General features: G+C 49.6%; 6 protein-coding genes across 35 annotated transcripts in view; 3 read left to right on the top strand and 3 right to left on the bottom strand.

The window, feature by feature from the left end:
• The window catches only part of LOC128850783 (transmembrane and coiled-coil domain-containing protein 4-like), a 33973-nt gene extending 26592 nt beyond the window's left edge, over window positions 1–7381 (bottom strand). For 5 of the 8 annotated variants that reach the window (XR_008448074.1, XR_008448073.1, XR_008448072.1 and 2 more), the window contains exons 1-3: window positions 3467–4186; window positions 2934–3118; window positions 2360–2534 (exon numbers count right to left, since the gene is read on the bottom strand). Coding sequence is in view for 5 of the 8 variants with exons in the window: in XM_054055775.1 (XP_053911750.1) it covers window positions 2360–2534; window positions 2934–3118; window positions 3467–3514 (408 nt within the window). In the remaining 3 variants the exon portion in view is untranslated. Of the gene's footprint in view, window positions 1–2359; window positions 2535–2933; window positions 3119–3260; window positions 3383–3466; window positions 4187–6156; window positions 6208–7267 lie in introns of those variants that run through there. The other 3 variants (XM_054055774.1, XM_054055772.1, XM_054055773.1) reach the window with 3 other exon arrangements.
• Window positions 7382–11595: 4214 nt separating this feature from the next.
• Window positions 11596–18317, bottom strand: LOC104066512 (E3 ubiquitin-protein ligase RNF186). 4 transcript variants are annotated; one of them, XM_054055799.1, is made up of 2 exons: window positions 18219–18317; window positions 11596–14286 (listed from the first exon to the last, which is right to left on the bottom strand). In XM_054055799.1, exon 2 carries the CDS (start codon window positions 13639–13641, stop codon window positions 12652–12654), a length of 990 nt encoding a protein of 329 aa, XP_053911774.1. In that variant the 5' UTR covers window positions 13642–14286; window positions 18219–18317; the 3' UTR covers window positions 11596–12651. The 4 variants fall into 4 exon arrangements, with proteins under 4 accessions (XP_053911774.1, XP_053911773.1, XP_053911775.1 ...); XM_054055798.1 differs by having other exon boundaries at window positions 18091–18298; XM_054055800.1 differs by having other exon boundaries at window positions 11596–13844; window positions 18091–18298.
• A 146-nt stretch (window positions 18318–18463) lies between these two features.
• LOC128850786 (OTU domain-containing protein 3-like) lies at window positions 18464–26572 on the top strand. Its single transcript, XM_054055797.1, is given in 9 exon segments — window positions 18464–18567; window positions 18569–18634; window positions 19329–19477; window positions 20193–20305; window positions 22722–22844; window positions 23201–23329; window positions 23929–24025; window positions 24408–24589; window positions 24928–26572. Coding segments are annotated over 9 exon segments (1125 nt in total). The 5' UTR covers window positions 18464–18478; the 3' UTR covers window positions 25105–26572.
• Window positions 26573–30448: 3876 nt separating this feature from the next.
• On the bottom strand, window positions 30449–48740 carry LOC128850784 (fas-binding factor 1 homolog). 12 transcript variants are annotated; one of them, XM_054055784.1, is made up of 26 exons: window positions 45893–45954; window positions 45548–45621; window positions 43478–43588; window positions 43175–43202; window positions 42386–42464; window positions 41921–41981; window positions 41389–41439; window positions 41141–41273; window positions 38759–38912; window positions 38429–38562; window positions 37933–38035; window positions 37391–37468; window positions 37003–37097; window positions 36352–36398; window positions 35587–35631; window positions 35235–35335; window positions 34555–34785; window positions 33825–33931; window positions 33405–33526; window positions 33153–33275; window positions 32661–32846; window positions 32022–32198; window positions 31730–31843; window positions 31510–31615; window positions 30937–31070; window positions 30449–30604 (listed from the first exon to the last, which is right to left on the bottom strand). In XM_054055784.1, the coding sequence occupies exons 3-26, from the start codon at window positions 43478–43480 to the stop codon at window positions 30521–30523; spliced, it is 2496 nt and encodes an 831-aa protein (XP_053911759.1). In that variant the 5' UTR covers window positions 43481–43588; window positions 45548–45621; window positions 45893–45954; the 3' UTR covers window positions 30449–30520. The 12 variants fall into 12 exon arrangements, 11 of the variants coding, with proteins under 11 accessions (XP_053911759.1, XP_053911760.1, XP_053911751.1 ...); XM_054055785.1 differs by having other exon boundaries at window positions 30937–31067; XM_054055776.1 differs by having other exon boundaries at window positions 31510–31843.
• On the top strand, window positions 46245–55798 carry LOC128850785 (uncharacterized). Of its 9 annotated transcripts, none has more exons than XM_054055788.1 (3): window positions 46245–49297; window positions 50345–50508; window positions 51754–55798. In XM_054055788.1, exons 1-3 carry the CDS (start codon window positions 47971–47973, stop codon window positions 52789–52791), a joined length of 2529 nt encoding a protein of 842 aa, XP_053911763.1. In that variant the 5' UTR covers window positions 46245–47970; the 3' UTR covers window positions 52792–55798. The 9 variants fall into 9 exon arrangements, with proteins under 9 accessions (XP_053911763.1, XP_053911764.1, XP_053911765.1 ...); XM_054055789.1 differs by lacking the exon at window positions 51754–55798 and adding an exon at window positions 51542–51746; XM_054055790.1 differs by lacking the exon at window positions 51754–55798 and adding an exon at window positions 51314–51526.
• A 3753-nt stretch (window positions 55799–59551) lies between these two features.
• On the top strand, window positions 59552–66217 carry LOC128850782 (hydrocephalus-inducing protein-like). Its single transcript, XM_054055769.1, has 7 exons — window positions 59552–59713; window positions 60487–60696; window positions 61349–61486; window positions 62250–62427; window positions 62953–63083; window positions 63790–63923; window positions 66043–66217. The coding sequence occupies exons 1-7, from the start codon at window positions 59552–59554 to the stop codon at window positions 66215–66217; spliced, it is 1128 nt and encodes a 375-aa protein (XP_053911744.1).
• Window positions 66218–68230: the final 2013 nt, after the last annotated feature.

Below are 68230 nucleotides of genomic sequence, written 5' to 3'. Positions count from 1 at the left end.
GCTTAAGTATTTCTAACTGGTGTAGGCTTTGCACGTACTGCTGTGCACTCACCTGGAATCCAATCAGCACTGATTAGATTGGTTCATGAGTTGTTTGTTTTCCTCCTCTAAGCAGCAGTTACTATATTTCAGTCTTGTTCTGAAGTTGTTGCTTTCAGTCTCCCTATAAACTCTGCCTGTGTGACTGAGGACCTTCACAGAGAGGGGGAAGCGATCTTGACTCAGTCTTTGCCAGCTCTCTATGAATTGCTGCAAGTTCAAAATCCATTTCCTCAACAACAGAGAACACCCAATCCCCATCACAGTGAAAAACACAGGAAAATGGGCACTCTGAGTATGTTCAGAGCAGAAAAAAATTATTCATTATAAGAACTTTCAACATTTTCTCACCTATCATCATTTTTGTGGCACTTCCTTCTCATACCACACCCACAGCCTGTCTGCTATGACTACTGTCCTTAAACAACTCAGTTAACCAACGCTTGCCTGCCATTAGTCATCTGCAATGACATAAACAAAGATAAAAATCCATAATCCTCTAATTTTCATCAAATCAATGGTGAGACTCCCTCCTGACCTCATGCACCATCCTCCTAAGTAAAGGAGGGCATTCAAAATGCAGGCACTGGTGCTACCAGGACCACTGAGCCACTGAGCAATGACAGTACATGCTTGTTAAACAAACAGTAAATGTGGCCTCAGAAGCAGCCGAACACAAAGAACCGAGAGCACCATAAAGCAACAGATCAAGAATTCACAAAGCTTTGTCCCACAGCTTGTTTATCTTCAGGTGAGCAGGAAAAAGCTCATCTCAGCCAGATTCACCGATATTTCCCACGTGGCAGGATGCTTCCCCAAAGACACTCTGCAAGCCTCTGCTGCCTCGCAATACACAAGCCTAGTTCCTTTGACAAAACCAGTTGCCTGGCCCATAAACACAGCTGCATGATGTAATGATGCTGTGGCGTTAGACTGATAGCTATTCCCAAGTTTTGCTTTCAGTTGTTCACAGAATGGTTATTTACAGCTTCTGCATTCCACCAGAATTCAGGTGAAAAGTACCTCAGGTCCCTGCGTCAGAGCAAAATACCGCGTGCTCCCATGGATCCAGAGCCACCTCTCTAAAAGCACATGGAGCCCTTATGCAACGCAAGCTCAGAGCAAGCGCAAGCTAAATTTCACCAAAATTCATATACTCAGCCGCAATGCAGAAAGGCTTGCCAAGATCTAGAGAATCCATCCAGAAGCAGAGAGAACAAGGGAACTAGCCTGGGAAATAACAAGCCATCTAAACGCAGCAAGAACTGAATGTGGATTTACTGATTTTGAGCGCATAACTGGAAAACAGCTGCTCTTACTTTAGATCTGTCCTAACCTACTAATAAAGCTTAAGATTCTCTGTTGCTGTGCTCATACTGTTACCGGCTTTTGGGTGCTGTAACATTCAGATGTTTGAAGCAGATCCCCCGAGGCCTTTTCTGGACTGAGTAGGAGACACGGAAGATGGCTGACATATGGGAGCTGCTGACAACCAACTCCTATCATGTATTTTCTTACACAGCTCTGTTCTCACATTTGCAGTTGTTGGGCTGCTGCTGCAGGTGGGTGTGTGATAACTATTACTCTGAGCTCTGTCCAGAGCTCTGTCTGCACGCAGCATGTCTCGCTATTTCCTTGTGTGTGGCAGACAGCATGGGACATGATGTGGCAGTGGCCACGTTATGCATGGCAGCAGCAGCCCTTTGTGCTCTTCGCCCTGCACATTAGCCTGGATCAGGAGATAACTTCCACAGCCGAGACTCTGCAGCAAAAGTGAACACCACCAAAATACTTCGTTTCTTTTATCTTATATCAGAATATTACAAAGTAGTCCCAGTCTCAATAACTTATTGCCTTCTGGACAAGGCTGACTGGATAAAAAAAAAAGAGAGTCTGGAAATTGTGCTATTTGGAGCATGCAGGTAGAGATGTTTTGTACTACAGGTGTGGTAGCTTTTAAACAAATGAAAACTGGGTCTATCATAGTCAGTATTTCACCAAAATCTGTAGAACACACATATGAATCAAAAGCATTGCAATAATACAAGGTAAAAAGTCTGACAGCTCTCTGTAAACAGAAAGCATGAAAGACACAAGATATTAATCGACTAGACAGTAACTGTGCCTCATTTCATCACTTCCATGAGCTGTTTATGGATACAAGGGCCGCCAGTCCCCCCTATGGCTGCTCAGAATTGTAAGCATCTCAGATATACGGATTTTACTCCTCTGACTGCACATACAGAACTTCAGTTTCAGACACATATGACAAATCTCTTCTGCAAAAGCAAACAAGGGTGAAGGAAGCGTATGAACTTACCTGTGTAATGACAACTGGATTTTCTTTCAAGAAGGGATCCTTCAGCAAAATCTGGGTGAACATTTCTGTGCCCTCACCTCCTAAGCCACTGGCAAATGCTGTCATGGCAGGCAAGACAGCTTCAGGCAGGTCAAGCCATTTCACAAAGCCCTCAATGAATCCTGTCCTGAAGGAGCTGAAAAGCAACCGCAGCAGTTGAGGCTCCATAATGGGGTATATTTGCAGACTTTCAGATGCTGATCTGCTGCTGTTCACGCAAAAATCAAAGCATCCTAAGAAGTCAGCAGAAGGTGAGTTGCTTACACACCTGGCTAAACAAACAAGCAAGCAACCTGAATGGGGCCAGCCCTCTCTTCAACACACTGGTTGAAGTCTGCAGTATACAGGGATGCAACTTGTGCTGAAGTACAAAAGCTGTAAGAGAGAAGTCAGTACAATAAAGAAAACACCAAATAGCAAAAGGGTCTTCCACTCCCTTGGCTTCAGAAGCCCCCGCCAGCATTTGTACCAGCTCCACCCAAGCTGCCACCCAGTGCCACCTCCTTTGCTCGCCCCTTCCCACCTCAGGCAGTACCTTTGCTCTTTTTCAGGGAACAGCCATGCTAGGGATATCCCACAAAGTGCCGCATAAGCAAATCTTCCTGGTTCCCCCAGCTGCTGGGCCAGGAGCACACATGGTTCCTTTCCACCTGCCCGCTCAGCCCTGCTGTGCTGTTTCGAAGGCCAGCCTTTCCACTTCTCCTCTGCGGCCATTTTTACCTGCAGGTTCAACACGGAAAAAGCAGAAGAAAAAATCCAAACACAATAATCAGTTGGAAACCAGGAAGCAAGGAGATAAGTTGCCTTTGCTTTTTCACTGTCACACTTGCTGTCAGTATTAAGTCAAGCCCAGCTTGTGTACCTTCCCGCCCCAACATGGTGCTGTGGACAAAGAAGACAACGGGAGACCGGCACTTTACCAGTCCTCACAAGTTTTGCACAAAATGAGCAGCAACACTTCACACAGTGAAAGAAGCCCTCTCCAAGATGTCCAGCATCTGGGCTCCACTCAGGCATATCGTTCACACATTTACTACAAAAATATCATGTAAAAGAAGAGCTCTGCACCTGGTGAGGGACCAGTACAGCTGGTGGGAAATCATTTGCCTCTCTCATTCTCGACCCAAACTGCTACTTCGGTTATTTGCTGAGGGTGTTAAGAAAGTTGAGTGCAGCTGCAGCCTCTGATGAATACTTCTAATACATCCCATGGACACTGCTAAGCTTCACTTGTAATATTCTCTCCTCTATACAACTTGCTGCTGCTTTTTGCCTGAAGACAAGATACTCGAATCTTGTGAATACAGACCCAGAGTAGAGCCAAGACATTTCTTTTTAGAATGCAGACGTGTCTCCACTTTTTGACTTCACGCTTTCAACTTAATGGCTCCTGACTGCTTGCTGGAGCTCCCCTGATGATACAAGCAACTAGTCGAGATGACTGAAATGAGGCAGAGGAGACAACAGCTCATTTCACAATTCAGCATGGGTAACAATCTGCTCCAAAGCTGCTCATCACCTGTAATTTCTACTGACTTCACCAAGACTCAGTTGGTTTCTGAGGGGCCCCAATCACCTATTTCATTATACACTTCTATCTATATGTTTCCTTTCTCAGAACCCTGTAGGAAGGAAAGTGGTTAAACAGGAATTCGGAGCCCATACAGAACTGAGTACTGAATCTCAGGGAATGCAGATACCATTTATGGAGTAGTTTAAGCGTCCTAGAAGAAAGAAATGCAGCACAGGAGCAACTCTTTCTAAAGAGATTTTGTTGTCCTCATTCATCTGTCATGGTCTGCCATCTTACCTCCCCAGTCAAAAATGTATGTGAAGGAATTCCTGTTTCTCAAGGCTTGCACTGTTCAACTGCTAATGGTAACCAAAAGGAAAATTCATCACTCGAGGGCCAATAGTTATGGTAAGTCACACCCCTCTCCCTGGGAGAGCTCAGCCCCTCATAACACACATCTCATCTGGCGCATGGGCCTAAGGCATCTTGGCCCGTTTCCATGGAAACATCACATTCCAGCAAGATGGGAGCACAGAGTCCCGGGGAATAAATAAACTGTTATTTCCGTACCAACCAGAGAAGGGAACAGCCAGATTATGCTACCTTGGAGACAGTGGGTGACTGGGACCAATCCTGGCCCTCGTGGGCCCGTTCTGGTGCCAATCTCAACGCCTAGCAGCATTTACACTCACTGAACTGCAGCTGCGAAGGCACCAGATGGGCCTCCCCACTTCCTATGACTGCCTAACAAAATCCCAAGAGTTATATTAGCTCAGGAGCTCCAAAGCTCTTATTTGGACACCCAAATCCATTTCACATCTCTTATCTCCCTAAAACATCCAGACTTACAGACCAATTTGCCCAGAAATAACCTCATCCTTAAAGTTTCAATAGCTTTGCAATTACTTGGCATGCCTGCTCACCTCTGACCACAGATTTATTAGCTTGTTATGGGAGAGGGCACTGAAAAGAAAATCCGCTTCCCTGCTGGGATAGATTAATTGATTTGTTAACACACGTTCATATGAAAAGTAAAGCAGCAAAAAAGGATTCTGAAACACTGCAACTGTTTAACCTTTTTCCTAATAACATAAAAAATGTGACTGATTGGGGAAGTAACACCACAGTGTCTTCTGGCACACAACTTTATCGCTGTTATGCAAGAAATCATTCATGATGCTGAGCATCTAGAATACAAAGAGAAAGGTTTTAAAAGACTTTGCTCTGAAGATGCTCTCATCAGCACACTCGATGTTCATCCCTCAACACCCCTGTCTCCATCCATACCCAGGGAAAAAACGGGCTTGGACTTTCACACATCCAGCAGAGAAAGGGCAACACACAACTTAGTAAAGAAAACTTGGGCCAAAAAGTTTTGCCATTAAAGCCACAATGAGGAAATTGAAAGCTAGGAATATATCTCAAAAGTTATTTACAGCTTGTGGCACAAGAATTCACATTTGTCTCAAACAATGTGATTCAGCAGTCAACAGCATTGCTCTAATCTGAACTGTCACTTGAAATTTTTTAACGCTTCCAGCACTCACTTTTCACACAAAGCCTTTTTTGGCTTGATAGTTGGTCTTGTCTTTTATATAGCGGCTCCTGCAATCCTATTTGGGAAGCAGAAAGATAATCCTTTTGTGGATCTAACGCTGCACAATATACATGTGCTCTCTACCACTGGAAGCAGAAATACAAAGCTTCTGATATCTTATTCGTCCTAAACTATGAAAGCAGTGACCAAATTGCTGACCGGTTAATCTCATGCCCTCAAAAGTTAATGAGGCATCTCATTAACTTCAGAGAAGTAGCTGTAGGTAACTATTCAGATGGGGCTGGCCAAAAAAAATCCCTTACCCAGGCACACCAGTGGAGAGCAGACACACTGTGGCTAGCATTGGACACTGTGGCTGCAGAAACACTGGGGCAGATGAGGCCTCCTGGGGACTTGAGTGGGTCCCTAGAGCCACACACGTGCTTGCACGCCAAGAGACACGCCAATTTTAATCCGTAGAGACAAAGTTCATACACAGAATGAAATTAGAACCCAGTATCTTGCTGGAAAAACACAAATGTGATACAGACGCCACTGCAGATAGTGCTAATATAAAACATAAACTGTAAAACACCTGGACTGTGCTTGCAGCCCAGAAAGCCAACTATGTACTAGGCTGCATCAGAAGTGTAACCAGCAGGGTTAAGGGAGATTCTGCTCCTCTAATTTACTCTGGTGAGACCCTACCTGGAGCCCTGTACCCAGTTCTGGAATCCCCAACATAAGAAGGATATGGAACTGCTGGAATGGGTCCAGAGGAGACCACGGAGATGACCCAATGGCTGGAGCACCTGCTGTCCGAGAACAGGCTGAGAGAGTTGTGGTTGTTCAGCCTGGAGAAGCTCTGGGGAGACCTTAGAGCAGCTTCCAGTACCGAAAGGGGCTCCAGGAAAGCTGGGGAGGGGCTGTTGATCAGGGAGGGCAGGGAGAGGATGAGGGGAAGTTTTCAGCTGAAACACGAGAGATTGAGATGAGATTTAGGGAGAATCGTTTTGCTGTTGAGGGTCGTGAGGTTGCCCAGAGCAGTGATAGCTGCCCCATCCCTGAAGGTTTTCAAGACCAGTTTGGATGGGACTTTGATCATCCTGATCCAGTGGGAGGTGTCCCTGCCCATGGCAGGGGTGGGACTGGATGGGCTTTGAGGTCCCTTCCAACCCAAGCCATTCCATGACGCTATGATTCCGTGAACGGGGATTAGAGACCAAGGGGAGGAGGAGATGGGAAAGCTAAAAGCTACAGTAGCTGCAAAGCTGAGCGCGCTCGGTTTTTCCTGGCTGAGGCAGACAGGGGCTGAAGCGATGCTCACGAAGGGATGTGACCCGCAGAGAGAAGTGGGAACGCCTCAGCTGGGAAAGCTGCGAGGATCAACATCTCCACAGCTGCGCGAGTTCACTTTTACGGCAAATCCTTCGTGTTTGAAATGTTTCCTGACAAGGATACAAGTTTTTTTAAACAGAAAGCAACACTCCTGGCACGCACTGAGGAGCCCACCCGCAGCCTCTCAGCTGCGGAACAAGGTCCCGCCCGCTCGCCCCTCATCCCGCAGTGCCGTCCCAGCCGTACCCACCCCGCTGCCCACTCTCCCGACCCCACCTGCGCCAGCCCGGCTCCACACGGCCCCGCCACTCCCTTCCGCCGCCCGCCCCTTCCTGCCCGCTCTGCCCTGCCTGCGCCGCTGCGCAATCGGCGTACGGGCTGCTCTCGTCTGATCCGCGCAAGATGCGGACGGTGGGCGAGGCGCGCAATTTGCGTAGGGCGAGGGGCCGCGCCGCGCTGGCCTTCAGCGCAATTTGCGTACCGTGAGGGGCCGCGCCGCGCAACTTGCGTACGGCGGGCGCTGGCCTGCGCTCCCCTAAGCCAGCGGCGCAGTGAGCCGCGGAGCTTGCGGAGCGGCTGGGGGGATGGCGGGGGGTGTGCCGCCCCGGCCGGGCCGTGTTCAGGTCTGGCCCTTTTAAGGGCGGGGTGGGTGAACTCATAAAATCACAGAGTCGTTTGGGCTGGGAAAGAATTCTAATATCCAATTCAAACCAGCCAGCCCAACCCCACGGTGCCTGCTAAACCACAGAATCACAGAATGGTTTGGGTTGGGAACTCAAAGCCTCTCCAGTTCCAGCCCCTGCCATGGGCAGGGACGCTTCCCACTGGATCACGATGATCTAAGCCCCATTGAAACAATGGCTTTGAACCCCTCCAGGGATGGGGCAGCCACCACTGCGCTGGGCAACCTGGGCCAGGGCCTCCCCACCCTCAAGAGCAAAACATCTCTCCCTAAGATCTCATCTCAGTCTCCTATCTTTCAGCTGAAAACTGTTATCCTTTGTCCTATCCCTGCATTCCCTGATGAAGAGCCCCTCCCCAGCTTTCCTGGAGCCCCTTTCAGCACTGGAAGCTGCTCTAAGGTCTTCCCACAGCCTTCTCTTCTCCAGGCTGAACAACCCCAGCTCTCAGCCTGGCCTTGTGCAGGAGCTGCTTCAGCCCTCGACCATCTCCGTGGCCTCCTCTACACTCACTCCAACAGTTCCATCTGCTTCTTATGTTGCGGACTCCAAAACTGAACACAGTGCTCCAGGTGAGGTCTCACCCGAGAGGAGTAGAGTGGGAGAATCCCCTTCCTCACCCTCCTGGTCCCACTGCTTTGGATGCAGCCCAGGATACGGTTGATCTGGGCTGTGAGCTCACATTTCCCGGCTCACGCCAAGCTTCTCATCATGCAGCACCCCAAGTCCTTCTCCATGTGCTATACCATGTTCCCAAGTGCCACATCTGCACATTTTTTTAGCCCCTCCAGGGAAGGAGACTCCACCACTGCCCTGAGCAGCCTCTGCCAGGGCTTCACCACTATTTCAATAAAGACATTTTCCTCATATCCAATCTAAATCTCCCCTGGCACAACTTGAGGCCATTTCCTCTCATCCCGTCACTTGTTACTTGGGAGAAGAGCCAGCACCCACGTCACAACAACCTCCGTTTCCCGGACCTGCAGACATCGATAAGGTTTCTCCTCAGCCTTCTCCTCTCCAGAGGAGAAGCTATACTGTGAGATGGGTATAGCTGCTCCTTCCTCACAGCCCACCTTTACCCACAATCATGAGCCTTGTCTGCCACATTGCTGAATTGCTTGGGCTGCAGGGTTGCCTGGGTGCCGGTCCTTTTGCTCCCCTGGAAGCTCCTCTCCCTCTCTGAGAGGGTTACAGAGGGAGACAGGGATGTGCAGATGATGAAGCTGCTCCCAGTTTGCTGTCCTGAGATGCAGCTTTGCCAGATCCATAGTAGGACAGTTGGGTGTCTCGGAGGCTTATCTTGAGGAAAACAAAAGTATCAGTGCTGTCTAAGTTTGTGCTGTGTCACTGGGTGGGACCCCACATGAGCAGACGCTGAAGCATGCACTCAGGCAAACAAGAGGACCTGTGTGTCAGGTTCAATAGCAGCAGAGTGACTGGCATGGGCAGCTTCAGAGGCTTTGTTCTGTGTGGTTCACTGGCCCTGCAGAAACTCCAAGGCTTGTGAGTTCACTCAGCAACCCAAGCATGAGGCTCTCGCATTGTGTTTGGGATGTTTAAAAAATGCATTTGGTGTCAGAGCAGTCTCAGGCTGGAACCCCAAGTCCAACATGTTTTAACTTTTGGAGAAACCTTTTTTTTTCTTTTTCAGGGGCAGGAGAGCAGTTTCTCTGTATGATTGCATGTCACGAAAACAAAACTAGTTTTGGTTGCTTGATATGTGGGGTAAATGACTTATATTTTAAAATGTACAATGTTGGACTTATAAATAAGCATAAGGCTCAATACGAGCTGCCAATGTGCACTTGCAGTTCAGAAAGCCAACCATGTGCTGGGCTGCATTCAAAGCAGTTGGGCCAGCAGGGTGAGGGAGGGGATTCTGCCCCTCCGCTTTGCTCTGGTGAGACCCCACCTGGCGCCCTGCATCCAGTTCTGGAGTCCTCAGCACAGGAAGGACATGGAGCTGTGGGAGTGAGTTCAGAGGCCACTAATTTGATCCAAGGGCTGGAGCACCTCCCATGTGAGGACCTTCCATGTTAGGTATAGGTATTTTAATCGCCATCATGTGGTCATTAAACATGACATTGAGGTTCTCAAAGAGGACTCCTGTTGATCCCACTTCGAGTGCAGGAGGTCTGCTTTCCCCATGACTCAGGGAACTGCACAACACGGTGGACAATTTGCAAATGTTTCACAAGAAGCAGGGAATCACCTGAACAACAGTTTGTTGGTTGCAGCTGAATATTTACTGCCTGGGCCTGTTTCTCTGTGAACCTCTCTCTTGCAGGCTACAGTGCGGTACCTAATCACCATCCGAAATTGGGAGGCATCTGGGTAAAGTAAGCAGGGCAAGGTGACTTGGAGCTGAAACTTGCTTGCCTGGAATGAATTAAAACTGAGTGCAAGCAAATCCTTTATGTTTTAGAATAAGAATACAATTTCTCCATAAGTAGAGTTGCTGCTTCCTAGGTTTGCGTTGTCATCAAGCCTTATCTTGTCAGATAAGAACCAATGGCTGTCACCAAGGTATTGTGTTGTAGTGCCCCAGGACTCCCACGGACATGCACGAACTCAGAATTGGCTGCCTTTTAGTGGCTCTCAAGGGCTGAATAAGCATTTCTGTTGAACTGCTGAACGCAGCCATGTAAGGTGTTGATCCAAAGCAGTGGGGCACCCTGGCCGTCCATGGCTGGCAATCTCCCAGTCTGGGTCCACAGGGTTCTTTCAGAGTCAGTCTCTCTGGTAATCACACTGCGTGCCTGCCTCCTGCCCACTGGCGTGTGCTGTCTTGAGGGAAGCCCTTTCTGTCAGCCTGAGTTTTGGCACTGCAGAAATGAGTGTAATGAAACTAAACGCACCCTTTGGGAAGGGCAGAGTGATAGGTAACAAACAGATTGTTCCCGTTCCCATTCATTCTCTGGTTTCAGTTGTTTGCACCCACGTGCCAACAATTCCACGCTGGCTGGACAGGCTCTGCTGTGAGTGATATGAAGGACAAGGGCCTCTAAAATCTTCATTATGTGTCTTGGCTGATGATGGCAAACTGATACAGGCTGCCATCTATGCACCGCTCTGGAGCTGGTGGTATGCGGTGTTTTGCTTGGTCTCTTTCCTTCTTAGGCAAAATTCCTCAAGTTTTTTGGTTTTTTTTTTCAATTGGGATGATTACATGGCCCTGGTCCAGGTCATCTTTGTCATCTTATCTTTAGGACAGCTTGTTTCTTCCTTGCTATCTGGCCATTTAAGTGAGATCAGTGTTCTGTAGCAATTAGTACATGCTTTTCCTTTAACCCTTCTAACATTCTGATGCATTCACATGCCCTACGTACAGGGCAATATTGCTATATTAATATTTATATTAGTTAATTGAATAGTATTTATATTCATTAATTTAGCAACATGTGTCCCTGCCCATGCCAGGGAGGTTGAAACTGGATGGGCTTTAATGTCCCTTCCATCCCAAACCACTCCATGATTCTATCTATGATTCTATGATATATTTACATATTAATATACTAATATATTTGTTACAAACCTTTACAGTGCCCGTCACCTGTTAGTGCTGGTGAACGGAACTTGACGGAAAGATGGTGAGCTGAAAGACTTGGCAGGAGTTTCTGAAATTGTTTTCTAGATGGGTGAATATCTACTCGAGTCTTTGTATTTGGAATAATACAGTTCAATGAAATATTGGGGTTTAAAGCTACCTGCCTTTTCCCAACAGAAGAGCTTTTTCTGGTTGGATATTAGGAAATGTTACTATGCAGGCGCTCTGCAAAAAGCCAGCTTCTGTCCAAATATATTAAGAAAAACAAAGCATTTATTTCTCTTGCAGGTTCATGTTCTTAGGCAGAAAACAGACCTGTTTTTTCCAAGACTCTAGGAGGACAACTGCTCCTTCTCCTCTCAGTCTAATCTCTTTTATCTGTTGGTGAGGCACCATGTGTGTTTATATATTGAGCGACTAGAGAACAGCAGTTTCCATTCTTATCAAACACAAATATTTGCCAGAGGCCTGATCCAAGGTCTACTGAGATCTGTGGTGCTCTTCAAAATATAACGTAACTAAGAGCAAACTTCTCATTATTTTCCAATTAAATTTTATTTGGGTTACAGAATATTTTATTAGCAACTAAGTTTTTTTTTTTTTTTTTTAAATCAGGAAAAAACCCAACCCAATACTTTCTTGCTTTACTCACAACTCAGCTGTACCTGTTCCCCAACACACTTTCTCAGTGGTACTTCTGTCAGCGAGGAAACTGTGCAATGTTTTGACATTAATTGTCAGCGAGGAACTGAAACACAGAAGTCAATGAGCAACTAACATCATTAAACTTTAATTCCATATAAAAATATCTCATGTGTTCCAGCATGGCAACAGACAAATTGCTGTGGATCTCTGGAAGGAGAGCTGTGAGCACCTCCAAGGGCAGCGTTGTACAGAAACAGGGCATGCAGAGAAGCAATGCAGGCAGCCAGATAGAGGAGTGCAGGCAAGAGAACTATTTCTGTGCTAAATAACATGGGGAATTTGGAGTGTCATGAGCTTCTGAGAGCCTCGCCACGGAGTCAAGGTGAGAAGTGTTGATTTTGCCTCTCCCTCTCTAGTCTCCTAGACTCTTAGGCTCCTCTTTTCTCAGTCCCACCTCCCCATTTCAGCCAACAGCCATTTGGGCAGGGACAGGGATTCAAGTGATACTCTCTGTTAAATCCACTCTGTTCCATGGTATTCCATGGAGGCTGGGCACCCAGTCCCTGGTTTCGCTGCATTGTCACAAGGTAAGGTGAACATGAGTTAAGGGAGTGGGAAAATGCAAGCACAGGATTTTCACAGGATATCATCTGCCAGGTGTTCCAGATAATGTCCTGCAGTGCTAAGCAGGAGATGACACAAAGAAGAACACAATGACAAAAGCCAAACAACAACATTATTAGTCTGGAATAAAAATCATGTGGAAAACCTACAATTTTTATCTCATAAATATCAACATATAAATAATTGGCTAAGTTTCCCATAATGAAATTTAACACCACCATACATTGCTGCTGAGCCAGCTTAGCCACCTGTGGAATTGATTACATGAGTGATTGCTTTCAAAGTCCAGTAACGGACCAGTGCTCCCAACTGCAGCTTTGTAGGCAGGACTAGCCCATTGTCTCTATGCAGTTCACATTAATTGTTTCAGGCAATAGCAGCGATGTGGGTCTCTTTGTGCGAGTCGCTATTACCTCTCCAGTAGAATTTAGGAGTGCAGCAAAGCACCACAGACAAGGCCAACCCCAATGCAAGCATAAGACAAATTACCCATTTGACCAGCCCCAAGTATGTAAATGGGAGGATGATGATGGTGAGAATCACCACCAGCAGCAGGAGCAGCGCAAGTCTCTGGACAGCCAGTCTGTTGTCTGCTGGAGCGTTTTCATCTCTGTATAAGATGTCCTGGCTGCTCTGAGTCCAATTGTCCAGCCCTATGGCAGAGATGTGTACCTCAGGATTGGAACTGGGGTTTTCCAAGTGCTCCATGATGTCTTCTTTGTTTTGAAGTGTGCGGATAAGTCCTCCTGACACAGAAGTGGCTTTTCTGCACAGCGGGCAGGTGATGATCCAGGCACTCTCCTCCTTTCTGAGGATAAGCTTGAGGCAGACAGCGCAGAATGCATGCTGGCAGTTCAGGAGCTTTGGTACCCTGTAGATGTTGTACTTGTTGAAGCAAATGAGGCAGTCCATGTCGATAGGTGTTGTGCTTGAACACTGGTGGTTCATTTCAAAACCTCCTGCTTCAGGAGAGGTTTTGTTCATTAGCATCACGAGAGGCTTTAAGTCTGGACAGTCTCTTTCCAAAACTGCTGGTTTGAAGGCATCAGGACTGCCTCTCTCGGTGCCCAAAGACCTCTCTTTTTCTTTAACACATTCTTCAGTAAATCCCGGCCTCTTCATGTCTGCAGCATTTTCTGGCAGGGCCCCTGCTCTGCTCATTCCTGCAGCACCTTCCGCAGCAGGCGCAGGGCTGTCCTTTTCAGCCTGTGGTACTCTGGGAGCTGCTGATCTGTTTCCCTTGTCAGTGGATTTCTCCATGGAGATAAACCTCGGTGCCGTTTGTCTTCCTGTAGCTGAAGGACTTGCTGAGCTTCTGGCTCCTTTTATATGTTGCTTTATTCCCACTGTATGCATGATTGATTAGTGACAGCTTTAAACATGTTGTGCTCCTACAATACGATGTTTTTATGAGATGGGGACCTGAGTTAACAATTAACTTCGTAGCCGAGACATTTTTACAATGGCTGATGATAGTATCAGTGAGCAATTCCCATCCGGAAGCAGACCCCATGGCATGAGCAGACAGCAGCTTCGTTCACTGTGAGCGCCTGACTCTACTGTTGGTACAAGAATAGTACTTTATTTGTTTAAAGCAGTGTCACTGGTCTCTGAACACCACTTTTATGACAGTGACAGACACAGAAGAATAAGTGAATATGACTTAGATGAATAAATGAGTAAGACACAGATGAATAAGTGAATTGGTGTATGGAATGCAGGGCTTTTATTAGGGAGAGCGTAAGTATCACCAGTTTTGAGTGCTCTGGGTAGGAAGTCTGCTCTTGCTTTAGCAATACTCAGTACCCTAGAGCCATTACCCCTCAGCACAAGGTAAAGAATGAGATTGAGATTATTAATGTGGAGTGTCAAATGCCTGATTATTATCAACTCTTTTATCCTGGGAGCATCCCTGTTGGTTTCAGCCATCAGAGGGCTTCAGGTGCGAACTGAAGTGTCACTTAGGGTCATATAGGAACTCTCGGAGTCCATGGGAGAGATCTGAAAATTAAAAGCAAGGTCAATGTCTTGGTAGAACTGTCTACTTTCTCTTGCCACTCACAGGATAACCTCACGCACTCAGGAAAGCCCTGTTAAGGGGGTTTTGAATATTCAGTTCTTCTGAAAAATAAATGCCTAAACAAAACTCCTTCCTCTCTTAATTTCTGCCCTTTTAATTGACGGGTAAAATACAGATTGTTTCTCTGTAAGAGAAGGAAGGAAGGAAGGAAGGAAGGAAGGAAGGAAGGAAGGAAGGAAGGAAGGAAGGAAGGAAGGAAGGAAGGAAGGAAGGAAGGAAGGAAGGAAAGTCTGTAGCCTCAAGTGCACCTGAATGCTCGGGCTGCCTGTGCTGCCATGTACCAGCCTCTCCCTCCAACAGAAAGAAATAAAACAGCTGCAATGTAGGAGGGCAAGGAGTTCAGGAAGACTCTAATCTCAGGGGGAATGAGGTGAGAAGAGCTTGTTCTCCTTTGCTGAGCAATAGCAGAAGGTGTGTTGTAAGCAAACTTCGTAAGAGTCTCTAGGTGTTCCTGCTGTATTCCTGCTGTATTCCTGCTGACGTGGTGTGCAGCAGGGTTTGTCAGACTTTTGGGTGACCCTAAATTTTAGGGACCTGAAGAGCTTTTGGTTGCAGAAGTGGGACTCACAACTGAAGTACAAGAACATGTGGAAGTGGCTGGCAAACTGCAGGGCTCACTTCTGTTTAAAAACCAGAATTCTCTATTGCATTTCACATTCCTCCTTATTAGTAAGTTAATGCCATTGGAAAGAAAAGATCTGGAAAAAAGCAGACAGCTCTGACATTATTCCAATGCTTTAGAAATTTCAAATTTAGACTGGCGGTTCCCAGGGCCAAAATGGAAATGTCATAATATTTACAGGTTCTTAATCACTAGAACAGTATGAAACTGTCCTGGCAATGCTAGGAAGCTGGAACAGACACCATCAGGGGCAGCTACGCTCCTCGCTGAAAGGTTTAGAGCTGGGTAGGTGAATCGATGCCTCTGTGTCTGTTCGCTCTGTGTTCCAGCAGTGGGCAGAAGTGACATTTCTGTGCCTTTCACCTCCATATGCTGGAAGCTCCGAGTCAGGTTGAGAGGCATGGTTATTTTGCTATGGATGCATGCCAGAAGACAGGACAATGCACTCAAGGGAAGAAGGAGAGCACATTGTGGTTTGGAGAGGTCCTTGTGCCTCCCTAGGGGTGCAGGTCACTGCCATGGGGAACTGGGACCCCAAGGCAGGAAGCGTGATCTTGCGTAGGGCTCAGGAGGCCACGGTTGTGTGATTCTTTGGCTGCGTTTTTGGCACTGGTGTTCACTGAGCACATGGTTTCCTCTGCCTAGTTTCTGTCAGTCATATTGGGCTAAAAATGTCCATTCGTTACTGTCCTTCAATGACGGCGTTTTCAAAGGAACTGCCCTAATTCTGGCTCAGTTCTGTCCTTGGTGACACAAATGATGGTCGCTGCTTTGCATGCAAGCTGTAATTAACTGAATTACCTACTGCCCCTTAACACTACTTAAGCTAATTACTGTTTCATTAATCATTTGCAGTCAGTTTAGATACTCATCCTGTTTTTGTGCTTTTATTTTGTTTGCATAAAAAATGTGTTTCTATGGAATGCTTCTTATGGACTTGTTTGTGACAGGAAACGGATGCAAGAGAGCAGCTGGATCATTTCAGAGCAAAATCCATGCTTGGATTCCCACCAATCCCACCCCAGCCATCCCCTCGCCCACCAGCCCCATTCCCGCCAGCCCCATTACTACCAGCTGCACTCCCGCCAGCTGCATTCCCACCAGCCCTGCTCCCACCAGCCATGTTCCCACCAAACCCCTCCTGCCAGCCTCAGCCCTGCTGTCCCCACTCCTTCCAGCCCCATTCCCACCAGTCCTGTTCCTGCCATCCCTGTTCCCACCAGCCATGCTCCCACCAGCCCCGCTCCCGCTATCCCTGCTCCCTTCAGCCCTGTTCCTGCCAGCCCCATTCCCACCAGTCCCATTCCTGCCATTCCTGTTCCCACCAGCCACACTCCTGTCATCTGTGCTCCCGAAGGCCCCGTTCCCATCATTCCTGCTCCCGCCAGCCTCGTTCCTGCTCTGCCACCCCATGAATGCTCCGTCTTCTCCCAGTTCCCATTCCAGTTGGTTGCAGAGTGATGATGGATGCCTAGCAGAGACAGACCTAGAAGAGGGGGAACGAGAGCGGGGCTGGGAGGGCACAGAGCGGGGACGGGCTGTGGCCATGCCTGAGGAAGGGCCCCTGCACAGTGTAATTAGCAGCAGGTGCTAATTAGGCAGGAATGTGGTAGGCTCAGGAAGAGCATCAAGTGATGCTCGTAATGAACGGTGCTGCTCTTCATATCCTGGCCCTGCTGTCACCGTTCTCCCAGCTGCTCCTGGAGCCTGGTAGCTCCCCAATACAAAAAGTAGTTATGATGCAAAAAAGTGGAATATTTTGATTTAAGCTAAAGTAGAGTTAATCTTTCATCCAAGTAACTGGAGGTTTTTTTTTTTTGAAAGTTAGACAGAATGTCCCTCTGAGAGCATGATTTTTTTCAAATAGTGTTTTTCCAGATACTGTTCATTCTTTGTTCTTTTGGAAATAGAATCATAGAATCATAGAATTGCTAGGTTGGAAAAGACTTTTGAGATCATCAAGTCCAATCGTACTTGTCCACTACTGAACCATCCCTGAGCACCTCATCCACCCATCTTTTAAACCCCTCCAGGGATGGAGTCTCCATCACCTCCCTGGGCAGCTTCTGCCAGTGCCTGAGAACCCTTTTGGTGAAGAAATTTTTCCTAATGTCTAATCTGAACCTGTCCTGGCACAACTTGATGCCATAAATGATAATGCCTTGTGTTCAGTATGATCTGTGCTGAACAGATGTGTCGTCTTCTGCAATCCCCTCTGTCTGCAGCCTCTCCTTATTTCAAATGCAAGGTCACACAGAGCTGGACCCAGCTCCAATTAGCGAGAGATTTGACTGTTCTGAAGTTCATAATAACACTACAATGAGTCCTGATACAAGAAGTCGTTACTGTTACAAAAAGTGGAAGATTTTGATTTAAGCTAAAGAGAGTTCCCAGTAATTGTATTTTTTGAAAGTTAGAAAGAATGCCCCCCTAAGAGCATGTTGGTTTTTTTTATTTTAAGCAGTGTTTCCCAGACACAGTTCATTCTTTGGAGATGAAAATGCCTTGAGTTCAGTGTGATCTGTTCTGAGCAGAGGTGTCTGCTTCTGTAACCACCTCTGTTTGAAGTCTCTCCCTATGTCAAATGCAAGGTCAGGCAGAGCTGGAGCCAAAGCTCCAAATTAGTGAGAGATTTGGCTGTTGTGAAGTTCATAATAACAATAAAATTAGACCTTGGAAAGTAATAGAATATGCATAAAAATTCTGGAAAAATTTATCCACGTGCATGTGAGTGGAAAATCTTTTCTGTCCCAGCTCCTGTCTGGCTGCACAAGACTGATGGAGATCGCTGCCTCACACTGCCCAGCCCTGATAAATCACAGAATCATACAATCACCAGGTTGGAAAAGACCTCTTGGATCATTGAGTCCAGCCATTCCTATCTGCCACTAAACCATCTTCTTGAGCACCTCATCTACCCATCTTTTAACTACCTCCAGGGATGGTGACTCAATCACCTCCCTGGGCAGACTGTTCCAGTGCCCAATAACCTTTTCTGTGAAATTTTTTTCCCACTATCCAGCCTGACCCTCCCCTGGTGCAGCTTGAGGCCATTCCCTCTTGTCCTGTCCCCTGTCACCTGGGAGAAGAGGCCAGCACCCACCTCCCTATAGCTTCCTTTCAGGCAGTTGTAGAGATCAATAAGGTCTCCCCTCAGCCTCCTCTTCTCCAGGCTAAACAACCCCAGCTCTCTCAGCCGCTCCTCGTCAGACTTGTTCTCCAGCCCCTCACCAGCTTCGTTGCTCTTCTCTGGACACGCTCCAGAGCAACTTCGGTATCGCCCCCATCTCTGACGCCACTCCACTTACGAAACCTCCCTTTTCCTCCTTCCCTCTCCCGCCTCCTCCCGTAGGAGCCGCCAGGGGGCGGCAGTGGCGGGGCGGCCGGGGCGGCGCCGCTCTCACCACCCCGGAGCCGCTCCCGCTGGCGACGCGGTCACGTGAGAGGCGGAGTCACGTGATAGGACAGTCACGTGAGGGCGCACGGCAGGGATGTCCCGGAAGCAGGGAGGTGGGCCCCGGGCGGCGAGCGCTGCCGGGCGGCACCGGCGGCCCCAAGCAGTGGACGGCCTCGGGCCCGGGCGGAGGGGGCCTCGCCGTGCAGCTCCGGGCCCTCGGCCTTAAGCTGAGGGAGGTGCCAGGCGATGGGTGAGCGCCGCGCCCGGTCTGCCCGGGGCGTCCTTGGGCCTCCTGGCCCGGGCGTTTGGAGCCGGTGTCCCTGGGGCCAAGGGCTTTCCCTCAGGATTTGAGCCGGACCATTGCTCTTTAGAGTGAGGTTTCCCTCCTGTACCCCACAGAGGTCAGAAGGCTCCGCTCTGGGTCTTTGCAGGGCCTGTGTCCCTGAGGCCCAAGGCCTGTGCCCTGCTGGCGTGAGGGCTCTGCTGGTCCCAGACTTGATCCCCAGCAGAGCTGAGGGCTCCCCTGGCCTGCTGGGTGGCCAGAAGGTCTATAAGGATTGGGAGAAAGTAGAATTTAAAGTGCCTGCTGGGAAACTGCTTGGTGGATCATTGAGTGGTTGTTTATTCTGTTGTGTCATTTGTCTCAGTGCCAGTTTAAGACAGTTTGGCCTGGCACTGTTACCACCCTTGGCTTGCTCAGTTGGAGTTTTTGATGTTCCCTCAAAACATGTTCCTACCAGCATTTCTTCTCATTCCAGCAGCCATTCAAAGGGAATAGGTGTTACATCCCATTTATATCCTGTTGAACTTAATGGGTAGGAGGAGTACAGCTCTTCTTCCCAGTTAACACCGTTTTGTCCCTGCTGCTCTGCCAGGGCCACTCACTTAGGGCTGTATGTTTGTTTTCTTTCAGCCAGACTCACCTGCGACTCCTCTCTTGGTAGGAATTGTTTGTTCCGGGCCCTGGGTGATCAGCTGGAGGGCCACTCACGGAACCACCTCAGACATCGCCAGGAGACAGTGGATTACATGATAAAGTGGCGGGAGGATTTTGAGCCTTTTGTGGAGGATGATGTGCCCTTTGACAAACACGGTAGGGTCTCCACAGGACACGAAAGGAGACATTATTGTCTAATGTCATTATGTCTCAACTAAGCACCTTTGTACTAAACAGCTCCTCATCCCAGAACTATGTTAGGGCTCCCCTCTAGTTGTTGGAAAATGTAAGTTTACATTTCTCTTTTCTTTCGGTAGAAAGGTGAGCTATTGAATGTGTTACATTTGTCATGGAATTGTTTAAATTTAGGAGAAACTTAGGAGAAAGAAAGGAGGCAAAAAAAGGCAAGGAGTAAAAATTTGGTGTTGTCTGGCTGTCCTTGAATGCTACTGGGTGTTGAGTGGCTGATTTCTCTAGGTCTCTTTCTCTCCTTGACGTTTGATGTTTCACAGTGGGAACACAGGGGAAGCCAAGACCAACACAGCCTTTGCTCTGAGTGTTCTGGGGATGTGCCAGGTGCCATGCAGGGGCTGTTGGAAATGGTTTGCTCGGTTAGTGCATGGCACTGTTCCTTCTGAGCTGATGGCCTTGCATAATCTGAGGGTGTACCATGTTTTTTAGAGGTTTCTGTGGTCATGTAAGATGTGTTAATTTCTGTCACTGCCATGTTCTCAGCAGTTTTCATTTCACTGTTGGGATTTCCTTTCCGGAATTTCCTGGGCTTGTGCTGAAATTTTGTTGCTATCCTTCCAGTGCTTTTGGAGGTGTTGGACACTGGGATTCCAACTCTTATGAATGTTTTTTCTCTTAGTTACCAATTTGGCCAAGCCCGGTACCTTTGCTGGCAACGATGCTATTGTGGCCTTTGCAAGGAACAATCAGTTGAATGTGGTTATTCATCAGCCTAATGCGCCGCTCTGGCAGGTGAGAAACAACACTTCTGTATTTTTGCCTAATTTTTAGCTGGTAGATTCAAACAGTGTAGAAACTTGCTGATCTGTTAAAAGAGAATGCTTGGTAGCCATAGGGAGCTTGGCATGGATTAGAACTGTGCTTGCTTTGTCAGCCTTGAAGGAAGAACCTTCAGTGAGGATGAGAGGGAATGAAGGAAAACAGTGAATGCCTGATAAGTGTGTGAAGACAGAGTAGCATGCTTTAATTTGGTTTTAAGCTGCTACCTTCCCTGTTATGGTTCTGTCTCCTGGATATTGGACTAAATACAAGGGGACTTCTCTGATACAGATTTGAGCCAAACTCAAGGAAACCTGTATGAAAACATTCAGGAAAATGGAAGTGAAGGTGTAGTAAGGTGGTCCCTGCAGCCTGTGGGAAAGAAGCTCTGTTGATGCTGCATGGGATTGGGAATGAGAAGGTTTCTGAAGGTTGGAGAAATGAGGTTCTGGTCTGGATGGAAGAGGGAATGAGCTTTAAAACATTAAGGCAGTATTTAATCAGCTTCTGGAAAGGAAGGACTCTGTGTGTGGTTTCCTCTGACAGTGAGGCACTTAGTGAGGCATCCATCAGGTCCCTCCTGCTCTTCTGTGGTGTTTTCCTGTGGCAGGTCTACACCCAGTCTCTGCCTGTTCACTGACCGAGTGAGAGCCTGAGGTCATGTCAAGATTGTTTCTGGGTGTTTTATACGATGGAAGTAATGATTGAAGGGCTGGACCCAGTTTACGGACAGCACCAACAGAGTGTACAGATTAAACAGGGCAATAAGGACCAGATGAAAGCTATCAGTGGGGTCTTAAATACATTTACAAGAGTGTCCCAGAGATTCCTAAACCCACCTGAGTTTGAACTCTCATTTATACGCACCCTTGGCAGTGAGACAGCTAACTCACAGGGGTTTTTGTTTAAAAAAAAGTGTACCTGGCAAGCACACAATGAGCACAGATACTCAACTGCTTGACCTGCAGGTGTGCAGAGGTGATGACCCTGCAGGAGAGTTTCATTTTGTTGCTGTTTTGAACCAGATACTCACCTCAGTGTCCTCAAATCTTTATTGATACCTCGTATATCTGCTCAGATCTTAAACTCTTTTTCTCTATTTATTGACGTTTCCAGGGTTGTAAACAGAGTCTGTGATGAGCTCTGTTTTGCCTGAGCATAGTCTTGTTGATGAAAGGTTGTCTTAGGTGCTTGTGAATAGCCTGAATAGAGTACCAGTGTAGTGTGCAGAAGGCATGCAGAAAGAGGCTTCACCACTCAGACCTAGACTGGACAATTTTCAGAATTTCAAGAGCTTTAGGATTTGATAGGTACCCGTTTAGGCTCTGGCAGAGTAGAAACATTGAAAATAAATCTTACTTGGATCCAATGTGTTGAATGGAGGTGAATGCATTATGAAATCTGAAGTTGTTTGTGCAACAGAAACTGCAGTCGTGGCTGAAAGGTGTCTTTGTGTAAATTCCGTAAGTTGGGATAAGCTGATTCAAAGACGTAAAGGGATTGGGAAATTCTGGAGCCCTAAAGCAAAGCATTTCTTGTCGTTTGCTCACTGACGTCTTCTCCAGGAAAGCTGTCAGGTCATTGAACTCTGGCTTGACAAGTAAGCAAAGCGATCTGCACACACAGTGTGCTTTTATGCATTCCTTGCCAGATTCAGAATGCTGTGTAGCTTTTAGCTTATAGTTCGAGGCACTGATGATTGGGGTAGGAATCATTCTTGCGTCAGCAGAGAATAGTCGGAGCAGGAGTTTTCTACAGGAACTGCTGTACTTGGTACTGACAAAGCGAGTGTTGTTAACAGTGTTCTTGAAAAGAGTAAATATGTCATGGCTTGGTTTTATTTCTACCAGTCTTTCTTTTAAAAACAAAATGTATTCAGTTTGAGTGCAAACAGTTAAAACAGCATCTTGTCCCAACTGCAGAGCAAAATGTACTGTGGCAGACTCTTCCCACTGCGGTCGTAACTTGCACAAACTTTTCTTTTTCTCGTGTTTGAGGGGAAAAAGGTGTACACTCCAGGGAAGCTGTAACTGAAACAGGGTCTGGGAAGATGATCAGAAAAGGAATAGTTCTGTGGAAAGTGTAGAGAACGGTTTTGAGCTTCCCACTGAAATACTTTCATGCCATGCTTTGTTTGCCGTGATGTAATGGACCCACGGTTGTGCTGCTGGTTTTCAGACGTAATCCTTGAGAGAGTAGCTCTGTTGTGACTGTGGCACATCTGGCTTATTAGGGTACCCGTTTAAAGACGCTTCAGTAGCTACTTCGTCTGCTTCTGATCAGTGTTCATCATTGCTTCAAAAAATAGAAACTCTGAAAAATGTGATGCTAGAGTTGATTCCAGATCCTAATTTGCAAGTTTGTTTGTTTGTTTGTTTGTTTCATTTAGATTCGGGGCACAGACAAAAACAACGTGAGGGAACTTCATATTGCTTACCGTTACAGAGAGCACTACGACAGCGTGAGGAGAATCAACGATGATTCTGAAGCTCCAGCGTATCTTCAGATGGAGGTTGGTTTTGATGGTGACCTCAGTCAGCTGTGGGTGAGAAACAGAGCAGATGAATGTTACCGGTTGATTTCCCTTCTCGTTTGCACTGAGATAGCGCTTGGTCCCTTCAAAAGCCACAAATTGTTTGTTGGTATGCATGGCCTGGTAGCGTGTGAGAGCTTGCTCGGCAGTGTTTGAGTTGTGGGAAACAGTGTCAATGATCATAGAAGTTACGCGATTCCCAGGTGCTTTGACACAGGATATATCTGAGAAGTGTGCCATAACAAGTCAATTTATGACAGTGTCAGATTATTTCACTGTTTATGATAGAATTGCTGCATGCCTTTGTGATCTGCTGGGCTTCACTCTTCTTGCAGATGCTTTGCAAAAATGATTCAAATAAGAGGGAGGAAGCGAAGCTTTGGAAGGGTGAGTTTGAAGCAGATGAGATTGAAGGTGAAACAGAAGATGCTGTACAAAAAGTGTTGAAAGCTACTGGGTGTTCAGTAAGTATTGAATAGCCTTTGTGTTACATGTTCAAACTTTCTCGATACATGAAAGTAGCCTAAAAATTACTCATCTTGGGCAGTTTCAGTACCACAGCCATAAATCAGGATGCATTTTATCCTGGACTCAACCCTGAAATGTAGATGAAATACATGCTCTGTGTGGATTCCTGATAAGTTTTGAAGGTTTGTCTTGCAGTCTCTCAGGGAATTCACTTTGCAACGAAGTATGTAAGATTTGCGATCTTTGAGGGTGTTTGTAGTGGGACATTTCCAACACCTTGGTACTCTGGATCTTGGCTGTTGTCACTGGAGAGCCCATGTGGTTCCTGCAGACGGCTGCTTGCGCTGTGGAAGAGCATAGAACAGAGAGAGCCAGGAGTGGAACCAGTTAACACTGAAACAGGATATTCCTTTGTCCGGGTATCATCAGGATTTTAAGATTTTTCTCCCTCAGCTTTTTCAGAAGCGTCAAACAGGGTAACTGAAAGGTGATGAAAGCAGACAGCTGTTCTCTGTGGCACAGATGGGTGTTAATTGAATGTATGTCAGTGATTTGACCTGTCGTTGTCAGTGTTATCTTTCTTTTCCACGGACAGGACACTGATTTAGTACGTCGCATCCTGGACGTGGAAGACTACAATGTAGAATCTGCAATATTTGCCGTCATTCAAATGAATGAAGTGGAAAGAATAAGTAAGTACAGGGAGTTTCACCTGGTGCTTCAGAAGAAGCTGTCCGACGTCAGCATTCCCTGATAACAGCAGTTCAACAGGGACAGCAGCAGTTGGAGCTTGCAGTTGGCTGTGCTGCCACATCAGCCTTTCTGTGCTTAGCAGGATTATTAGTGAGGACAGACTCATTCCAGATTCCAAAAAGGCCACTGTGCCAGAAATTGGCAACCTGATCCAGTGAGAGGCGTCCCTGCCCATGGCAGGGGGTTGGAACTGGATTATCTTTTTGGTCCCTTCCAACCCAAACCATTCTATGATACTATAAGTTCTGGAAGAAGGAATTGGCTGATAGTGAGACAGCTTCTGGGCAGAGCATGTCTGAGAAAAATCTCTGTTGTTGGTAGGTGCTGAGGAGCAGCATGATCCCCAGAGTGAAGTTCAGGAATCGTGTAGCAGAACTTTGTCAGAAGAAAATAGATATGGCTCAAGAATCTCTGGAAATCAAAGCTTGCATCAAGGTGAAATAGGAAACAACACTGGACAGGCTAGAAACAATGACAAGAATCAAGCTGGCAGAAACCCGAAGGTATGAGAAGGGCGGTTTGGCAGGGATTCACGTGTTCTTTAATTAGGTGAATGCTTAGGATTGCTTAATTGGCAACTGCCTCCTCCTTGGAATTACAAAGAACTGCTTACTGAATTTTGTTGCTGCTACAACTGTGACTTCTGTGATACAAACATTTATTAGTGACATGTGGCATTCTTCCTAAAATGACACAAAATAAACTCCTGTTAAGAGTAGTTTGGAATAAACATTGTTTGTCAGCTGCTTTGATATCTGCCCATGTCCTCTCCAGTGTATTTTCACCCAGCTGAGCAGAAAACGCATGCTTTCAGCTTTGTGTTTGCATCCTTCCCTTTCAGGTATCTAAAAAACAGAAGAAGGAACAGCAGCGGCTGGAGAAGAAGAAGCGGCAGGAAGAAAGGCACCGACAAAAGGTCTTGGCCAGTAAGAACGACCGTGCAGACAGCAGCAGGAGAGAGACAGACTCTTCTAGCCACGTCACCTTGGTGAAGACCATGGAGGCTCTGAACATCTGACTGAATGTGTTCTGAGTGCTCTGGGGAGAAAGGCAAATAAAACTGATGAAGGCAAAAACCCTTAAGCGTGTTTACAAGCACCTATTATTATCTTAAAATTGATTTCTGTGGAGATCTCCAAGCGCACGCAAACTCTGTGTCTGCGTGTGGTGAACGCTTACTGCATCAGCCTGTGTGTGAGAAGAGTTGTTTGGACTTAGGAAAAAACTTGTTTTTATAATTTCAGAGATGGATGAAGGTGAGAACCTTTTCTTCCCACTGCAGTGTCAGATTTGCTTTGACAACTCTTGATGATTATTATTTTTATATCAACTTTTTACTTGGTTATGCTTGGAGGAGCTTAAAAACCTTGCTGTCAGGGAAAGCTTAACAGTTCTCAACTCAGGGACTTGGGAGGGTTTTTTTATTTAAATAAAGTAAGACAACAGAATCCCAGAATCCTTTCTGAAGTGCAGTGTGTCCATCAACACTGTATCAAACGTGAGATTCCTCATTTTTCATGTGAGAATGCAGCGATAGTTTTAACCAAACTGCCAGTGCCTATACTGTTGTGCTGGGCTGTTTCAGAAGTGTTTCATTCATGAAGGGAGAATGAGATTGCATCCGTGCTTGCTTTGTGCTGAAGTTTGGGAGCAGTTTGTTTTCTGCCTACTAAGACAGTCTGAGAAAAAAGGAATAATAAACCCAGTGGACTCTGCAGGGCAGATTCATCCAATCTGTAGGCAGTATGAGCAGGCATGAGATTTCTGTTGAGTGTTGGTACATCTGGAATCTCATCTCCTTTGCCCTATTCTAGAGCTTTTGGGCTACTCCAGAGCTTTACTTCAAGCCAGGAACCTAATAGTTGCTATTCTCCAAATGAAGTTAGTATAGCCAGAAGATCAGGAGCCCTGGGAAAAAGCTTCCATGTTGCAGTGATCACAGGGAACTCTGCCTACTTCACTCCTCATAAATTATTTTCAGGGTAGGATTTTTCTATCTTAAATTCCTCTTGAGTAAGGTCACCAAGTACTATAGAATGTACGGCTTGAATCCTGTGGTGCTTTCCACTGTAGAACCGGGAATTTGAACTGAAGTGTAGGGACCGTGGAACTTGGCCCTTGATTTATGGCTTGCAGTGTTTCAGTTTTTTGGATTTCACTCAGGTTTTTGGACTCGCATCAAGCACTAAGCTGGAAGAAAGCACATATATGCTTACACAAACAATAGATGACAGGAGGCAACTCATCAGCTTGGGCAGAGACAAAATGGATGCCTTGAAAGTAAAGAATATTGCTTTTGAAAAAAATCGTATGCATTCCTTGAAATGTCTAAATTAGCAAGGAAATAAAAATGATTTTTGGACTGAGCTGCCACAATCTGAGCTTGCAGGTGATTTGTGCTGTTCCTGTTCATCTAGAGTGTTTGAAGAATGAAAAGAAAGGAGCTCTACTTTGAATGCTGGGGTGGTAGAATGGGCGTTAATGCTGGTGAGGAAGTTCCTTTGGTTCCTGTCATGAGCTTGAGGTTGCATCAGGCTGGCAGGGTCTCTAGTAGGGTTCTGCTGGGATCTGTCTTAGGGTCAGCACTCTTCAACATCTGAAATGAGCTGGAGGCAGTACTTGAAGGTTTGCTGATTAAGGTTGTGGATGGCACAAAAGTGGGAGGAGCTGTTGATGCTTGAGGACAGCAAGGACCTGCAGAGGAGGCTGGACATATTGGAGAGCTGAGTGATCACCAGCTGCGTGAGTTTGGATGTCCACACAGCCTGGGGAGTGAGAGTCTGGAGAAGGGCTGCTGGCTGCCTCTTGAAGGTGAGTGCATGACAGCACATAGAATCAATCATAGAATCACCTGGCGGAGCTTCAGGCCATTCCCCCTTGTCTTGTCCTCAGTCACTTGGGAGAAGAGCCCAGCTCCCTCCTCTCCTCTCCCTCCTCTACAACTTCTTTTTCAGGTAGTTGTAGAGAGTAATAAGGTCTCCCCTCAGCCTCCTCCATGCTAAACAACCCCAGCTCTCTCAGCCGCTCCTCGTAAGACTTGTTCTCCAGCCCCTCACCAGCTTTGTTGCTCTTCTCTGGACACGCTCCAGAGCCTCAACATCCTTCTTGTGGTGAGGGGCCCAGAACTGAACACAGTACTCAAGGTGCGGTCTCACCAGTGCTGAGTACAGAGGGAGAATCACCTCCCTGGACCTGCTGGTCACACCGTTTCTGATACAAGCCAAGATGCCATTGGCCTTCTTGGCCACCTGGGCACACTGCTGGCTCATGTTCAGTCAGCTGTCAACCAGCACCCCCAGGTCCTTCTCTTCCGTGCAGCTCTCCAGCCACTCTTCCCCCAGTCTGTAGCTGCAGAGGGTTGTTGTGCCCCAAGTGCAGGACCCGGCATTTGGCCTTGTTAAACCTCATCCCATTGGTCTCGGCCCAGCGGTCCAGCCTGTTCAGATCCCTTTGCAGAGCCTCCCTACCCTCCAGCAGATCCACACTTCCTCCCAGCTTAGTGTCATCCGCAAACTTGCTAAGGGTGCACTCGATGCCTTCATCCAGGTCATTGATAAAGACATTGAACAGAGCTGGACCCAGTACCGAGCCCTGAGGAACCCCACTTGTGACTGGCCTCCAGCTGGAGTTAACTCCATTGACCACCACTCTCTGGGTCGGCCATCCAACCAGTTTTCAACCCAGGAGAGTGTGCGCCCATCCAGGCCAGAGGCTGTCAGTTTCTGCAGCAGAGTGCTGTGAAAATGTAGAAAGCTGCTGTCCCTGCAACCTATCGACCACCATCACCTTTCCTAGGCTAGTGTTTTCCCAAATGCTCCCCTACAGAAAAAGAGTTCACTCGAACTGCAAGTTTTCAGCCTTTAGCCAGGCTTTGTCAGTGTGCCTGACAAAGTCCTAAATCCTTAGGACTTTTCTAGGACTTAACCAACATCCCAAATTTGTCAGCTTTGTCAAGGCTGCTGCAGTTGCTGCCCCAGGAGCCAATGCTGAGGCAGCTACCATTTCTCCAAGTTCCAAAAAGGTGACTGTACTCTCGCAGTCAGCCCCAAATTGATGGATATATTGTTTATTTCGTTTACTTCGTTTCTTGTTATAAAACATAGTAAGACTGGGAGTTAGTAGTTTGAGCCATCCAAGGCTACACGGCCTACCACTAAATTTTGACAGAATTCCTCCTCACATTTATCTCCACAAATCAGAAAAAATTTCTACAGGCAAAGCAACTGGAAAAGAAAAAGAATGTGATACCTTAGGAGAGGTATAACTGTACCAGGCTGTAGCGTTTCTATACACAGGTAAGGTGGCATTTACATTCTGATCTTTTCGAGTGATGTTATAGGTACAATTAGACATCACACAAGCATCCATTATTACTGACCCATTTTGCTGGAACCCATCTTGGACCGCTGTCTGTAATGACACAAACATATCCTCGTCCCCAGGGTGACAATGGAAATGGACCTTCCCAAGTTCTTACCATGACTTTCACTTGATTTTTATGATCAATCATTCCCGTTGACATGGTTTGCATACGTTTCACTATTGGGGGAATTATCTCCCGGCAATCGTAAACAATTCATAACATCTTGTACCTTAGCTAACCTATTTGCTGGCGTTTCTCCCTGTTCCCCCTGGTTTTGTTTTTGCAAAAGAGTTTTGATGGTGCAATGTGTTCGTTCTACAATTGCCTGTCCAGTTGGGAATGTGGAATGCCAATAAGGTGTTGCACTCCCATCTGTAAAAACTGTCAGCCCATTTACCAGTGTGGTACTACATTTAGATTTTTCCTCTAGACATTCTTGTTGCAAAAAGGTTATCAACCGATGGTCTGGATGATGAATTTTAATTTGTCCACTAAAGTTCACCAAGGCCACTTGTAATTCTAAACTGTTCCGACTGTGCTGCATGCAGTTAAAGGAGAAAATCTTTTTTCATCTTGAGGAAGATTTCTTACTTCATCCCGAAGACCCCGGCCCACGACCACCAGGAGGCACTATGCAGGCGCAAGACCGGAGCAAACCTTCCAGAACTAATTATAATGCGAAGCGAGGAAACGTTGTGAATATGTAGTAGGCGCTTTTAACTATGCATGTCTTTGCACTATAAGTAGCTGCGAGTTAAGTTCTATGGTGTGTGCAAGCTGGGAGGAGAACCCCCTTGCACCCCAGCGCTGGAAATAAACATACCTGCTTTATAACTCATTTGGGGTTATAGGGTTTGATTCCACAAAACAACGGTACCCGGAGAAGAGCCCTGTGGTCAGGGCAGGTGAGAAGGTGCTGAGCCCTCTCCCTGTGCTGGCCAAGCACAGGTGGTCCTTCAGGAGGCTCCAGTTCTCCCCCACTTGCTCCAGTGCTGCTACCTGCTCTTGCTTGATCCTGGCTACCGTCCGGCACTGGAAACTCTCCAGGGCTTCCTTCAGGATGCCAAATTTACTCAGTATCCCTGATTTGAGCACCTCTGAGGACTCCTGCACAGGGGAAAGCCGTGAAAGCCAGCACGCTCTGACCCACGCTCCTGGCATGGGGGTGGCCTCAGCACTACCTTGATACTGTGTGTTTGCTCTTCCAGCTCCTGCATGTCCTGCTCCATCCTCTCCAATTCCTCCTGGGCTTTTTCCAGGGACTCTTTCAAAAGCGCCTGTGAAAGGAGGCACCACTGCCTTGCAGAGCAGAATGCCACTGCCCACCCAGCCCAGGAGCCCTCCCAGGGCTTCAGAACAAGGCTCACAGGGAAGGAAAAGGCTGGGAAGGGCAGAGGCTGCATCCAGGGTCACCGAGAAGTGAAAACCTGTGCTATCTTTCACCATTTTTTAGCTGTTTCCTCCAGATGAGGGCTCACAAACACCTACAAACCCGTTCATCCAGTGCTGCTGGATTTACCCAGCTCTCTGCTGCTTCTGAGGGCACCTGGTTTCGCAGGGAGCAGCTGGGGGATGGTGGCCCATGCCAGGCTCCTGTTCAGCTGAGGCTGGGCACAGCTCAGCACAGGGAAGCACACCATGTACCCCCAGCAGAGCACAGGACAGCGGAGGTGGATGCCGTGCGGTGCCCAAACTGCCATGGCTCCTCTTGCTCATCCACTGCCACCCATCACTCCCACCTGCTTTTTAGAGTGCTCCTCCTCAGTGCACTCTAGTGCACTGCATCCTAGTGATTCTCCTGCAGGATCTTTTTCCTTTCCTTGACTTTCTTTGCCCGCAGCCTCTTCTCACCTGGCAGGCTGATGTCGGGCTTTGGGAAAGGCCCTGCGTCCCCATGAATGGAATGGTGCGCGCAGCCTCTGCGGCCCCGCAGCTCTGGGGATTGCGCACGGAACGCAGTTTTAAAGAGAAGGAGAGCGCAGCAGCTGAGAAATGGGGTTCTTTATTCTCTGCTTTCCTCCCCGACGGGGGCGCAGCGGCCCCCTGTGAGGACGGGACGATGGCTCCCAGCTCAGCCTGAGTGCGGGGCAGTGTGGTAGGGTGCCTTCTTCAGGCTCTCCAGGAAGAACTGCTCATTCTCGAGGAAGAGGTGGTCCTGAGAAGGGATTGATGGAAGGGAGGGTCACCGCGAGGGGCGGGGATGGGACACAGCCCTACCCAAGTGCAGCAGAGCTGCTTCCTCCCATGCAGGCTGGAGGAGGGGGCAGCCCCGCTGAGCCAAAGGCATTATCCATGAACCCCAGGCAAGCCGCAAGGATCCTCCCATCCTTGCTGGTGGAATCACCCCTCCAGGTGCCCATGGCTCCTGCCAGCCTAGGAACGGTCGTGGCAGACACCCACCCTGTGGCTCCGAGGCTCGGACCAGGCTTCCCCCAGCCCCGCTCCCACCCAGCCGCTTTGAAGCCCCCTCCAGCCCCGTCTCCTCACCTGCTGGGCCTGGAACTTCAGCAGCTCCAGGTTGATGTAGGTTTCCCTGCTCCTCCCCATGCTGTGCTGAGGGAGCGTCCTGAGAGGAGGCGGAAGGCGTGGAACAGCCTCCCAGCTGTGTGGTGCTGCTGCTGCTGGGGGAAATGCAGATGGACACATCAGAGCATCCCTTTTTCAGCTGCCTGCATGCCCCTGCAGCAGGGTCCTCCCCAACATCCTAGTCAAAAGGGGCCTTAACCCAGCTGCCTGTCCCATGCTGTCCACCCTCCTCGTGCTCCTGGTACCGCGCCAGTTCAGAGAGCTCGGCTGAGCTCTTTCCGAGGACGGGGAGGCCAACTCACAGATGAGGTACTGGGAACTAAAATAGCCCCTAGAAACACCACGAGCCCCCCAGTGCAGCTGCCCCCCAGCCTGTCCCATCCCACAGCAGCATACAGGAAGCCTTACACAGTGTGGAGAGGCCTTTCACAGGGGCACTGAGGTCCTGCTCTGCGGTAAGCAGCATCGCGGAGCCCCCCAGTGCAGCTGCCCCCCAGCCTGTCCCATCCCACAGCAGCATACAGGAAGCCTTACACAGTGTGGAGAGGCCTCTCACAGGAGCACTGAGGTCCTGCTCTGTGGTAAGCAGCATCGCGGAGTTGCTGGGCAGATCGTCACATAGGTTTTGGAGCTGTTGCCTCTGGTAAGCCATGCCCCATCCCCAGGAGAAAGGAGAGAGAGAAGCTGTTGGCAAAGGTTCAGGTCCTTGGCACGGTGGCCCCAGGCCAAGATGGGCAGGTGAGGGGGTATTTGCCTCATGCAGATGCTGGTGCTGCTGCGTGACCTGCAGCCTGCTCTGCTGCTCCGACTCCATCCTGCAGGCTTCCCGCAAGGCTCGCTCCCCTTCGTCATACTTCTGCGATGAGAGCTGCAAGGCAGAGCGGCTGGGGATGGAGACCCTCGCTGCAGCAGGGCTCCTTTGTGCATCCCCTTATTTCCATCCTGGGACAGGATTAGGATTCAAAACTGCGGGAGGGGTGTGAAACCCTAGTTTTGCTGCCAGCCTGTGTACAGCTGTGAACTACAAGCACAGATGCTGCACTTACATTGGTCATGCTTTTAATCTTCTCTTCCTGCTGCTGGATGCGCAGTGCAGACCTGTTCACCTTCTCCTTCTCCAGCCTCAGCTCCCGCCAGGCCTCATCCAGCAGCTCCCTGTCCCTTGCCAGCTGCTCCTCCTTGGCTTTCAGCTCACGGCTCCTGATCTTCAGGTCTGCCTGCTCCTAGGATACGTATGGGGGAAACTGAGGCGTTACCTGCACACACCATCCAGCATTTTGCCAAGTGATGGCAGAGATCTGCCCTCGTTGAGCTTCTAGTGTGTGCCAGTTCAGAGTCGGAGCAAAACCACCAAGCAGTGCCCTCACTCACCCACAGAGAGGTTTTACTGAACCCACCACGGGGGTTTCCTCCTTCCAGACTTTCTACAGAAGCAGCTTCGCCTGGTCTGGCTGCCCGGACTCTTCCCAGGCAAAGGGGAGGGACAGAGATGACTGATGCTTCAGTCAGCAGCTAAAACGGTCTGGTGGAGGCTGTTCCTGGAGCAGCCCGATTCTCACCACCTCCAGTGAGTCTCCGTGTTAAACATCTAAAGGCAGCGCTAAACACCTGCCCTGTGGGCAAGACCCACTCGGGAGCCTTCCAGGCACTGCTGGAGGCCACGGGAAGGGGCTCCACGGCAGTACCTTGGCCAGGCTCAGGATGGTGCCCTCTCTCTGGGAGTGCATCTGCAAGGTGCGCTCCACTTCATGCTTCATCCACTCCTTGCTCAGCTGCTGCTGGGTGCGAACCTCGGCCCACTCCGCTGCCAGCTTCTGTCGTTCCTCTGAGCACTTCTGCATCACTGACTTCTCCTTCTCCAGCAAAGCACTCTGGAGAGTTGCAAGAGAGGGAAGAGAGAAAGCACTGAGTCCCACCCACTGCTGTTTTTTTCTCCTTAAACCCATCCCTGCCACACCACATCCTGAGGCTGGTTCAAGCTGTGGCGCCTGGCATGAACCTGCATGGGGAGTTCTGGCCCTGCACTCCTTGGGATGCATCGTGCACACACGAGTTGGTGTGGGACTGAGGAGGCGGAGGGTAGAAGGATGCCACAGCCCAGCACCCACACACTGCAGTGCAGCCCCAGTCAGACTCTGGTCACAGCCAAAGCACCTGCAGATGTCCACCCACCTCACCTTTGCCCTCTCCAGTTCTGCTCGTTCTATGGAGAGCTGCTGGGTCATGATTTGCCCCTGCTCCTTCAGCAAGTGCTGCAGCGATTCCACTTCGGATTGCTCTGCTGTTGCCCTCCATCGCTTCTGGATCAGAAACAGACAAAGAGAGATGTCACTCACAGGCTCTGGGCCAGGGATTTTCAGTGGGGAAGACACACACCCCACTCCCTGACAGAAGGGCTGACCCGGGCAGAGGACACAGCGTGGGCTCACCTGTTCCAGCAGCCGAGTGTGCTCACCCAGCCTGGTCTCCATTCTCGCAATCACCTCCTGAGCCTTCTGGCTCAGCCTCTCCTCCATGTCCCTCTGCTGCTGTGACATCCAGTCCTGGAGCACTGGGGAGAGACAGTAGCAGCACTGTAAGCACGAGGCAGGAAAGCCCCTCTGCCCACACCACTGTCCTGGATAAGCTGCATCCGTTTGTGTCATCACACTCTGCACAACCCCAGGACATCAATTTGTAAGAGGGAGACCCCGAGACATGCAGTGACTAAGGCAGACAGGGCTTTGCCAGCCTGAGCTCCCAACCTCTGGCTGACTCAGAGCCCAACCTTCTCCCCATCTTCTAGATGCCCCCAGCCTCAGCACGGGGGACCCCGCAACCATTTCGGCACAGGGGAATGGCAGATGTACCCTTGAGCTGCTGGTCGCAATGCCCGGTACTGTGGTGCCTGGCCTCCACCTTGTGCAAAAGGTTGTGCAGGTCACTGGAGAACTGCTCAATGACGCCATTCAGAGACCTGCGGAGAGGAGTGAGGGGAGGGTCACCCCTGTGGGACATGCGTTATCTCACTGCGATAGAGAGGGGGGCATGCAGAGGGCCAAAGGCTGGGCAGACAGCACAGCATCTTTGCGCATCTCTTGGACAGACACTCTGCAGGACATGGGGAAGGAGCCCACCAGGGGCCGTCACAAAGTGGTGCTCCCTGTGACGGGCACCACAGGAGAGGCTTGGTCATGGGGCTGAGAACCAGGTCCCAGGAGCTGAGCTGGCATAGCAGTCTGCCATGGGGCATCCCACTGGCAGGCATCCACATTTGGGATGGCCACATTTGGGGGTTACAGGCTTCTCTGCCAAAAACCGATTTCTCACTGACCCAAACTCAGTGGATAGCAGTGACTCGCTGACCTAAATAAAAGGGATTTAGGGGAGATAAAACACTGGGTTCAGCATCTTTCAAAATACAATGCATTACCTCTGAAATGACGTCTCCAGCCAGATCTCCCTGGCAAATCCCACATTCCAAAAGCCATGGAGCCACCCACAACCCAGTGCTTCTGGATTTTTCCCATCACCATGGCCCTGTTCCCTGGTTCCATCACTAGAAAAGGGTATTTAGCCCCATGTGTGTCCTGTTCTCACCTCTGCAGTTCCCGCAGCTGCTCCAGCTCCAGTGTGCGCTGCTGCTCCAGCTCCAGTGTGCGCTGCTGCTCCAGGGTGGCAAGGCATTGCTGGTGCTGTGCCACTAGTTCTGCTTGTGCCTGCTCCGCGTCCTGGCTCTGCGATAGCAGCTGAGCCATCAGCTGCTCCTTCTCCTGCCGCAGCCGCTCCTCCCGCTGCCTGCAGGTCTCCTCCATCACCTTCACCCAGCTCCTGCCCGGAGAGAACCCGCAGAGTGTCACAGCACAGGAGAGGTGTTGCTTTCATGGCAGTACGGCATTCTCTACCCCAGGGGCACACAAGGATTTAGGAGCAGATCGGTGTTGCTGTGTGAGTGGGGAAGCTGAGGCACGGAGTGCATCCTTCTCCACAGTCTGAGCCCTCTGTTGCTGCCCAGAGCGGTGGCCTGGAGATGTACTGGCAATGGGACTGGCCCCTCCTCTTTGTCCCCCACAGGACAGCATTGTGAGGAGTACGGCCCTACACCGGCTCATCCGTGGGGCCACGCTCCACCCTCGCTAGCTTCGCACTGACATGTCTCTGTGCCTGCCTGCCTAGGGACAGATTTGGGAAGTGCCCCATCTCTCCCAGCCCAGGAGAGGTGGACAGGGCTGTCGGCAAGGATCTGGCAGAGAAGGGGAGCACAGCTAAGAGCCTGGTACCTGTGGGCACTCTCGAAGAGTTCTAGGTCCTCGCGGTGCCACTGCTGGAGACTCTCCAGCAACAGTCTGTGCTGCGCCTGCTCCAGCTCCAGTGTCCGGACCTGATGGGTATGCAGGGAGAAGGTCTTTGTGCTGCCCTGGGGACAGAGCTCCCACAGCAGCACTTGGTGGCCACAGGCAACTCCGGACAGGAAAGTTTCTCCTCTCCCGTCACTCTGATGCAGGAAACCTCAGCCGCCTTTCGGGTAGTGAGCCCAGGGCCGAGGACACTGCCTGACCGGGTGGAAAGAGAAGATTGAGGCCCTTCAGGATCAGTGGCTACAAGCCCCCCCAGAGGGGGCACACGCCTCACCTGCTGCTGCGGGACAGCCTGGAGATGTGCCCGGGGGGTGGCCACCTGTGGAGACACAGGGATGCTCTCAGGGAGGCAAAGCCCTGGGAGAACAGCTCCTCCTAGCCTGGGAATGGTGATCCACCCCAGCCTACTGCAGTCCTCCTCTACCCTTCCACAGCCCAGCCTCGCTGCTGGCCTGGGTCTCAGGTGATGCTCAGCATCCCCTACTCCAGACACAAATGTCCCTCCTGTGGGGACAGGGATAAGACAATGAGTCCTCTGGGAGACAGTGTGTATCTTTCCATGAGGGCAGGGCAAGGAGGCCCAGCTGGATGAAAAATGGAGGCTTCAAAGTCCAAGCAAGAGCTGCCCTCTCTGTCAAAGGCTTCGATGCCCCTTCAGGTGTCTAGAAACAATCTCAGAGCATCTCCACTACCATACCGGAGAAAACCAGTTGAAAAATAAAAGCCCTTTATGGACTGGAGCCTTTGCTATCTAATTAATGTAATACAGAGAGGTGTGGGGAGCTGAGTAAATGCTGCTCAGGCCATGCAGAGCACTCACAAAGCACAAATAGCACATGAGCTTTGGCCTGATAAATATAACTTGTGGTATCTCAGGGCTCTCCAAACACACTGCCTCTGTGAACATGGGCTCCCAGAGATGCAAAACAGGGCCCACCCTTCCTCCTTCCGAGGGAGCAGGGAGAGATGCCAGTAAGCCGGCAGGGAAGGGCTCACAATCACCTTCCTGATCCAACACCTATTGAGGGCACAGACCCACCTGAGAGCTCGGCGTCTCCTGCTCTCCTAGGATCAGGGCTGTGGGGACTGAAAATTGAACAAGTCTGTAATTCAGATATGGCAATGGGAACCATCCCCTCCCAGAAGGATAAGGGCCTGGGTCTCCTGGGCAGTGTGAGCAGCGTCCTGCTCTGCTCCACTGGCTGGTGATGGGGACAGAGGGTCAGACAGGTCCATACCTGCACCCCAACCCCACACACAGTGGTGGGACTGCTCTGCAAAGTAAGTCTGGAGGCAAAGCACAGCTCCTCCTCCATCTGCACCAGCTAGGGAGGAGGCTGGATCCCCTAAGCCACTTTCAGTGGCCTCTGAACTGGTTCACACTCAGCCCTGGGCAGGAGGGCTCTTCCAGCACACAGCACCGGTGGGAGAAGTTTGGGGGCAGCAGCAGGGAAGGGGAAGAGAGAAAGGACAGCGCGAACTTACGCCCACCCAGCAAGTTCCGTTTAGCCCTCTGAAACCCCAAAGGCAGCTCAGTGCACCCCAGTATGGCATCCCCACCACACCATGAGATGAGGATGGTGGGATCCTGCATACTGCTCTGACAATGGCTGGTCAAAGCCTGGGCAGCATTCACACAGCCAATGCTGCAGCTCCTGCTGCCCAAATTGCACAACCACACAAAACTCACCAAGTGCACTGGTGTCTCTGGAGGGAACCTTGTTTGCAGCCTCTGATGGGTGAGCTGGGGCTGGTTTCGGGGTGCTGAGCCAGGGGATTGGCTGCCTGCCAGGGCACAGAGGCAGAAGTGACGCACAACAGTATCACAGCTCAGGGAAAGGTGCACAGACATCATTCTGCTTGGCATTTCCTTAAGTTTAAAGCTCGCTGTCCCTCTGTGATCAAACAGGTAAGAGCCCACTGGTCCTTCAGAGCTGCCTTCCCTCCCAGTTAGAGGTCCCAGACCAAAGCCATCACAGCTGGCTGCCAGCTCTCCCTGTTCCCCCATCTTGCCCACACCGCTGCCTTCTGCAGGACTGTGGAGGATGCCCAAAAGGCGAAGGAGGTGGAGGCTGTACCTGGAGCCGTCTGCAGTCGCTACCTTCTCCTGCGAGGCAGCTGCCTGCTGCAGGGCTCCTGTGGAGGTGGCCGTCTGCCTGCAAGCAAAAAGCACTCTATGTGGGAGAGCCCATTCCCTTTCCCTGGACAGCGTCTGCTCTGGCTCACACCTCCTGCCCTTTAAATGCAGCTGCATGTCTGCAATTCGCTTCTGAGTCCCATTCATTGCACGAGTCTGAACCTGTGTCAGTGTAAACCCAAACCGGAGAAGGTGGTTTGCCTGGAACTAAGAGGAGTGAAGGGGGAATGAAGGCAGGAATGAGGAGCACAGTGGGAGCCCGTGGGGGTGCACTGATCCAGCACAGCTCTGCGGGAGCTCCTGCTCAGAGGAGGGGGTTTGGAGCATGGTTCTGGTTTTGGTTCCCTGCTGTTCTCGGCTGAATGCCTCTCCTTGCAGGAGGTTGTCTCACACCTCCCTGCAAGTGGACCCCATCCGTGAGGGAACCTCGCCCTCTCCACTGCAGGGGCACCGTGGCCAGAGCAGACACACGCAGCATCGTACCTTACAGACGGCCTCCTCGCTGGCCGGTGCTTCACTGTGGAGGCCACTGAGGGCTGGTAAGCTCCAAAGACAAAATCCTCCTCCTTACAACCCTCTTCCTTCTCTGCTCAGACAAGCAGCCTGGAGTTAGCACCCAGAGGAGCAGCCAGCTGTAAAGACACCAGCTCTCCTCCTCCCCTGCAATTCCCACAGGGATCACTGTCTCTGGGAAAACACAGTGTAGCTGGGAAAAGTGCCTTTTTATTGGGAATCAGCCCATGACAGGAGGCAATTGAGTTATGGCTACGGTGCGAACGCTCCCAGGCTGCCTCAAGGGCAGAGGACACCACTTTTGCATCAGTCTCCTTGCCCCTGCGCTCACCAGGAGCCCCTCAGCAACCCTGCCCACACCACAGAAAGAGTCTTTCACCTGCAAGGGCATCAGAAACCAATCCCGTTCTCCCCGGCGAGTGCTGCCACCTCTGTAGGCCCGCTCAGCATCCCTGGCTGTGCTCACCTGGCTGCTTTTGGTACTTCTTACCCAGTTGGAACTCTTTACGGTTTCCCATGACTGACTGTTCCAGGACTTTGGCCATGGAGCCTCGTCCCAGCAACTCGTCCAGCTTGGAGCGGGCTGGCCGCAGCTCCTCTCTGTTGGGGACACAGTGGCAGATGGGTTTGTCCAAGAGGCAGGGCTGCCCCTTTGCCAGGGTGCTCTAGCAAACAAGCCCGCTTTGCACATTTCTGGGACCCAGGGGCTCCAGCAGCCCCAACTCAGCATGGTGGCACCATCAAAACACACAAGCCCTCCCCTGCTTTACTCCCACTGTCTTTTCATTGCACTTACTCTCCGGCCTTCTTTCCCTGCTGCCCATCTCCTTTCAGACCACTGCCAAGCCCCAGCGCATTCAGCAGGTCGTCACCATCCTCTTCAAGCGTGAGCTCCTGCCTCCTCCTCCTCTGGACAGGGGTCGCGGTGTGCAGGGGTGTCTGGGGTGGCTCTGTGGATGGGTCACACGTGGCAGGGTTTGAGCAGGAGGGGTTGAGTTTTTAGCAACAGATCAAAGCAGCCCTGCCTGCTCTTATCTCTCAGGTCCTTTAACAACATTATTTCTAAACAACTTTTTTCAGTAACCAAATGTCACAGCAAGTGACAAAGTGACAGTGCACCACTGCCTGGTCTGCAGCCACACACCCACTGACGGGACACTGCTGGGTGTCGCTCACAGCAGGGTTTTACTCAAGGAGCTTTCTAGCTCACAAGTTTCCAGTGAGATTGTTCCTGGCTCCCACCCCCTAACAGGTCCCGCTGCAGCGATGTGCCTTAGTCCTTGCTCTAACCCACCAGCTACTTGCATCCCTCTCTGCAGCAGTGTGGGTTTCTTGGAGTGAATGGTGATTTTAGGGGACTATCAGACCCACTGGCATTCCTGCTGCAGGAACAAGAGGGCTGAGGGCCTGTAACACAGCCACAATGCAGCTGGATCCAATCCGGAGGTGCCCCAGCTGGGCTTTGGTGTGGACTAGTGATGCTCTCACCCACCCCAATCCTGATCGAGAAAACTTGTTCTCATTTAGCAGCGTGTAAAATGGGCTGGATGAGATCAAAGGTAAGATATGAGCCCCCATTCCCAGAAAAGAAAGGTCTGTTCTGTAACCTGGGGTACACAGGAAATAGGAAGCACCCAGTGAGCTGCGTTGCAATGAACCCCATTACCACAAGCGACCATACTGTTTAACAAAAGATGCAACTATGTGGCTTTCAGTTTAATGTTTGGACATCACACAAACTAATCCAGGCTGCTGATTCATTTAATACAAAGAGGATGCATTGAGCAGCCCTGTTTACCCTTCTCTTTGCTCCGCTCTGGTTTTCTCTCAGAGATGCTTTTAGCACCTGTTGGGGCTGGCTTGTTGGGAGCATCCCGCTCCTCATCAGATAAGTGTTCTACCAAAGGATCACGTGAATTTGAGAATCACCCCATAGGGGCAGGAGAAGTGAATTATACTAACAACCACCAAAATAAAACAAAACCAACAAAATCAACATTTAGAACTGTTCTGAGCAAAGCCAAGCACCGCTCCCCGCCATGTGCATGAGGGGACAGGAGCCCAAAGCCACGAACGTAGGTTTTGTAGGGACCTGTGTGATACCCTGGAGAAAAAAGCCCACCTAGATCCCCTACAGTCCATTAGTGATTTTAACAGATATGGATCTTGATTACAGTGCAGGCTTTGACAACCAGACCCCAGCTGTCAGGACGCCAGACTCCCTGCTTGGAAGTGGGACAGATTGCCCTTTGATCCAAAGGTATCCAAGTGCTACGGAGTCATTGAAAACCAAAGCACAGGTGAAAAAGCAAACATGCTCAGGACTCATCCCCCAGCTCCGTCATGGGGACAGCCTCAAAGAGCTGTCATTTTTTTTCTCTTTCAGTCACCTTTACGGGATTAGATTTGCACTGGCATGGCAGGTGGGGAGGACTCTTTCTCATTAACCAGCCAAGGTTTCAGTTAACAGAGGGGGCAAGCCACAGGCAGAAAGCAAGGGCAGAGCCTGCAGCTGCCCCCACACATCTTTATGCTGACGTGAAGTGAGATTTAAGTTAAATTTCTTGTACTGTCGGGAAGCAGCAGGGGATGACAGTGGCTTCTCCTCCCTTGCAGGCGCAGGCTCTCCTGGAAGGAGAGGCCACAGCGCTCAGAGACAAGTCTGGGCAGAGACGCCCCCCTCCACCTGGCTGCAGGTCACTCTTTGGGTGGCAGCCCTCTAAAAGCCCATACTGTGACACAGAGTGCCCCTACAGCCCTACCTGGTGGGAATCCCTCTGCAGGGGCCTCCTGGCAAGCAAAGGAGAAAAAGGCCTGGGAAGAGCAGGGCACTTCAGGGAGGAGCATATCTTAAATGCAGTCCTTGCAGCTCTCCTTCCTCGCAGCCCACATCAGAAATGCTTTGCTGTACCGGGGAATGGGCAGCGGTGTTTGGTGGGAGACAGCCGTGCGGCCGTTGCTGCTGCTGCTGCTGTCAGTGATGTTATTGCAGCATGGCAAAGAGTCTGGGCCAGGGATCACCCAAGGGACCACTCATGACCAGGATAACATTCACCCAAAAGGGATCAGGAAACGGATTTTAGAGAACAAATCCGCTTTTTGTTTCCTATCCCAGATGAAAATAATCCTTGCTCATTTGCAACCAGGCTGTGAAAGAAGAGTAGGACCTCATTTTTACCTTTTTCATGAGTTGGTGGTTTCCCAGCTCCTTCCAAGGAGTCGTGCTTCCCAGCACCTTTCACGCTTGTCTTCCGTGGCCCAGAACTGGGTTTCGATATTCCCAAGAGATAGGCTTCCATCTCCTCTATATCCTGCAAAGCAAGAGGACAAGGAGAGGCACAGGGTGAGAGCTGCTCCTCCCTTTGGAGGCCAGAGGCCAAGGCTGCAGCGCTGCTGGGGGCGAGGTGGGGATGCTGATGCGCTCACCTTCAGGGTCTGCAGCACAGCCTGTGTGTCCGCGTCGGAGGCACCGGATCCCTGCGTGCCAGGGAGGGGAGAGATCAGAGATGAGCACACTTCAGAAACCCCTCATCCCTTGCTCCAGCCCCTGCTTTTCCTCATTTTATGAGACGGAAGAACACATGACGACCTCCTTGTGGTGTCCTCACTGAAACCCCCCCGTGCCTCGATGCCTCTGCTGACATCCTGCTTGCCTCTGGGATCAGTGTTAGGAACATCCAAGGACTTTGCTTTAGCTGAGGGTACTTCCTATGACACTTTATCCAATGGGTGCCCTGGCTTCGATCCGTGTCATCCAGAGCACCTGGAAGCCCTCCTCCCACCAGCCACCCACTCACCCACCCCACAGTGATGCCAGAAAGGGGTTATCTCTTCAGCTGCCTTCACGGATCATCCCTGATATCCCACTGACTCGGACGGGATGACACCAGGGCAAGCTTGGCTCAGCTCAGATCCAGCCCTCAGGACACCCAGGCTCCTTCCCCGAATTTGGGCTTACCTCTGCAGCTCCGGTGTCCTCTGCAGGGAGTTTGCTGATGAAATCATCCTTCAGAAAGGACCTGTGACACAAGCCTGGTGGTCAGCAGCACCGCACCAGGACTTGGCGAGGGCACAGGGAGACACAGGGGTGGGAGAAGGAAGGGACCAGATGGGCACACCCAGCAGCCGAACCACATAACATGGACAATGCATTTCAAATAGCACCAGGATGAGAGATGGCATCACTAGGACTGCTGTATTTAAGCGTCACTTGTTATAAGGGAGATTTACAGAAGATGGACAGGGCTGGGGGAACTCAACCCATGCAGGAAAGCTTCAGGCTCTGTGCTCCCAGCTCCCAAACGCATCACAGACAACTTGCTTTCCCAGGCAAAGGAGAAGCTAAGGACGGGGCAGGGCAGAAGGACCTGGGGAGCACAGAGAGATCTCAAAGTGGGAGAGGCTGTGTCTGAAAAGCACTCACTTCTTGCTGGCCTGCACGCTAGTGCTCTGGGCCCTTCCACCCAGCTGGGAAGCTCTGGTGGGTTTAGCAGGGGCTTCATCTGGAAACAAAACAGGGAGAGATTAGGATATTAGACACAGGCATAATCCTGGCCCAGGCACTCCAAAGGGGGATTTGCTGTCTTCTCATGGACCACAGAGTCTTATAATCAGAGACAACCTTTACTTTGCCTCCCCAAACTGACATCCAACCTATTCAGTGGCCTCTGACTCTGGGAAATCCTGCTCTCCGCTCTGCTCTCTGCTTCAACCCCCCCTCACAATTACAGCCCCTGTATGTTGCAGATAAAAGATCCAGCTTCAGTTAGTCAGAAACAGGGTTTCTTTATCAAGCGAGCCAGCTGTGCTCCATTCCGTGAGTTGCTGCCCACCGGCAGCATGGAATCTGTGTGCCCCAGAGACCCTGGGCAACCGTGAAAGCTCTGCTTCAGTGTCAGGGGCTGCAAGCAGTTGGGGAACAGGTGAAGGGAAGAACTGAAATAAATGCATGCATTCTCCCCTGGATTTGGGAAAGCTCACAAGAAAGGAATACAAGAGCCCAGAAGCAAATCCACTGGATGTGAGAGGTAGGTGAATATCCTGGTTCAGGAACGACACTATGCACTCAGCTGCAGCTTTCAGACAAGGAACATGAATGTTTCAGTAGCCAGGACTGCTACCTGATCGCAGCGTCCTCCTCCTCTGTCCCACACATTCCCAGCAGATCAAAGCACCCATGCACAGCAAAAGGGAAGCATGCAAGTGTACATACCGCCAAAATCTCTCTTGAGTTTTGCAGCCTATGGAGAAAGAGAAATTCCCTCGTTAGAAAACAAAGCAAGTCTGACCTGGACTTTCTCAAAACACTAATGCCAGAGGAAGGTTCCTTCAGAGAATCCCACAAGGAGCCACAAAGCCACACTGTTCAGAAAGTGGCCTGTGAGACACAGAGGAACCACTGAGATCCATACAACTGGAGAGACACTGGCGAGCACAGCCCATCCAGCTTCCCAACAGAGGTGCCAGAGCATCACATTGGGATTTCACAGGCAGCATCATACTTTATCCCACTTACCATGGCAGGATCCCAGCCTCCCCTTGCTCCAGCAAGTCCGTTTACAGATTCTCCCCACGTCCAGTTTGCAGGGGATCAACACCGCGGGTCACACTCACGTCAACCTCCTACCTGCAGGGACAGGAGGAATTCTCAATCTGCCGTTAACCAAACTTCCCTGTCCCGCCTGGGGCCGCTCTCCCGCTCTAACAAAAGGCTCAGTCTCCCGGTTCCCCAAAGCAGCCCTGCAGCAGTTCACGTGGGGACCGGCACCCCGACACTAAGGAACCGCTCTGCAGATCCCGGGCGGGGACAAACCGCCCGCGCCGCGCCGGGAGCGGCTCCTGCCCTGCCCCGAACTGGAAAACGCCCGAGAGAGCACAGGAGCCACACATCCCCTTACCGCGGCAGCCGAAGCACCTCGGACCCCGCGCGCAGAGACCAGTTCTGCGGGTAGCCCCTGCCCCGCCCCCTGCCCCCACCCCGTGCCCTGCCCCCACCCCCTGCCCCTGCCCTCACCCCGTGCCCTGCTCCTGCCCTGCCCCTGCCCTGCTCCTGCCCTGCCTCCTCCCCCTGCTCCTGCCCTGCCCCTGCCCTGCTCCTGCCCTGCCCCCTGCCCCTGCCCTGCTCCTGCCCTGCTCCTGCCCTGCCCCTGCCCTGCTCCTGGCCTGCCCCCACCCCCTGCCCCTGCTCCTGCCCCTGCCCTGCTCCTGCCCTGCCCCTGCCCTGCCCCCTGCCCCTGCCCTGCCCCCACCCCCTGCCCCTGCTCCTGCCCCTGCCCTGCTCCTGCCCCTGCCCGCGCCCCCATCCCTTAAAACAGTAAAGAAGTCACCCCAATGCCAGGTGATAATTTAAAAAATCCAGATATTTTGCTTCCATTTAGGAACATCACGTCTATTTCACACTACAGCCAGGCAGGAAAAAAACACAAGCCGAGCCAAAGGGTATCCCACACATGACAGAACTAAGGTACTTGGCATTCAGACTGCTCTGTCACCACTCCAGTAGTTTCTCCCAGGCAGCTTTGCTCATCCCTTCTGTGGCTTTACAACCGCAGACAACATTCCCTCCTCGGCTGCTGCATCTATGGCTGCTTGTTCTACCGTGCACTGTATGCCCCTGGCCTACAAGGTCTGGGCACATCAGGGACCAGCGACCAGGGAGGAGTGTTTGTTTCAAGTGTTCCTCTTGTTTGGGGAGTTGCTGTTGTTTGTGGGGAGTGAGTGGGGGGTGGGTGTTGAGGAGGGAGCAGTTTTAGCGACCTTTTTGTTCTTGTCATTTCATTAAAAGCCATTGTTTCTCCAGAGCCTTTCCATGTCTGCATGGAGTGGGCAGGGAGTGCAGGGGCACAGCTCCCCAGAGGGCCAAAAGCATCGCCCGGCCCCACATCGCATCCCCCCAGCCCCGAAGGGCACGGAGCTGCCCCCAGGGCTCAGCCAGCAGCAGCCGGGCAGGCAATCCTGGGGGGGACGGGGACTCCCCTGGCCCCTGCCCCAGGCCAAGCAGCCCTTTGGCAGGGGAGCCAGGACAGACGCGGCCCTGCAGGACTCACGGACACGGCCCCACGCCCAAAGCACCGCTGACGCCCGCCACCCTGGCCATCCATCCTCCCACCCCGGGCTCTGGCTGCTCCCCACCACCCCACCGCGGCCCCACGGCAGCCCCTTAGGCAGCTCCTCCAGGCTGCCCCACGGCAGGAGGGCACAGGTCTCAGGGAATGATGGGGGCACCACAGCAGAGGCCTCCCCCCAGCCCGGGCAGATGACAGCACGGCTGATGGTGCTGGAGTCCCTCCAGGCCCCGGCAGGCACGGCGGCACTTGCTTTCCCACGCTGTCTGCCCAGCGCAGCCACTTGCACTCCTGCCCAGGACGAGATGAGCCAAAGGGAGTGAAGCCCCCGCACCCCAACTACACAGTTCAAGCCAGTGCACAACTCCGAGAACACCAAAGCTAACGAGCGCTCGGGCGGTTCCAGGCCTTTACTCTCCACTCTCCCTCCCCAACAGCTCAGCCCTGGGGGCTCTTGCCCAGCCGCCTCCTCCCCTTGCCTCCTCCCTGGTTGGGCTGGGGTAGCTCGCTGCAGGACTGACCTTCGCTGGAGACGGCGGCTCCGAATCCAGAAAATCGGTCACACTCACGGGTCACACTCACGTCAACCTCCTACCTGCAGGGACAGGAGGAATTCTCAATCTGCCGTTAACCAAACTTCCCTGTCCCGCCTGGGGCCGCTCTCCCGCTCTAACAAAAGGCTCAGTCTCCCGGTTCCCCAAAGCAGCCCTGCAGCGGTTCACGTGGGGACCGGCACCCCGACACTAAGGAACCGCTCTGCAGATCCCGGGCGGGGACAAACCGCCCGCGCCGCGCCGGGAGCGGCTCCTGCCCTGCCCCGAACTGGAAAACGCCCGAGAGAGCACAGGAGCCACACATCCCCTTACCGCGGCAGCCGAAGCACCTCGGACCCCGCGCGCAGAGACCGGTTCTGCGGGTAGCCCCTGCCCCGCCCCCTGCCCCTGCCCTGCTCCTGCCCTGCCCCTGCCCTGCCCCCTGCCCCTGCCCTGCCCCCACCCCCTGCCCCTGCTCCTGCCCCTGCCCTGCTCCTGCCCCTGCCCGCGCCCCCATCCCTTAAAACAGTAAAGAAGTCACCCCAATGCCAGGTGATAATTTAAAAAATCCAGATATTTTGCTTCCTTTTAGGAACATCACGTCTATTTCACACTACAGCCAGGCAGGAAAAAAACACAAGCCGAGCCAAAGGGTATCCCACACATGACAGAACTAAGGTACTTGGCATTCAGACTGCTCTGTCACCACTCCAGTAGTTTCTCCCAGGCAGCTTTGCTCATCCCTTCTGTGGCTTTACAACCGCAGACAACATTCCCTCCTCGGCTGCTGCATCTATGGCTGCTTGTTCTACCGTGCACTGTATGCCCCTGGCCTACAAGGTCTGGGCACATCAGGGACCAGCGACCAGGGAGGAGTGTTTGTTTCAAGTGTTCCTCTTGTTTGGGGAGTTGCTGTTGTTTGTGGGGAGTGAGTGGGGGGTGGGTGTTGAGGAGGGAGCAGTTTTAGCGACCTTTTTGTTCTTGTCATTTCATTAAAAGCCATTGTTTCTCCAGAGCCTTTCCATGTCTGCATGGAGTGGGCAGGGAGTGCAGGGGCACAGCTCCCCAGAGGGCCAAAAGCATCGCCCGGCCCCACATCGCATCCCCCCAGCCCCGAAGGGCACGGAGCTGCCCCCAGGGCTCAGCCAGCAGCAGCCGGGCAGGCAATCCTGGGGGGGACGGGGACTCCCCTGGCCCCTGTGTTGGAAAAATGTTAATTTAGCTGAAGAATTAGAGTTTAATTAAGTAAGACTAGAATTATAGGTTATGTATATTGTATTTGGCAATTGATATGTATTGTATTTAGCCTTTAACTTCGTTGATCTTTATAGTTAAGTTTGTGCAGACTTCGTGTCTGTTTCTGTAGACAGTGACAGTTTTCTCACAGACCACATATAACCTTCACAAGTATGATATTAGGGAGTGCTTAGAAAGAATGTACTGACAACCTTATCCGAGCAGAGCCTACGCTTTCACTAACAACCTTATCTGAACACAGTCTACATTTGTGAAGGCCAGAAGCATACCAAGGGCAGTCAAGTGAAGATAAAGAAATGCAGGTGTCCACAAATGATGAGACAATTTTCGAATACATATGCATGAAAAATGATGTAATCTGTTGAATATACATTAGATTATGAAACACTTAAGGGTTAAATTGCGGACGCGCCGGGATGGTCTTGGAACCTGATTTGGGTATACCCCAGGTTCCCGGGGCCTCGAAATAAAGCACCACATATAACCTACCTGGACTGGTTATGTGTTTGTCTCTACGCTAACAGTTTTGGCAACCCAGATGGGACCTCGTGGGCATTGCTGAGGCGGCCCGCATCGATCTCGCTCCAGCTGGCACCGAGTGATTCTCGGGGAGCCATCGACCGCAGCCGACCTCCCAGCTGGCACCGAGTGATTCTCGGGGAGCCATCGACCGCAGCCGACCTCTGCTGCCCCCGACGGACCTGGGTTATCGGTAAGACACGGTGCTTTATCGGGAATGGTACCAACTTTGTCGGGTCTTCTGCCTAATTGGGAATAGTACTAAATTTTCCTACGGGTCCTGTGCCCAAATCGGAAAGGTACCATATTTTCTGATCTGTCTGGTAAAAGCCTGCCTGTTAGACGCGGCGAAAGCTACGCTTGGTTGGGCTAGGGAGCTCCAGAGGAAAGCCTAGGCGCCGTCCGTAAGACAGCAGCGAAAGCTCTGCAGGTTCGGCATCAGTGATCTGTTCTGCATTGTTCTGTATTTTTCAGTAATCTGTATTATTTGTTACCTGTATCATTCCTACTCTGTATTATTCGTTTTGCAGGTTCGGCAACAGTGTTCTGATCTTGTATTTTTCAGTAATCTGTATTATTTGTTACGTGGAAGTTTGTTTAGTTTGTTGTTTGGTGCTGGTCTGGACTGTTATAAAATGCCACCGATACCTAAGTCATCACCGTTAGGGTGTATTCTGATGCATTGGAAAGAGGGGCAGTTTGGGCAAGAAATGCAAAAAAGGAAATTGGTTGAGTATTGTAATGTATGGTGGACACAGTATGATTTAGAGGGTCAGGTTCTTTGGCCAGAAAATGGAACTTTAGATTATAGTATCATCCTACAATTGATGCAATTTTGTAGGCATGAGGGCAAATGGGATGAGATACCATATGTAGAACTGTTCTTTATCTTAAGAGGGAAAGAGGAGTGGAAGAAGGCGTGTGGGATAATGGTCGTTAGTACAAAATCGGATGAGCAATGTAAGGGATGTGTGACTGAGAAGAAATGTATGAAATGTCTGGCAGTGGAAAATGCTTTGCAGCATAAGGAGGATGATGATTTTGATTTATTAGTGGCTCCGTCGGCCCCACCAGCCCCCAGAGATACTGGAGTAAAAGGTGATGGGGAGGATGAGGTAGAAATAGAGGAACAGGAGTATTCCACTACCCCAGTATCCCACCGAACACGGCAACGGGATATTCAAGTTAGACAGCAGGCACCCAGTGCTATATTAGCACCGCTTCGGCAGGGGGTTGGGGCAGAAGGACCCGTATATGTTAAAGTACCTTTCACTCCAGGAGATCTGATGCTCTGGAAACAATCTGCTGGAACTTATCGGGAGAACCCGAGTAAAGTGGCACGAGTTGTAAAGATGATTCTGAAAACCCAGAATCCTGATTGGGATGATATACAGGTATTACTAGATACTCTAATGGACTCCACAGAGAAGGAAATGGTGTTGAGAACTGCCCGTGAGCGAGTTAGAGAAGACAGTAGGCAGGGGATTGTCACAGGGACAGTTGATCAGAATTTTCCAACTGAAGATCCCATGTGGGATTATAATACTGCAAGAGGAATGAGTAATCTGAGGAGATACCAGGAGTGGATAGTTGTTGAAGTACAAAATGCTATGCCAAAAACAATTAATTGGTCGAAACTGTATAATGTCAGGCAAGAGAAAACAGAATCCCCGTCTGTGTTTTTGGAGCGGCTTAAAGAGGTGGCGAGGAAATACACAGATTTAGACGCAGAAACAGAGCAAGCTAAGGTGCAGCTGGCCCTGATTTTCTTAGGGCAGTCGCAGGATGCTATCAGAAAGAAACTGCAGAAACGGGAGGGCGCGGAGCTGCGTGATCTGGATGGGCTCTTAGAGACTGCTTGGGAAGTGTACAATAACCGCGAGAGGGAGAGTTCTCAAAGACAACAGCGACATCTGCTGGCGGTGATGCAGCGCAGAGGCCAGCACAACCCTGCAGGTCGAGGTAGAGGAAGAGGCTCGGTGCGCGGACGGGGAAGGGGGGCTGGATTTAATTGCTTGCCTAATGACTTAGGACCAAGGCTGAATAGATTAGGCATTAACCAATGCGCATATTGCAAGCAGGAGGGACATTGGAAGAATGCGTGCCCGTACAGAATGAGGCAGAGTTTGCAGCCGGGAATCCCATTTGGAAACACCGAAGTAGCCAAGGCAATGGTTTTGGGAGACTATGAGAATCAGAGCTGACTAGAATCAGGAAAGGATGAACCCTTAGTAAAAGTAAGGCTAGGGGGAAAAGAGGTGCAATTTTTAGTAGATACTGGTGCAACATACTCGGTTTTAAATGATTTATGTGGACAGATAGGGAAAAAGACAACTACAATAGTGGGAGCCACAGGGAAAGAGGAAACCCGGCCATTCATGCAACCCCTAGAATTACGATTTGGAGGAAAGGAAATATGGCATGAATTCTTGTATATGCCTGATTGTCCAATCTCCCTGCTGGGACGGGATTTGTTATCTAAATTAAATGCAAGAATTGTCTTTGAGAATGGAGAATTAATTATGCAAGTTCCAGAATCAAAGTCAGGACAGATACTAGTGTTGAAGGAAAATCCAAAAGTTCAAATACCCAGAGAAGTAGAAGAGGCAGTGATCCCTACAGTATGGGAAACTGATATACCAGGGAAATTGAAAATGGCTCAACCGATAGTAGTAGAATTGAAGGAAGGAAAGAAACCAGTGCGAATAAAACAATATCCCATCAAATTAGAGGCCCGATATGGAATAGTGAAAATTATTGAAAAATTTTTAAAATTTGGAATATTAGAAGAATGTGAATCAGAATATAATACCCCAATTTTTCCAGTAAAGAAACCAAATGGAGAATATAGATTGGTACAGGACTTAAGGGCTATTAATGAAATCACGAAAGATATACATCCGGTAGTAGCTAACCCATACACATTGTTAACATCTGTGAAGGAGAAATACAAATGGTTTACAGTAATTGATTTAAAAGATGCCTTCTTCTGTATTCCTCTCGACAAAGATAGTAGGAAACTCTTCGCTTTTGAATGGGAGAACCCGCACAATGGACGAAAAATGCAGTTGACATGGACAAGGCTTCCACAGGGATTCAAGAACAGTCCAACGCTTTTTGGGAACCAGCTGGCAAAAGAATTGGAATCATGGACAATGCAGGAGAAATTTCAGGTACCACGGTCACAATATCTTCTGCTACAATATGTGGATGATATTTTAATTGCAACAGAACACAAATCAGTATGTATCCAGGTGACAATTGAAATTTTAAACCAATTAGGCCTTAACGGGTACAAAGTCTCGAAAGAGAAAGCTCAAATTGCCTGCACAACTGTATTATATTTGGGTTGCGAAATAACACAGGGACAACGACGACTAGGAATGGATCGTATTAGAGCAATCTGTGCGATTCCAGAGCCTCAAAATTTACATGAATTAAGGACATTCTTGGGTATGGCAGGCTGGTGTAGGTTATGGATACTGGATTATGGACTTATAGCAAAACCTCTATATGAGGCACAGAAGTCACCAACTTTCATCTGGGAAGGACCTCAGAGGGAGGCCTTTAAGAAATTAAAAGAAGCCCTGGCTAAGGCACCAGCATTAGCCCTGCCAGATTTGACTAAGGACTTCCAGTTGTTTGTCCATGAAAGGCAACGGCTGGCACTAGGGGTCTTGACACAGAAGTTGGGAAGCTGGAAACGACCAGTAGGGTACTTTTCTAAACAATTAGACCCTGTGAGTGCTGGCTGGCCATCATGTTTGAGAGCAGTAGCGGCAACGGTGACCCTGATACAAGAAGCCAGAAAACTGACTCTGGGGAAGCGTATTGAGGTATATATGCCTCATATGGTGTTAACAGTCCTAGAACAAAAAGGGGGGTATTGGCTTTCCCCTAGCAGGATGAGGAAATACCAGGCAATACTGACCGAACAAGATGATGTAAGTTTAAAAACAACTAATTTGTTAAATCCAGCAGCCTTCTTAGGAGTACCTATGGAAGACGGCCCTTTGGAACATGACTGTGTGGAAGTTATCGAACACACTCATGCAACAAGGGCTGACTTAAAGGATACCCCACTTGAACAGCCTGATCAAGAACTTTTTACAGATGGAAGTAGTTATGTAGAAAACGGGACACGATATGCCGGATATGCGGTAACCACACAAAATAGGGTAATAGAAGCAGAGGCTCTTCCTGTAGGAACTTCAGCACAGCGAGCAGAAATAATAGCTCTCACGAGAGCCTTGGAATTGAGCAGGGATCAACGAGTAAATATATGGACAGACTCAAAATATGCATTTGGAGTGGTTCATATACATGGAGCACTATGGAAAGAACGAGGACTCCTATCTTCACAAGGTACGAATATAAAATACCAAAAAGAAATTCTGAATTTGATAACTGCTGTACAGTTACCCAAACAGGTGGCGATTATGCACTGTAAGGCACATCAAGGAGGAGATTCCAAAATAGCTGAAGGGAATGCGTTAGCAGACCGGACAGCTCGACGGATTGCACGACAGGTATCAAATATGATGGCCTTAATACCCACGAAGGTAAGCCCTTTACAAAATTATTTAACACAGAAGCCGAAGTACTCGGAGGAGGACGAGAAATTAGCCAGATTACTGAAGGCCCAGTTGGGTTCAGATGGATGGTACCTAACTGCAACCGGACAAGTAATTGTACCAACAACTATTATGCGGACAGTTTTGCAAACGGAACATCAGAAATGTCACTGGGGAGCAGAAGCTTTAGTGGCATATCTAAAGCGCAGCATAATCTCAACACGGATGTTAACAATGGCAAGGTCAATAAATTCAAAATGTGAAATCTGTTTGAGGAACAATCCGGTGGTTAGGAAAGGAATAGAAATGGGACATATCAGAGTAGGTATGGAACCAGGTGATTATTGGCAAATCGATTTTGTAGAATTACCTAAAAGTCAAGGATACAGATATTTGTTAGTTGGGGTTGACACTTTTTCTGGATGGCCGGAAGCCTTTCCTTGTCGCACCAACCAGGAGACAGTGAAATGGCTGCTGCGGGAGATTATTCCAAGATTTGGGGTACCCCTAGGCCTATCTTCAGATAGGGGACAGCACTTCGTAGCAACTATAGTTCAAGAGGTAAGCAGAATGCTAGGAATCTCTTGGAATCTCCACACACCGTGGATACCACAGTCAAGCGGGCAAGTAGAAAAGATGAATCAGACAATTAAGCGGCAGATCAGTAAAATATGTCAGGAGGCTAAAATTCAATGGCCACAGGCGTTACCAATAGCACTCCTAAGAATAAGAATTAAGCCAAGGAGTGGGATGACAGTAAGCCCTTATGAAATCCTTTTTGGGAAACCATATGAGGCGCCGCAACCAAATCTAAATGTGCATATAAAAGGGAATCAAGATGTATATAACTATGTACTGTCTCTCAGTAGAACTCTGACGTGACTACGAAGTGCCCTGATCTGGAACCGTCCGTTATCATTAGAAAATCCAGTACACGAAATTGAGCCAGGAGACCAGGTCTACGTTCGAGATTGGAATGAAGAACCACTGAAAGAACGGTGGAATGGACCATACTTGGTACTACTAACAACATTTACTGCGGTAAAAGTAAAAGGAATAGACTCTTGGATTCATTATACCCGAGTGAAAAAGGTTCCTAGAAATTGGGAAGTAGAAACTCTTGGACCAACAAAACTGAGACTGAAAAGCAGACAAATGTCGAATTTTGTGTATAGTACCTTAATTGTAATCTGGTCCTTGACACCCCTAATGGTTATCACTTTTGTAGAGGTTCCGCAGAAAAAGGAAATGATGAAATCTGTCACTGGACAAAATGCCACTCTGTTTTGCAAGTTCAGAAACACTGTCCCGAGGAATTTAGAATCAAACAGGTATGGATGGGGATTGAAGGGAAAACAGAAATCTAGAGGCAAGGTGTCAAATAAATTCTGTTTATGTAACCCCCTTCAGGATCATGGGATAAAGGCAGGACATTCATACTATCAGATTCCTCTGGACAGTGATATACTTATCTATTGCCTATTGGATGATCCACTACCTAGGGAGTTTGGATGGACAAGGAAAGGGAAGAAAATCCCTAATGATAACAGGCATTTAACAGAATTAAGATTAGGAGGAATGTTAGTTCAGACTATTAGACGAATAGATGAATCAGATATGGGGGCATATAGATGCCAATACCAGAATGAAACTGCTTCTGGATACAGTGAAATAAACATCACTAGAATTAGAGTAAAACGAGCAATAGAATCAACCCAACTGCCCCAGGTAATGAATATACCTCGGGGTGATCCTGAAGAAAACCTGATAATTGGCTTAATCAAAGATTTTGCAAAAATGCAGAATACTAGTAGAATTACTGCATGTTTACCCTTGCCGAAAACAGCAGGGGAACCAATAAAATGGGGAATAATGACTTTTCCATTCCCAAAGAATGTAGGGAATAATACAGTATGCAAACAAGAAATGAGAGTGTTACAGGTGAAACAAAAACAGTATATAAAGCAGCAATGGAAATTGCCAGGAAGGCGAGAGGATTGTTACAAATTACTAAACCATCAGTTTGTCCAAAGTAATTCAATGTTTAGTTTTGGAGACGTGGGATGGTGTACATATGATGTGGTTAAAGAAATCATAGCCCCTCAGGAGAGGAAGGAGTGGGTATGCCGAGAAAAGGATGAGGTAAACACAAAATGGGATTCTGTCTGGTCAACTAGCATCTTACAAAAATTCCAATATGGAGGTGACACACCTTGGTGTTTCAGATGGACAGGGAAACAGAGTGTCACAAATGATTTAGCATTACTGGCAACTAACAAGGTCAGTCGGGATATCATTGAGAGTGTTTCATGGTGGAACTGCTCTAAGACTTTTGATTGTGACACAGACCCTAAACAGATAACAATCCCTCCTGTAAGAATAGCTTTAATAACAGGATGTTCATGTTGAGATCTGAAAGTTAACGGAAAAGTAATACCGATCCCAGAAACAGATTGCAGATACTCGACAATACATAGTATGGGTAACTTTGTATGGGCAGCTAACAATGGAACCTGGACTACCCACCTCCCAGTGACAGGACCAGTATGGGAAATAACTTTGGGCTTACCTACCCTATGCCCGATTTGGAAGCGATTCCCTTTTAAAGGTAGATTAGAAACCTTACAGATTCGAACTAGAAGAGACATAAACAATGATATTGAAGATATAGATGATATTTGGCAAGAACCTTCAACTGGGGTTAAAGTAGGTTGGGCGCTGGAATCTCTTTTTGCTCAGGTAGCTGCGTATCGTAATAGGGAAATGATTTATGATTTAATTGGACAAACTGAAAGATTAGCTAGAGTAACCAAGAAGGGATTCAGAGATCTAAATTTGCAATTGCAGGCCACAACCAAAATGACCTTGCAGAACAGAATGGCATTAGATATATTGCTATTAAAAGAACATGGAGTATGCGGGTACCTCAAAGACCGGACTGATCATTGCTGTGAACATATACCAAATGTAACTGCGGACATAGAATATGATATTTCACAACTCGGGAAAACAGAAAAAGAGGCTGAAAGAGAAAAGGAGGTAATTAGTCATAACTGGATTGGGGAACTGTTCAATGGATTAGGAATTTATCTTACTGGCTGGATTCAATCCCTGGCTGAAACACTATTTACCCTCCTGATTATCTTTCTTGCAATTTGTCTGGTATACCTGTGTATCCAAAAAGAAATTGTTCGTAAAAGCAATTGGACGCACAGAATCATTGGAGCCATCACACGAGAATACCCACAACACCCAACACCCCCGCTGATTTACCAAGAAACAGCTATGTAAATGAAAATACTTGCAGAAAATGAAGTATTTTCAAAGGGGGGAAATGTTGGAAAAATGTTAATTTAGCTGAAGAATTAGAGTTTAATTAAGTAAGACTAGAATTATAGGTTATGTATATTGTATTTGGCAATTGATATGTATTGTATTTAGCCTTTAACTTCGTTGATCTTTATAGTTAAGTTTGTGCAGACTTCGTGTCTGTTTCTGTAGACAGTGACAGTTTTCTCACAGACCACATATAACCTTCACAAGTATGATATTAGGGAGTGCTTAGAAAGAATGTACTGACAACCTTATCCGAGCAGAGCCTACGCTTTCACTAACAACCTTATCTGAACACAGTCTACATTTGTGAAGGCCAGAAGCATACCAAGGGCAGTCAAGTGAAGATAAAGAAATGCAGGTGTCCACAAATGATGAGACAATTTTCGAATACATATGCATGAAAAATGATGTAATCTGTTGAATATACATTAGATTATGAAACACTTAAGGGTTAAATTGCGGACGCGCCGGGATGGTCTTGGAACCTGATTTGGGTATACCCCAGGTTCCCGGGGCCTCGAAATAAAGCACCACATATAACCTACCTGGACTGGTTATGTGTTTGTCTCTACACTAACAGTGGCACCCACAAACTGGCTGAGGGTGCACTCCATCCACTGTACCCACTAGCGATGAGGCCATTAGACAGCTCTGGTCCCAGAACAGATCCTTGAGGGACACCACTCAAATCACAACAGTTTTAAGAAGACACCATTAACTGGGAGTTGCCTCTCTAACACCAAGTTCAACCCTGGGGTGGAAAGAGATCCTCGTGGGCAGGGAGTTGCCTCGAAGCTGCCTGCCCCGCGCTGACCCAGCGTGGCCACAGCAAGGCCAGGGCACACAGGAAGCTTTTCAACTTCCCCCCCCGGGGCTGAGCTGCCACTAAAAGCCTCCCGTCCTCCGGGCTGAGCAGCATCGCAGCACCAGGGCAGCCGTGGAGTATTTGTCAGATGTGAGAAGAGCCAGTGGGCGCCTGCTCTAATGAAGGAGAAAGCCCCTGTCCCCTGGCAAAGTCCAGGGGAAAGAATGGGGCACATGGACAAGGTCTCTTGGCTGGAAGTAGAAGCAAACGGGTGAAGAGCAGCCAGCCCCTGCCATTTCCTGCGGAATAAAATCTTTGAGTCCAAGGCCACTGTGGTGAGAAATCAGCATTAACAGCCCCTGGAGGCAAGACCGTGGAGAAACTTCTACTGCCTTTTCGAGGGGTGATTTCACAGCACCCGGGAAGCCCCTGGGCTCCTGCCAGAGCCAAAGGAGTCCCACAGTCCAAGACTTATCTCCAAGGGGAGCATCAGTAGGCACCGGGGTGCTGTGCTGACGAAGGGGCTTGGTGATCTTGCAGGTCTTTTCCAGCCTTAAGGATTCTATAACTCTACAGTTCTACGATACTCTTGTCATTCCAGTGTAACAACACAGATTTGAGACCTCATTTCCCGTTCAGTCGGCCTCTGTGGTAAGCAAGAGGGAGCCCAGGGCAGTCCCACCTTGTCACCTCACGGTAAAGATCCCCATTACAAGAACAGGAAAATACTTCATTACAGACAAACCTTTCGTTTGGGCAAACCCTGGTCTGACCCTGGTGTGTGCAGAGGGAAACAACCCCCATCAGGAGATGGGCATCTCAGGGTGCTCAGCGTCCTCGGCTGCAGAGGGAGGACAGAGAGCAGCACAGCACTACCAACAGAAGGCAGCGGCTTCTCAGACTGGGCTGAGCAACTGGCGAGCAAGAGCCTTCACACCCAACTACGGGGAAGGAAGGGAAGAGGAGAGATCTGCTGCTCCAGGGCAGACTGAAACCCCAAGCATGGGGCTGACCAGCAGCAGAACTGCAGGGTAAAGCTGCCCCGGAGGAGAAAGCTCTGGAGGCCAGAGCTGTGGGGCAAGAGGGATTTCCCCCTTGTGTGTACAGAGTGCATGGGGTGCGAGAAACTCACTCTTCAGGGAGATGAGCCTGCGTGGCTCTTGCCAGGCATCAGCTGCTCCCTGGATCCCTTCTCAAGGCTCCAGATGTCAGATCTGGTTTTTGCTTTGGAGAGGCCCCACGCAGCCACAGAACCCACAGCTCCCAGGACGCTCAGGAGCGCTGGAGAGGAGAGCACACAAGCAGAGAAGCACTCAGTGTGCCGGGTCTGGAGCCCGGGACTGGGCACTGCCGCTCCCCAGCGTTAGCCAACAGCGAGAGATCAGCAGCTTCCCTCAACGACAAGGGACAGAGGGAGGAGAGAGTTAGTGCCAGATCGCATGGAATGGCCTTTCCAAGGACACACGGCGTCCAAGGCAGAGGAAAGAATGAGCTGCGGGTAAGGCCTCCCCCAGCCCTCCCCACCTGGCAAAATCAGCCTCTGACACAGCTCTGTAATAAACTCCATCCGGACCTTCAATTTAGAGCTCAAGCTGGGACCGACCCCACGAGCAGCTCTCCCAGACTCACCTGCAACAATCAAGATCCACGTGCAGCCTTGACTCCGCAAAGGCGCAGAGCCCCCCGGCACAGGCGTGGCTGAGGCCCCTGGGAGGAAAGAGCAACAATTCCATCAGGCTCCCAACTCACCTCGTGGGCAGCGTTCAAAGCAGTCTCCAACCCCAACCCCAACAACAGGACAGGAAGGAATGGCAGGAAGATGCCAGGGGAGGGTTAGGTCAGACATTGGGAAAAGCTTCTTCACCCAGCAGGTGGTGGAGCCCTGGAAGAGCTCCCAGGGAGGCAGTCACGGCCCCAAGCCTGACAATATTCCAGAAGCCTTTGGCCAACGCCCTCAGACACACAGTGTGAATGTTGGTGTGTCCTGTGCAGGGACAGGAGCTGGACTCGATGATCTGGGAACTGCAACAGAAATAATACCATTTACGGGAGGTGTAAAACCACCCAAGGCATCGTGTGTAACAACCCCAGAGCGTAACCCAAGGAGTGGAGTCTGAGAGAAACACACTAGGAAAAACTGAGATTCAGGACTCATCTAAGCCAAACAGCGTATGGCCTGGAGAGAGCTGTGGAACCTTGGAGTGGGTACAAATATATGCGTGACCCTTTTGGCCCGTGTTACAATGCTGCTTGGGATCACCTAGAATGGGCCATATACCAGAACCACCTGGTTATCTTCTGGCTCAAGAGGGAGGAGTCTGTGGGAGATTGAATTTAACCAGTTGTTGTCTTCAGATTGATGATGAGGCAATTTGGATATGGAGAAGTGGTGGCAAGAGAATTGGTGGAACTTTGGAGAGTTAAAGGGTATAATACTAGGGGGAGCCCTCCTGGTAATGATAATACCTTGTCTCCTCCCCTTATTTGTCAACAAACAGAAAAGCTGGGTCATGTTTACGGCTCAAGCCAAATGTAGAAACAAAAGAAAAAGGGGGATTGTGAGAAACAGGGAAGAATGGTTGGCTTTGTGTCAGTAAATAATGCCAAATAAGGACATGTAAAGCTACCCCTAAAGACCCTCATGATGGACTATGAGGACGGTAAAGGTAAAACCCTAATGATTGTTTAAAATTTAGTGGATTGTTCATGTTTTAGTTCAGACATGGGATGGGTTCAATTTAGGTATAGAAAAATGGTGGAAAGAAAAGTGGATTAAAAGTTCCAACCTCAAGCCAAAAATTAGATCAAATATTAAGGGAATAAACAGGCCATTGGCATTTTTGGATTGGGGGTGGGGAGATCCAAAATGTCTTTCTTTGGTGACGCCAGCTTGTCTGTGGTGCGGGGTTCAGCAGAGGGGCAGTGCTCCCCAGTGGGCACCGCTTCCGCACCAAAATGTAGCAGTTTTTGGGAAATGTATGAAAGGGGAGGGGAACCTGGACCAGGTGTGCCTCTGGCTGACGTGACTCAGCCTCAGCCACGCGCCAAGCGCTGCTTCCTAGCTTTGCAAAATTGAATACCTCATAATAACTTTTTCGTAATAAACTTTTGTTTGGTTGGATAAAAGATTTCGCATTGTCCGTTTATGACATCAGGAAGCTTCCTTTCAAGAAGAATGCCCAAGCAGAGATCCTCAGATCTCCTGCATGAGTGCATGAGATGAAACCTAAGCACCATCTGAAATGGGATGGTTGTCTCAAGCGCTTTAAAAGTCCTTATTTTCCTGGTTCTAATAAGTTTTCCCTGCAATTGTGTCCCTGTTTTGGTCGGGACACAAAAAACAGGGCTTGTTCCTTTGGCAGGAGTGTTCCCCTAGCTTGTTCCTTTGGCAGGAGTGAATAAAGCCAGGCGGGCATGAGGGTGTAAAATGTCCTTGAGGCCTCTGCTCTGTGCACCGAGATTGCTTGGGAAGCTTGTGCATAGGATGTGCAGATGGCACCCATGTCTCATCTGTGGGTGGGCTCCTGGCTCCACGAGGTGTTGGAACCTGCGGCAGAGCAGTCTCGCCCAGCCAGGTGCTTGCTGCAGTCCACAATCCCTGTTTTCCAGTCACCACCACCCACTGCTGTGAAGGCAGAAGGTACTGCAGAGACTCAGAGCCTGGTGAGGATCAAGGAATAGAGGTAGTTCGTGGAGTCAGAGCCCTTCAGCATGGGAATAGAGGAGATGAGTGGAAATCAGGCTCACTTCTGCATTTCCAGTATGACCACCAGCTGTATAGCCCTCAGTCCCACTGGTGGCCCTCAGTGCTGCTCCCAGAGCGGCTTCGTGCCCCCCCAAGCATGTCACACAGCACTGCTGAAGCAACTGGTCGTTGGAGGGGTCGTGTGGGTCGTGTCCCGGGGCTGACCGAGGACATTGACTGCATAGCAGATATGGAGGACATTATTCATCTCATCTCTAATCGGGTGGTTGATAGGAAATTTCTGCAGTAGATTTTGCTGTAGCATCTTGAGAGGGAACAGCCTGCAAGTCAGAGAGAGTGAAAAGCGTCAGGAGTCAGATGAGCTGGGCTGGAGTCCACAACTCAGCTCCAATGGCTTTCACCTCCAGGTCTCGTGTTTCTCTAGAAGCAGTCAAGGGTGTTTTTAAGGGAAAGTTCTGCAGCAGAGAGAATTTATTGCTGCCAGGAAACCTCCGAAATGACTTTAATGTAGTGTGTTAATTAATGCATGAATTGGTGAATATGGGAGAACATTTTTCATGTAGTTCCTCCCCAGGAAGGTGTAATGGATGGGAGATGACATGAGGATGATTTTGCCTGTGTTTAAGGAAGAGGCCTCTCCAGCAACATCTGTCCTTTGCTCCAGGCCATGGCTGCCCTTCTGAGTCAATTTTGATGCTTGACATCTTGATCTCTCCTCTCCTGCCTTCAGGTTTTTCACATCCTGCCGCTATACGGTGTGCTGCAGCCGAGTCAGAGCCAGCGGGTCGCGTTCACCTTCTTTGGCCGTGCAAACATTGTCGCCCACATCATGGCACTGTGCAGGGTGGAGGGAGGCCCAACCTACGAGGTTGCACTGAGCGGGGAGGCTTCACTTATCAACTACCTCCTGGACATCACAGAGATTGACTATGGGCTGCAGGTACCACATACTTCTCTTGGCAGAGGTCCTTGAAACCATCACCAGCGGGTCTAGGGCTCTCTCCCCTCCCAGCTACTTTGTTGGCTATATGGCTTGGAAGTACAACGTTTGAGGGATACGTCCTGTATCCAAGCTGTTTTTTAGTGGCCATCCCCACCCCCCTCTTCAAAGTAACTGACACTGACTCTTTGGGTAGGCAGGATCCCAGTGCCCATCTCCAGAGGAATGTGTTCCCAAGACACTGATCTGCTCCTAAAGCCTGAGGCCCGAAGAGATGGTTTTTCTCCACATGCTTTGCATGTGGGTGCCTTTTCTGTAATGCCTTAATGCCATCTTCTTTGTTTCAGCTGCTAGAGCACACTTTAAAGTGCAGAGAACTTGTATCCTCTTGGGTTTCTTTATCCCTGATCTTCATGGGGTTGGTTTTGCCCCTCTGCGTGCTGCCATAAAGACCTGTTCCTGTGTAGGGCAATGAGGCACCTACAGCTGTGGGTTCCCCAGGTTAAGCTGGGTGATCTGAGCACCCCCATCTCCTCTGCCCCTGCTTCTCTTCCGTGTTGTGTTCATTTGCTCTCATCCCAGTGAAAGCAGAAGGAGTTTCCCAGCATCAGCCCTGTGTCTGTAACTCCCCACTCCTCTGTGCTCTCTTCAGCTGTTTAACAAGGTTGCAGAAGCAGAGGTCACCCTGCGGAACAATGGGAAGATGGGATTCACCTACACAGTGTTAAACCCCAGCATGGCCACTGCAGACTGCCCACAGCCCCGTGAGCCCCTGGTCGTCCCCAGCACGGTGAGTGGATGCACAAGTGGTTAACCACAGCCCCATGTCCAGCTGCCCAGGAGGGGCCATAGGAAAAAAACAGGAGAAAATAAACAGAAAACGAAAATGAAAAAAAAACCCCTGAGAAGTAGTGGGAGAGGGAAGGCTGTAAGCAATCGCTGCTGGGGGCAGAGGGGACCAAGCTAGCACAAGTCCTAACAGACTTCTTAAGTGGCCTGAACCGTAGAATCATAGAATCACCAGGTTGGAAAAGAACTCTTGGATTGTCAAGTCCAACCATTCCTATCTCCCACTAAACCATGTCCCTGAGCACCTCGTCTACCCATCTTTTAAATACCTCCAGGGATGGGGACTCTGCCACCTCCCTGGGCAGCCTCTGCCAGAGCCCAATAACCCTTTCTGTGAAAAATTTCTTCCTGATATTCAGCCTGAACCTCCCCTGGCGGAGCTTGAGGCCATTCCCCCTTGTCCTGTCCCCTGGGAGAAGAGGCCAGCACCCTCCTCTCTACAACCTCCTTTCAGAGCTGCGTTGGTGCTGCGCAGAGGGCGGTCTGTAGGTTTGTGCTGGGGGAATGCATCCCTGCAAGTCCTCTGAAGGACATGCTGCATTCTGGTGTAGGAGACCTTGGCTTTTGATGCAGGAAAGCTAGAAGGTGGTGTTGTCTGATACTTTCTCAGAGTTGCCTTCTCTTCTCAGAGTGTCTGTCACCAGAACCATCCCTCCACCAATCCCTCTTTGGTGCATTCCTTCCCTCTTCTTCCACATCTGCAGGGTTACCTTGAACCTGGCAAGGAGCAAGTGCTGAAGGTCTACTACCTGCCAGGAGTGCCAGGAGTCTTCTTCAGGACTTTCCAGGTCCAAGTGGGTCACCTGGAACCAGTAGAGATCTCCCTGAAAGGAGAGGGGAACTTTCCCAGGTTCTCCTTGGACCTCCCCAGGAATATCAAAGGTGAGCACTCCCTGTCTACTCCCCCAGAGGGTCCTATGTTCCCCACCCCACCTGCTCCACATCTTCCATCCCCAGGGCAGCTCATACCCACTCCACTAAGCCTGCAGGTTTCAGGGCTGCCAGACCAACACTCAGGCCTCTGCTTGCTTCCTGAGTCTCTGGCAGATGAGCCTGTGGGCTTTGCCCCAGGAAACATCCTTCAGAGCTTGCCAGCATATCCGTTGGAGTCCCGGAAAGGCAATGGCTAGATAGAAATGCTCGGGAAAGCTGTAACAGAGGCTGGCAGGGATTTTTGTAGGGTTGGATTTGCATGGCATTGCAGGGGATGAGATGCTTCTTTGTGGGGAGGAAGATTGAAAGGGAGTGGACATCAGGATTCAGAGGGGAGCAGCAGGGTCTGCTTGGGATACATCGTTCAAGTACTGTGTTCCTGGGAGAAGCCGATGTTGGGAGAATGGGGCTTCCAGCTCAAACGGGAATGGCGCTGTGCACATGCTTCTATTTGAGGACGTTTTCTTCCTTCAGGAAATGAAAAATATGAGAAGGTCCTCAAGGAGGCAAAAGAGAAGATGGAACAAGACAACCAGAGAGACCAAGCAGTTGTTCTGGGGGAGGCTGTGGCTGCGGAGCCACTAACAGACAGCTCAGACATCATGGTGAGAACAGCTGCTGCCCTGTTTGGCACATGCCACCCTCCCTCTGTGTCATTTGGTCCCCTTGCAGCCCAGAGCAGGCTTCCCAGTGTCCCGCTGGCCCTTGGGACCTCCCTGCCCACACCTGGCCATAATCCAGCATCGGCTCAGCACTGCCCTAGGAGCTGCCCACCTCTGGCAGTTGTCCTCCTATAGCCACTCCAGTTTCCCCACTGCCCCCGGGAGAGATCCTAAAGGCTCTGCTCAAGTGATTGAGTGTATGGTAGTCTGTGATGGAGATGCAGGTCCTCGCTGGGTCCTCACAGCCCAAGCCCTGCCAGGTATACAGAGCTTAATCACAGCAGCCTCTCTGCACCCTGCGATTATGCTGTTAATGTTCATCTGGAAGAGCTTTATCATGGTTCCATTTTCCAGAGGGGTTCTGTCCAAGCTGCAATAACTTGGAGCTGTGGAAGGTTTCTGGCTTGTCTGTCTGTTTGTCTGTTTGCCAGATAAGGTTCCGTAAGAGTCACTGGGCAGGGGAAGAGGCTGGAGTTCTTTTCCCTTGAGGGAAGGCAGAGAGAGTAGAAGGTGTCACAGGCACTAACTAGTGAAACAGGAGGAGCCTATCACCCCTCTCTACAGGAGCAGGGTGGGATCCTCTTGAAGAGACCGTCCTGTGCCTTGGGAAGGACCCTTGTTAACCAGGCACTGTCTTTCCTTTCCTCAGTTGGAGCCTTGGCTACAGATGCAGATGGAGGACTTGCTACTAGAGGAACATGCCCTGGAGCAGCAGAAAGCTCTGGCCTCCAATGCCCCAGAGGACAGTGCCTTTGGCCAGCATGCTTACCGGAGGCTTCTTGAGTGAGTAGGGACTGCTGTACCCTGTCTCTATGTGGCCCGAACGTAACACCCAGCACTCCCCCCGGTCCTGAGACCAGCTTGTGTCTGCAGAGCTGGGGACTTCAGAAAGGAGGTGATCGTGATAACTTTGACACGCTCCTTGTGAGTGGATGAGATTTCCTGTGCGGGCAAATCCTATTACAATGTCCTGAACCAATTACAGGCTTAGCCTGTACACCACTCTTAGCAGTTTCATTGAGACCAGCGGAGGTCTGAGGGACTTATCTAGGATAGCTTTTTGTAGCAGAGGAACTGTGACCAGTATACATTTTGAAGTGATTTTCTTTTAAGGTCACAGAATCACAGAATCACAGAATCACAAGGTTGGAAAGGACCCACTGGATCATCGAGTCCAACCATTCCTAACACTCCCTAAACCATGTCCCTCAGCACTTCATCCACCCGTTCCTTAAACACCTCCAGGGAAGGCGACTCGACCCCCTCCCTGGGCAGCTGTTCCAGTGCCCAATGACTCTTACTGTGAAGAATTTTTTTCTGATATCCAACCTGACCCTCCCCTGACGGAGCTTCAGGCCATTCCCTCTTGTCCTGTCCCCTGTCACTTGGGAGAAGAGCCCAGCTCCCTCCTCTCCACAACCTCCTTTCAGGTAGTTGTAGATAGTAATAAGGTCTCCCCTCAGCCTCCTCTTCTCCAGGCTAAACACCCCCAGCTCTCTCAGCCGCTCCTCGTAAGACTTGTTCTCCAGCCCCCTCACCAGCTTTGTTGCTCTTCTCTGGACACGCTCCAGAGCCTCAACATCCTTCTTGTGGTGAGGGGTCCAGAACTGAACACAGTACTCAAGGTGCGGTCTCACCAGTGCTGAGTACATAGGGAGAATCACCTCCCTGAACCTGCTGGTGACCCCATTTCTGATCCAAGCCAAAATGCCGTTGGCCTTCTTGGCCACCTGGGCACACTGCTGGCTCATGTTCAGTCGGCTGTCAACCAGCACCCCCAGGTCCTTCTCTTCCGTGCAGCTCTCCAGCCATTCTTCCCCCAGTCTGTAGCACTGCATAGGGTTGTTGTGCCCCAAGTGCAGGACCCGGCATTTGGCCTTGTTAAACCTCATCCCATTGGTCTCGGCCCAGCGGTCCAGCCTGTCCAGATCCCTTTGCAGAGCCTCCCTACCCTCCAGCAGATCGACACTTCCTCCCAGCTTAGTGTCATCTGCAAACTTGCTGAGGGTGCAATCGATGCCTTCATCCAGGTCATTGATAAAGACATTGAACAGAGCTGGACCCAGTACCGAGCCCTGAGGAACCCCACTTGTGACTGGCCTCCAGCTGGAGTTAACTCCATTGACCACCACTCTCTGGGTCGGCCATCCAACCAGTTTTCAACCCAGGAGAGTGTGCGCCTGTCCAGGCCAGAGGCTGACAGTTTCTGAAGCAGAATGCTGTGAGAAACTGTGTCAAAGGCTTTACTGAAGTCCAAGAAGACTCCATCCACAGCCTTTCCCCCATCCAGTAGTCGAGTGATTTTGTCATAGAAGGTGATCAGGTTAGTTTGGCAAGATCTGCCCTTTATAAACCCGTGTTGACTGGGCCTGATCACCCGGTTCTCTTGCATGTGCTTCATGATAGCACTCAAGATTACCTGTTCCATGACTTTCCCTGGCACTGAGGTCAGACTGACAGGCCTGTAGTTCCCCGGATCCTCTCTGCAACCCTTCTTGTATATGGGCACAACATCAGCCAGCCTCCAGTCTAGTGGAACTTCCCCAGTCAGCCAGGACCTCTGGAAGATGATGGATAGGGGTTTGGAAAGGACATCCGCCAGCTCCTTCAATACTCTTGGGTGGTAGAGTATTGAGGTCCTGTAGGTAGGTGGTAAAACCTTGGACCTAGAGTCCGCATGACTTACCAAAGTCTTATTACCACGTGGCCTTGGGTTTCATAGATATGAGTTGAGTTTTTACAGCAGTGAATAGAAACAAATCCACTCTAGTTTCTTCTTCCATTTGCTAGGAGCTGGGAACCAATACTGCTCTCTCCACCACCAAGAAGGAATATGGCTTTCTGACCAGATTTTCTACTTGGAGCATCTCACAGCTCCTCATTTCCTACTTTCTCTGCCCAGGGTAGTGTTCCCTCAAAAGAGCAAGGTGGATGATGACATTGTCTTCAAGCAGTATGTCATGGACACAGATGTATTCCACTTTGGAGAACCTTCATGTGGTCATGCCTCTCGGTACTGTCAGGGAGAAGACATCACCTGTTCAGAGTTTGTGCAAATTCTGGACACTTGGGGGTGAAGGACTTCCCAAACATGAATGTAAAGGCCCCGACATGGACCCTACAAATTTATACCCGACAGAGAGAGAAATATGCCCAGAATTCATGGAATCATGGAATCCTGGATTGGCTTTGGTTGGGTTGGAAGAAACCTCAAAGACCATCCAGCTCCACCCCTTTCCATGAGCCCGGACACCTCCCACCAGATCAGAGGGCTCCAGGCATCCTGGCCTTGAACCCCTCCAGGGATGGGGCAGCAGCCAGTGCTCTGGGCAACCTGGGCCAAGGCCTCCCCACCCTCACATGGAAACATTTCTCCCTATGGTCTCATCTCAATCTCCCCTCTTTCAGCTCAAAACCATTCCCTCTCATCCTATTCCTGCCCTCCCTGATCAAGAGCCCCTCTCCAGCTTTCCTGGAGCCCCTTTCAGTGCTGGAAGCTGCTCTTAGATCTCCCCGCTGCCTTCTCCTCTCCAGGCTGAACAACCTTAACTCTCTCAGCCTGTCTTTGTACAGCCCTCCGAACATCTCTGTGGCCTCCTCTGGACTCGCCCCAACAGATCTGTGTCCTTCCTGTGCTGAGGGCTCCAGAACTGGATGCAGGGCTCCAGGTGAGCAGAATTCACGGAGGTGTCATGCAGGTCCATAAATTTGATGGGAAATTATTCACTGTCTTGATTTTCACTGAGTGCGCCTCGAAAATAGCACATGTTACATAAACAATGTTACATGTCACATTATACACCTATGTCCCCATTTATTTGCTTTGCTAAGTGTAGACACCACTCAGAAGTTGGTCTTTTTTCAAAAATGTATTTTCAAGGTCACACCGTGTACTTATTTCCCTTGAAATGGCTATAAATTTACGTAACGCACCCATGTGATCTAACAGTAGATAACAAACAGACTTTCTGGGGTAATCTAAGACTGTGCACGCAGTTTCTAATTCTGTATCTTGACTTGTAAAAATTACTTTACTTTCTGTGGTGGTGAGAGAAAATATCCAAACAGGCCACAAATATAACATACACAGAGACGTGCACACACAGAGACCCAGAGAAACAGCCTCTCTTCATTGTGTTCTGGGTGTGTGCATATACACACGCATAGGAAACCTCCAACTAAAGATCCATTGGAAGAATATTTGTTTATTTTGTTCACAATTAGGCATATGAGAGCTCAGCAGCAATTTAACTAAGAAATTTAGGGAACAAGAATAAATCCTTGTATGTCCAATGAAATCACAGAAGCCATTTAAAAAAAGGAAAATCTAAAACCAAGACAATCCACGATTATTTAATTTTCTTTCTAGGAAGCTAAAGGGGTTACAGTACTGTGACACCAAGGTAAGGGAGAGTGGAAAATCATATTTTCATTTAAACAATACTTTTCATTTCAGGTAGTCCAAGGACTTTAGCATCAGTACTTGCACTGTGTTTCAAGGGTGATGCGTGTTATCTCCCTCTTCCAAACAAGTGCAAATGGAGACATGGAAAGGTTAATTGATGAAAGGCTATCAACCCAGTTTGTCAGAGAAGAGTGAACAACATCCAAGAGCTCTGGTTTCTGTTTACCTGTACTTGGGTTCTCAAGCATAAAATATCTTAATTCCTATTTAGATGTCAATACGCTGAAGTTTTTTGAGTATACTGGAGTATACTCAATACTTTTGTGTTACTGGAGTTGGCTTGTGAGCTTAGGACTTCCTCTTTTTTAAGGGTCTTTTGATTTGAATAACAATACAGTGAACGCTATAATGATTCCTGCTATTTTAGCCTTAATTTCTGAAAAGATAATCTCTGAAACTATAAATTACTATGCAAATGAATTAATAAATAGTGGTAATTTTTTTTCTTGCACATGGAAAAATCTTTCATGCGCTTACCAGTTTTCAGGATCAAAACCTCAAAGCTTAAAAAGAAAGGGGAAGTGTCTCAGAACTAATTTAATCTTGCAATGAATTTTCAGGGGTTTCAACCTTTGTTCAGATGGGATCCCCAGAAGGGTGCAGCCCTATGCCGTATCAGAAAGCA

The sequence above is a fragment of the Cuculus canorus genome, unplaced genomic scaffold (assembly GCF_017976375.1).
Source record: "Cuculus canorus isolate bCucCan1 unplaced genomic scaffold, bCucCan1.pri scaffold_71_arrow_ctg1, whole genome shotgun sequence".
Classification (NCBI taxonomy): Eukaryota; Metazoa; Chordata; class Aves; order Cuculiformes; family Cuculidae; genus Cuculus; species Cuculus canorus.
Note: the sequence above shows the minus strand (reverse complement) of the source record. Positions and strands in the feature narration are given on the sequence as shown.

What these genes read in the sequence shown, in the direction of transcription:
- LOC104066512 (XM_054055799.1), bottom strand. Translation starts at nt 13,641, where the DNA reads ATGCATACAGTGGGAATAAAGCAACATATAAAAGGAGCCAGAAGCTCA.
- LOC128850784 (XM_054055776.1), bottom strand. An exon ending in CCATCCTGAGCCTGGCCAAG is followed by an intron (nt 32,199 to 32,660) that starts GTACTGCCGTGG and finishes TACGTATCCTAG; the next exon opens with GAGCAGGCAGACCTGAAGAT. An exon ending in TGAAGTTCCAGGCCCAGCAG is followed by an intron (nt 30,605 to 30,936) that starts GTGAGGAGACGG and finishes ATCCCTTCTCAG; the next exon opens with GACCACCTCTTCCTCGAGAA.
- LOC128850785 (XM_054055788.1), top strand. Translation starts at nt 47,971, where the DNA reads ATGCCACCGATACCTAAGTCATCACCGTTAGGGTGTATTCTGATGCAT. An exon ending in GCACAACCCTGCAGGTCGAG is followed by an intron (nt 49,298 to 50,344) that starts GTAGAGGAAGAG and finishes CTCTCGACAAAG; the next exon opens with ATAGTAGGAAACTCTTCGCT. An exon ending in CAATGCAGGAGAAATTTCAG is followed by an intron (nt 50,509 to 51,753) that starts GTACCACGGTCA and finishes ACTGCTGTACAG; the next exon opens with TTACCCAAACAGGTGGCGAT.
- LOC128850782 (XM_054055769.1), top strand. Translation starts at nt 59,552, where the DNA reads ATGTCTCATCTGTGGGTGGGCTCCTGGCTCCACGAGGTGTTGGAACCT. An exon ending in CTGCAGAGACTCAGAGCCTG is followed by an intron (nt 59,714 to 60,486) that starts GTGAGGATCAAG and finishes TCCTGCCTTCAG; the next exon opens with GTTTTTCACATCCTGCCGCT. An exon ending in CAGACAGCTCAGACATCATG is followed by an intron (nt 63,084 to 63,789) that starts GTGAGAACAGCT and finishes TCCTTTCCTCAG; the next exon opens with TTGGAGCCTTGGCTACAGAT.